This window comes from Castanea sativa, chromosome 5 (genome assembly GCF_040712315.1).
Source record: "Castanea sativa cultivar Marrone di Chiusa Pesio chromosome 5, ASM4071231v1".
NCBI lineage: Eukaryota > Viridiplantae > Streptophyta > Magnoliopsida > Fagales > Fagaceae > Castanea > Castanea sativa.
In genome coordinates this window covers 40,273,091-40,345,179 of record NC_134017.1, presented here as the reverse complement: position 1 = coordinate 40,345,179, position 72,089 = coordinate 40,273,091, and the positions used below count along the sequence as shown (strand labels likewise).

At 35.3% G+C, this 72,089-nt stretch overlaps 2 protein-coding genes, 1 long non-coding RNA gene and 1 other non-coding gene across 5 annotated transcripts; all 4 read left to right on the top strand.

The window, feature by feature from the left end:
* Window positions 1–1,949: 1,949 nt before the first annotated feature.
* On the top strand, window positions 1,950–2,023 carry TRNAT-AGU (transfer RNA threonine (anticodon AGU)). Its single transcript has one exon. It is a non-coding gene; the product is annotated as a tRNA-Thr (tRNA).
* A 30,739-nt stretch (window positions 2,024–32,762) lies between these two features.
* On the top strand, window positions 32,763–42,912 carry LOC142637185 (uncharacterized). 2 transcript variants are annotated; one of them, XR_012844575.1, is made up of 5 exons: window positions 32,782–32,903; window positions 33,274–33,326; window positions 38,430–38,800; window positions 38,919–39,029; window positions 41,075–42,912. It is a non-coding gene; the product is annotated as an uncharacterized LOC142637185 (long non-coding RNA). The 2 variants fall into 2 exon arrangements; XR_012844574.1 differs by lacking the exon at window positions 33,274–33,326 and having other exon boundaries at window positions 32,763–32,903.
* A 17,988-nt stretch (window positions 42,913–60,900) lies between these two features.
* On the top strand, window positions 60,901–64,904 carry LOC142635188 (uncharacterized). The gene is made up of 6 exons (XM_075809389.1): window positions 60,901–61,446; window positions 61,589–61,663; window positions 62,371–62,471; window positions 63,005–63,051; window positions 63,128–63,201; window positions 64,665–64,904. Exons 1-6 carry the CDS (start codon window positions 60,901–60,903, stop codon window positions 64,902–64,904), a joined length of 1,083 nt encoding a protein of 360 aa, XP_075665504.1.
* A 5,882-nt stretch (window positions 64,905–70,786) lies between these two features.
* Window positions 70,787–71,598, top strand: LOC142635187 (uncharacterized). The gene is made up of 3 exons (XM_075809388.1): window positions 70,787–70,963; window positions 71,066–71,131; window positions 71,218–71,598. Exons 1-3 carry the CDS (start codon window positions 70,787–70,789, stop codon window positions 71,596–71,598), a joined length of 624 nt encoding a protein of 207 aa, XP_075665503.1.
* The last annotated feature ends 491 nt before the right edge of the window (window positions 71,599–72,089 follow it).

The window sequence follows — 72,089 nt, the reverse complement described above, 5'->3', positions numbered from 1 at the left end:
TTTGGCTTTTAAAAAAGTCTTGTTTGTAAGGTGACTGGGAAAAGACTAGAATCCGAAGTCGTATTAAGTATTAGGTTTTCCAAGTTCTTGATCGCAGTTGGTCCTAGAATGCTAGTTGTTAACTTCCAAGTTCCAAGATGGAGATTTGTCATTTGACTTAACAGAATTTTATCTAACATTATTTGGAGAGGCTTGGATGGGGGTGGGCTTACTAGGTGAAATTGGCTCCCAACAATTTGGAAATTTCTAGGACTGGGTTGGTCCAAGTCTCCAAGAGTACCTACTAGTAGTGACGAAAATAAAACTAGGGAAATATTAAATAAAGTTTAACTTGTTTTGTGGGTTTTATCTTCTTCTTCTTTTTTATTTTGTTTATCATTATTATTTTTTATATAATCTTTTTCTATTTCAGTATCACGTTTCATATAATTTGGTAGGGATGATATTGGATATGGATTGGTGGTATGATGTGATTGAGATAAAAGCAACATGCTTCTTTTTTCTTTTTCTTTTTTTAACTTCTTTAACTATTTTGCTTGTGTAAAGCCTAACTTTTTTGTTTTTTTTGCTTGCTTGGTTTTATGCTCTTTTCATTATTATTTTCTTCTGAAAAAGTGAAACAAGTAAAACAGCCAACCATTTCCAGGTTTTCTATGTATTGCTTGGGATTAAGTAAAAGGGAAAAGACAAAATGGGAGGTACTTATATTTACTATGAAGGACAAAATAGGACAGCTCTTCATGGACACGTAAAGATGATGTTTAAGCAATAGAGTCGCTATTGAGCTGGTATTTTGTTAGCGTTTTTCAGTGGAACAAATAGGACTAAGCAATTTTTTTTTTAATGCAACAAATAGAGGACTATGCAAGTATGTGTTAATAATTTAGGATGTTATTTTTATTTTTACCCTACCTAGCCCACCGTGGCGAAACCACTACTAACTTCAATTGACCCTTTGTGGTGGTCAATAATTCAGAGGCAGTTTGAAAATTTTTAAGAAAATTTTTACAACCATGAGACTCTGGTTGGGTTAAAAATTTTCTTCCAACCTGCTCCAATCTGAATGATATCATAAAGTTATTTTACATTACTATTATTAATAAGTTACTTTAGGAGAGTAAAATTGTTAGCTTACTAGTTAGACAAATGTGTTTGAGGTTTTTATTAGTAGTAAAGTTCTACCAAAAAAAAAAAAAGGTTGTAAACTATTTAATTCTTAAATTTTATCTCCATCTTCTGCTATCCTTATGTGGTGGTTTATTTACTATTAACTTTTTCTTTAAATGCAGTATTTCTCCATAAAAAGGGTAATGGGACCAGCAACGGAGATGGAGTCCTCTCTCAAAGAACATAACATGTACCACACCTATAACTACAACCATTACTATGAAGCTAGGGATGAGAATTAGGAAGCATGATATTTAACACTACTAATAGAACATCTTAAACACAAAGAAACAATGTCACAAACGAAGGAACCTCGACCCAACAAGTTACTGCAGCAATCGAGCCTTCATCATCATCAAATGGTAATGTGAAGGGGGTGGACACTCATGTCCGGCTGCTATTGTTGATCCTGGATTGCTCCCCGAAGTTAACAAGAATTATTATTCTCTTATCGACATGAAGACAAGAGCTTAACCAATACCAATGAGATTTCAAGCATTGATTATGTTGTTTCAAAATTTTCCCCATATGCATAACTGATATTAAAGTGTATACATGGGAAAAGAACGATACATTCTTTGAATTTTTATTGTTTAGAACTTGAAAAGGTGGAGCCAAAAATTGGAAAAGAAAATCCATTTTCTATTCAAGCTGGTTTTGTGTTTCTGGTGATGAGATATAATCGTTCCCTCCCTCGCAATATTAGAGAATAAATTATGACTACAATTTTTGCTTTTTTGAGAATGTATTTTCTTGGTTAAGAAAAAATTCATTGTTAAGAAGCTCTCGTAGCTCAGTTGGTTAGAGCACCCGTTTAGTAAGCGGGAGGTCTTGAGTTCGACTCTCAACGAGAGCATTATGTTTTTCTTTCTAGGGTAAATTACAAAGTTAGTTCTTATCTTTTATGTTATATCTCAATTTGGTCCATAATTTCATTTTGTGTCGTTTTGGTCCCTAACCTTTTGGTCTTGTGTTAAAATAGTCTCTACGCTCTGTTTGTTTCAACAATGATGTTATCTAGAAAATGAATTATTTTCTAAAAAGCATTTTCTATAAAACTATATCATTTTTCAATGTTTGGTAGCAACTTTAAATGAGTTGAAAAACAACCTCCTAACTTCCCTTATTTAGCTTGATGTGAGATAGAGTTGTTTTCCAAAAAAAATTAATGGAAAACAATCTCTAAAAATAAGCCATACTTTTTATGTTGACCAAAAATAGTTTTCCTTTGACTCATCTTTTTTTAAGCTACCAAACACTGGAAAATAAGGAAAACTATCTTTACACAAGATTTTCCATTGAAACAAACGGAGTGTAGTGATTAATGGAAAATGCTGACATGTCTAACAGTAAAAATAAAATGATAAATGATATGCTCATAACATTATTTTTGTTTACATAGATGGCCACGTGTACTACCATGTCAACAATAAAAAGAAATTAAAAAAAAAAAAAATCATCAATGCCCTCTGTGCTCACAATAGCCCATCACCCACACCTCCAAAATCCATGAGATCTGATAAACGCTTACCTTGATTAACAAGTCTCAGCCTGGCATATGCTTACCTTGATTAACACCATAACCAAACACAAAAAACCCATCAAAGATATTCCTTTGCCAAACGGTAACCGAAGCGCACACAATGACCCACAATAAAATGCGTTGAAAACAATGCTACCAATATCCTTTGGTAATGCAACAGGTGTAAATATTTCTTTGATTTTGATTGTATGATCATGGCTACTGCCCAGTGCCCAGTGTAATGGTGGGTTTAGTTTGGTTTTGAGGCAAACAATGAGAATGGGATTATGGGAGAGTCAGAGACAATACAATTATACATCTAGAGGATCGACTTTATAGCTCTTGGTTGGTCTAACTTTTTCTCTCATTTTTTTTCCTTTGTATAATCATTCCAATTTTTTAAGATTTGTGTTTTTACTTGTTTCCTTTTGGGTTTTAATCTTGTTTACATTGTTTGGTAATTTGGGCTTTTAGTTTTACAGTATTGATCTTTTTAAAGAATTTTTTACAGTATTGATCTCAAGTAGGTATTTGATTTTGGGGTGCGTTTGTATTTGTCTTGTTGGCTTCTTTTCTTCTTAAAATAATCTTACAAAAAACTTGTGTTTTAATTGATTGGTCTAATTGAAGGAGCTTAGGGAGTTTTGGTCGTGGAGTATGAGGATAGAGAGAAGGGGACACATAGAGCGTTAGAGTGAATTAGAAAATGTTGATATTTATAATTAATGCCACATGGCAGCTTACACGGAAGTCATATAGCATAAAAAAGGAAAATTTTTAGGTACTTCCGAAACATGAAGAAATGGTGCTCCCTCTTCTCACATTTATGGTGGACCCTACCATGAATTTAAGAAGCGGACCCCACAATGAACGTGAGAGGAGAGATCACCATTCTCTATACTCCGGGAGTACCTAAGAGCATTCGTTAGCATGACCCATATTTTAATTTGACCGTCATCTATTTTAATATTTTCCATCTATCACTTAACAACAACGACCATTTTAACACAATATAAAAAAGTTAGGAACCAAATCGACACAAAAGATAAGGACCAAATTGAGATATGACATAAAGGATAGGACCATCTTTATAATTTACCCTTCTTTTTATATATCAAAAAAGAAAAAGATTCATTGTCAATTACCCTTCATTGGTTAAAAAATAATCATTACTCTCACAATAACAATGGGCTCTTTTTTTTATTTGATAAGTAAAAAGGATAGAAGGAGGCAACCAATGTGTCTTTCTTCCCTACTTTAGTACCGTCCTACGAGGGCACTAGTGAGCATTGAGCTGGGGGTGTAGGGTTTTTCCCAAAGCGAAATTCAAACTTGAGACCCTCACCCTCAAACCATTTGAAAGTAAGTCCATTAACCACTAAATCACCACCCTCAATGGTACTAACATGGTAACACCTGTCTCTTTTAAAAAGAACGTAGTAAATGAATAATGAGAGTGGCATCTTGACCCATAAAGTATGACTTATTATAAGCAAACTGCAAAGCATAATTAAGTTGATAAACAAGTTTGAGTTTCCTTGTCCAATTTTTTTTTGGGGGGGGGGGGGGGGGGGGGTGGGGTGGAGAAGTGCATCTATTACGAGATATGTATGTAATATTTTAATTAGATTTTCATTTCTCAAGAAGTGAATTGAGAGAAGGTTAGGTTAGGTACGTATTATATTAACTGGAATAACACTCATCATTTGAAAGGTCACCGGGTATCACACACTGAAGTGAGCATTTGGTCTAGTATAAGCGTGTAGCTGCTTAGAAGCTAGAACTTATAAAATGGTCTTTCCTTTGAACTCAACATCAAGTCTATTGAAACTAATTGAGAGTCCAAGTAAGATCCAAGAAAAAGATTTTTCCATTATATAATGTCTTCATTCCTAGTATGATTTTCAACAAACACTATATTGGAGAGTTTTCTAGTAAAATCAAGTCGAATGGAATTAGTAAATTATAAATAAATAAAAAATTGAATGTAATACTTAGCATTCACACTATATTGGAGAGTTTTTTTTTAATAGAATCAAGTTGAATAGAATTAGTAAATCATACAAGAATTGAATGTAATACTTAGCATTCACGTTAACCTTTGCAAAATTTGGCCAAATTATAGCTAAAGACCACTTTTTTTTTTTTTTTTGGGCGCTGTATTTCTATTAGGTAGCATACTTTACATGTATGTACATCCAACACTTTTTTTTTTTTCCTATTCCCATTTAAATATTATTTTAATCATATTTTCTCTCCTAAAATTTCTCCATCTTCATTCTTCTCTCTCTTAGCTATCCTCTCTTCCTCCTTAATCGAAACCTTAGAGTAAACCCATCATCAATCGTTGGTGTAAACTCACACATGACTAGAAACCACTAAAGCAATTGACCCCATTTCCCGGAACTATCATTGCCACCAAAACCACCGAAGCCACCAAATTATCCAAATCAAAACCTATAATCAAAGCCTCCCAAATCATTTCCAAAACTGCCAAATAAACCCAAGCCAATCACCACCGATCAAGATGTTGACCCATTATGCAACCCGAGGACCTCAACTCCAAGCCATTAATAGCAATGCAAAGTGATTACAAGACTTGAGGGTTTAAGGTTTAGGAGAGCTTAAGGGGAGATAGATATTGGTATTAAAGAAACTAGTTTAGAACTTGTGCTTATGCACGGGCACAATACACACACACACTCACACACTATATACTTTTATAAGTTTTTATCTAATAAGTAACGAACTATTCATAGTATTACGTAAAAGGTTAATCAATTTAAATTATTTTTAAGTAGATAACAAATATCATCCTCCTATTTGTGGTTGTAGCCGAACCTTTTCCTAATTTTTTCAAGAAAATATGTTTGACATTAATCAAAATACGATTGTCTTAAATATTTAAAAAAAAAACAAAAGAATAACAAACCCATCATTCAAAAGAGATCCAATTTTTCCATAATTAAAAAAAAAAAAAAATATATATCGGATTTGACAAATTTAAATACATGGGAGAATCACTATTTGGATAGAGAAACTTTACACGCATCAGATACAAGTGCGAAATCCACCTCCATGTGAGATGGTGGATACATCTATTCAATGTATGTAATACCACCTCATTTGGATGGGTAAACTAATAGATTTGGCAGACTTAGAGTGTGAGACTGTGACAAAAAGAGCTCACATGTTGCAAAAGTAAGTGCAGAAGATAGGAAGAGAAATGTCAAAAGTAAGATTTGAGAACAATCAAACTGAGTCTTAGTCAATTAGCTAGCTAAATCATGTCATCAATATATATATAAAAGCAGAGACCTCAAGCGAAAATGCATGAGGTCCTGCCATGTGGCACTCTAAGTTTTCATTTAATCTTTTTAACCTTTTTTTACATTAAATTTTTTAACTGTAACCCAATAATTTATGGTAACTTATTTTTACTGTCACATATATGGTTTATTTCACATAAGCGTAGAGGATATAGGCCTATATCATCATGGGTTGTTGTAATCTAAAATGGGCTTATACATGAAAAGGAACTAGAGTATCTAAATGGGCTTATACATGGAAAGGAACTAGAACATCTAAATGGGCTATCTTTATGGTCCAAACATGAACTGAAAAAATAAAAAGCTGTTGTTATGTTGGTTCGACGGAAAATATTTTCTGACCATAAAATAATTTCAAGTGAAAATATTTCCATAAAGGAAACTATTTTCAAGTGTTTGGTTGTATTCTTAAAAATGGTATGAAAAACTGGCTATTGGCAAAGATCGATGGTGAACGACGGCCAATGGTGGGGGTGACAAGTGGTTAGTGGTGGTTGGTGACCCACTTTGGCAGTGGCGATGGTGGTCGTAGACCGGGGATGTTACTGTGGTAGTCAGGTGGCTGACAATAAGGGGTGGAGCTTCAGTTGATAAGTTTTGGATGATGTAGAAAATAATTTATACAAAATAAAAGCGTAAGCCAATTTCCACCACAAAGGTTTTATGGTCAATTGGAAAACAATTTTTGGTTAAGCAATATTTTCAGTCACCACAAAAACTCACAAATGAGGAAAATATTTTTCATCGAACTAATCACAATAGTGTAAATGACTAATGTTTCCGGTTGACAGGCAAAAAATGGAATATATATTTATTGATAGGAATAAATATATTGTTTTATAATTACCACTTACCAAATTAGTGTTAGATTAAGTGTTAGAATTTGGGCTTGCAGGATGTTTGGATCACCACTTCTATTTTTAATGGGAATGTATTACAACCTCTCAATTAGTAGTGATTTTTTTTTATGATGACCTAAAACTACATCATATGATAAAATAAATAAATAATAATTTATAATATTTGAACTATTATGGAAGAGAAATGATATGTCCACAACATTTTTACAATATTTTTATAACAAATCATAAGTGGTAGGTTGTTATTGGTTGTTATTGTTGGGGCAAAAAAGTAATCTTAGTGTTAGGTTTAAATTTGAACCAATAACAACTAACCACCTGTGATTTATTGTAAAAATGTTGTGGACATAGCATTTCTCATTATGGAAACACCAAGAGTGCCAACAATTAAATTTATTTATATAAGTTAAATGATGCAAATAAAGGAGCGAGTCACTTTGGGATGATTCCAAATTAAGTCGATCAAAACAGAAATTCCAATTATTAATCCTATTTTGGCATGATACCATTTAGGTTAACCACAAAAAATTCAAAATTACTCGTCTCATAATTCATGTCAAGACTGTTTGACTTTGGCTCAAACACTAAACATGGTACTGTGTCTTAATTGTATTGATGAATTCTAACCCTAGCATTTTCCGAGAAGTATCTATAATATATTATACAATTTGGATTCTAAACTGGTGGATACATGAAATGATGACACATGTACTTTTTACTAAAGCATATAAACTTGACACGTAATGAAATCCTCAATAAATGTAAGGTGATATGAACTAATAATGCTATGTGGCAAGTTTCAATTTGTTTAAGTGATATACGTCAACCAATTATGCCACATGTCATGTTATTCAATGGCACAATAATTTTAGAGACTTAATAATAATAATAATAATAATAATAATAATAATAATAATAATAATAATAATAATAATAATAATAATAATAAGTGGAACTAAGAGAAAGTCAAATTAGAATTCTAAATTAGAATTTTAATTTTGTGCCACGTGTCTAGATTTATGTGAGGACCACACCATAATTATCATTCCAATTGTTCAATTCAAATATGAAATTGGAGTTCAATTTTGCTCTATCTGTTTAAATTTAAGTGGGACAACATTATAATTATCCATCAATGCCCACTCTCATTAAAACTTTTTTTTTTTTTCTGCTGAATAACACGTTAGGTTAACCTCCCCTATCTAGAATTCTGCATTTTACATTTAAAGGTTGTGTTGTGCTGTGTTGTTCTGTTTTTTTTTTTTCTTTTATTTTTTTGGCCGAATAAAACCTTCTTACTAGTGTCAAATAAGTTTTTTAGTACAAAAAACGAGAAGCTGATTGTTTTAATTTTTGTGCGGGGATTTATACCACATAGAAAACTAAGGGGCCTAATGCGTTAAAACTTAAAGACCAAGAAAGAAGTGGCAAACAGAAAGATCAGTTCTCTATATATAATTACATATTGCTTATAATCTTCTATGGACGAACAAAATAAGGGGCGGCCAAGTACTAGGTATTCTGTATAGCCGTCTAAATTGTGAGATCGATTATGGTCTCTCAAGATTCTGCCAAGGCTAAAGACATTTTTGTGGTGAGCAAATATTGATTCACTCTCCACAAAGATAGACGAGGTATTTTATAGGATCATTTCTGTAATAATTGTAATGAAGTCCCACAAGATACTCTTCATGTATAATGGCATTGCCCACGTTTAAAGGGGGTTTCGTCCATTCCATATATGTCCTGAACTACTCCAACGTTCATACATGATGAAAATTTATATTGGTCATATTTTAGTAATTTATACGGTGCCAGACGTTACACCAATAATTTTGATGGGTGTAAACGTGCAGTTTTGCTTTGTCCCATGTAAGTCCATGTCTCACTTACTAGCTTAATTAATATGCTCGCCATGTGGACTCTTTTCAGGTGTGGATGGAATAGCTTCAACCATATTGCTTGATTAAGCTTCAACCATTTTTCTATGTAATGAAAGTTATTGCTATTTTCACTTCAAAAAAAAAAAACCAAGAGAGAGAGAGAGAGAGAGAGAGAGAGAGAGATTTGAGGGTTGCCACTTATCTCCCTTTTGCTTCTGTCAAATTGCTGAAACAACTTTTGGTAAATTTTTAATTTTTACTTTTTAAATTTGGGCATTATATATGATTTTTGTTTGAGTAACTGGTAGAAGATATTGTTTCTTTTTTTTTTGGGCTAATTTTGTAAGACCTATTACTTTTAATGTGTCTTCATTTCTTTTTCTTTTCTACTTTCACAACGACAAGTTTTTAGCTTGCAATTGTTATGGTTTATGATTGTTGAGTACTCCTACGATCAATGCACTAAATTTTAAGATAAACGAATCATTTGGATTTACCATTTTCTACTCCCAAGTGTTGATAGTATATGTTTAATGTATTGCTACAGCCTTTTCCAAGTAGTTTCCATTCTGCTTATTAAGGAGTTATGACGTGGGGGATTTCAAGAGATGTAATGAAGCATATAACTCAATACATCTATGATCAATTATTCAAATAATCAAGCCATTTTTATTGCTATTGGATGCAATTTGCAATATCGCATCTATGATTCTTATTCGGTGGTATTTCTTAACTATTAGATCCAAATAAACGTAACTTAAAATTTTAGATTTTGCTTTTGTTTGTATTTGGTTATTTTTGTTTATAATTTTGTATCATCCGTTTTAGTGAAGTAGGTTGTAGAAAAGATATTTGTGATTTTTAATTGATTTATGAGTTGAGTCTGAATTCGGTAAGGATGTGGTGTAAAATCCATGTTTTACACCATCCAAAAAAAAAAAATTGTCACATCAGTTTTTTACTTAAAACTCAATAGATCCTACCACACATAATAACATCTCATTAAACTCACAGTTAAATTGGATTTTCAAATAGGTATTAGAATATCTCTAAAAAAAAGGTATTAGAATTGAGTGTAGTTGTACTTATTCTTTAATACATGTAATATGATGAAATGGCATATTAGAATTGGAGAAGTAAAACTTTGTTTTTACACCACATTCTTATAAAATTTAATCTTTTAAGGCTTCAGTTCCAATGCTATTTTGACATATCGGGGCCCCTTGGCAATTGGGAAAAATGAGTTTTTATTTTTATTTTTTAAGAGCAACCTTAAATATATATATATATATATATATATATTTTTTTTTATTGCATATTTCTTTTATAGTTTTAACAATATGGCTTTAAATATCATTAATGAGGCATTGCCATTAAAGGATTCCTCTTAGAGATCAGCATCAGGTGTTATAAAAATATGTCATTTTAACATACTAAAAACCTACTTTATCTTTTTGTGTATTATCAAAAACAAAAAGGCACATAATTTGGCTCTTTCTAATGATAGTTAGAGTTTATTCTCTAATGAAAATTTCAAATTAATGTGTATATGTAGAGAGGGAAAATTCCCGACCTATCACAAGCTGACACATCATACTACCAAGTCCACAAAATACAACCAATTACAAAGCGCCACGTACTGCTACTAGGTTTTGCCATCATTATTCAGATTCCAATAGAAATTTGCCAAGTGTCATTGAAATAAAGGCATGAAACTGCATCAGCATGCTTAAGCGATGACACAAGCAGCCCTGCACGTGTAAGCGATGACACAAGCAATCCAGCACGTGTAAGCGATGACATAAGCAGACCAATCAGGCTGTGACAAGTGTCACCAATCAGACTCCGCCACGTGTCGCTCACCCACCCCTAAACTCCTATAAATAGAAGCCTTCCTAAGACATTTAGGAGGACAGAGAAAAAGAAGAAGATATCTTGAGTTCAGAAATCCAAAAGCTCTGCCGGAATCAAACCCCAAAGCCTCCAAGAATTTCAAGAACTTCAACCTCGAATACAGACAACATTCGAAGCAAAATCATCCAAACTACTCGTCTAGGTCTCAAAGGTCACTAGAATCAAGCTCAAAAGCCTCCAGAACCTCAACAAACCATAAATCAACGAAGCTCTATGGAATCAAGCCTCTAAAGCACTGAAGAATTTCTACCACAAACCTTCAAACACGAAGAACACACGAAGAACACGAAGAACAAAGAATTTCTAACAAGCTCATAGCCAGAGATTCATTGTAATTCCGTTTCAAAGATCTTCGATCCATTCCTCAGCCAAATTGAAGGATATCTTGTGTTCAAATCAAAATCACATTACCACAATTCCAATCAATAAATCTTTCAAGGAGATTGAATCAGAGGATCACTCTTTTGTAATTACAGAGAATTGTACCACATATTCATCAATACAAATTCGCATTTGTGAAACTATTTTTACTTGTTTGATTTATTTCGAACTAAGAATTTAGTCGTCTACAAATTCTGGCACGCCCAGTGGGACATCTCTGCCTCTCATCTCTTTCTCCTTCAAAAGAAAAGAAATCTGATTTGCTACTAGCTTCGATGGCTTCTAACAAGAATGCTCAAAAATCGGTGATGGATGCTTCTGTTGCGGGTGATTATGTCGGCCCAATCACTCGTAGTCGATCCAAAGCTCTTGATCAACTGCAACCCCAATCAACCAAAGAAAGCAAGCTTCATAATATCACCTCTCTAGACTTTCTTGCAAAAAGGAAAGCAACCGCTAAGGATTCATTTGTCTCGAAGGATTTTGAGATCAATGATTAATCATCCCCAACAAAGACCTTTTCTATCAACTCTTCACCCGTGATGAGAAGCCTAAGGAACAAAATGCCTTTGACTCATCCTGTCTCATCATTTTCTCCATCATATCTAGAGGTCATGCTAGTAATGATGACCAACACCTCTACTATGGAAGAAAAGATGGCTGAAATGGAACAAAGGGTCACCCTTCTCACAAAAGCACTTGAAGATAAGAATGTCCAAATTGCAACCCTGATGAACAAACTGGAAGTCCAAGATTCGGGTGAATCAAATCTAGACCTTGAGCACCCTCCTGGCTTTACCTTGAAGGCAGAAAATGCTAGGGGTGATAAGGGAAAAGGAGGTGAAGGCACTTCTCAACAAGGACATTCCACCTCAATGGCCTCGATATCTGTCCAACAACTGCAGGACATGATAACGAACACCATACGAGCACAATATGGAGGTTCTTCTACACATTCTCTCATATATTCAAAACCTTATATGAAGCGCATTGACAATATGAGAATGCCAAATGGGTATCAACCCCCCAAGTTCTTGCAATTCGATGGCAAGGGAAACCCTAAGCAACACGTTGCTTACTTTGTAGAAACCTATGAGAACGCAGGGACTCAAGGAGGCCTCTTTGTAAAGCAGTTTGTTCGTTCACTGAAAGGGAATGCCTTTGATTAGTATACAGATTTGGAACTTGAGTCAATTGATAGTTGGGATCAGTTGGAAAGGGAGTTCCTTAACCGGTTTTACAGCACGCGTCGCACGGTAAGCATGATGGAGCTTACCAATACTAAGCAGTGGAAAGACGAACCCATTGTTGACTACATCAATCGGTGGTGTTCTTTAAGTTTAGATTGTAAGGATAGACTGTCTGAAATATCTGCTGTAGAAATGTGCATCCAAGGCATGCATTGGGGACTTTTGTACATCCTAGAAGGGGTAAAGCCCCGAACATTCGAAGAATTGGCAACTCGTGCGCATGACATGGAATTGAGTATCTCTTGCCATGAAAATCTGAAACCTCCCGTACCTGAAGAAAAGAAAGAAAGGCGAGAAATAAGGAAAAATGATAGGAATACGAAAAGTAATGTCAAAGACTCCATGAATGTCAACCCTACCCCAGTCAAAATTTCAACAGGAAATGTAAAGGCTAACGAGAAGAGGCCTGAGGGAGGCCAACGACGCGAGATGCGTCGCTCATCACTCAAGGAATAGGAACAAAAGGTGTATCCTTTCCTTGACGCTGATATACCTGAAATGCTAGAACAACTGCTTAACTTGAAATTAATTGAATTGCCAGAATGCAAACGACCGGAAGAAGTAGGAAAGGTTGATGACCCGAACTATTGTAAGTATCATCGCATCATAAGTCATCCGATCCAAAAATGCTATGTTCTCAAAGAACTCATCATGAAGCTAGCCAAGGAAAGGAAAATCGACTTAGATGTTAATGATGTTGCTTAGTCAAACCTTGTAACATTTGCTTACGGGTCGCCTAGTTGCAAGTCTCCAACTACTAAGCAGAGGGTGAATATCACGTTCATCCGATTTGGTTCTTTGGAACCTGTTCAAGTTCAGCTCTCACAAAAAGCATCTGATTATAACTCAAATGATGATAAAAAGTCAACAATGGATGAGGAAGAGGGTTGGACGTTGGTTACTCGTAAGAGATGGAAGAAGAGACGAGTATTCCCTCTTCATTTGATCACCCAAGAGTCCAGAAGAGCACAAAACCAAACTCAGCCGCAGTCCAGAAGAAAGAATGATAAAAGGAAAGAAAGACTAAGAACGGAAATGTGTGATGATTCGGCACAAACCCAAAAATTTTGAAGTCTTGTCACATTGGAAGAATTTTTCCCCATAAAATTCTTTCAAAACAAGTCAGCGGAGGCTGTTTACACGGTCTCTCGTTGTGAAGTTGATGAAAAACAAAAAGGTGTTGACCATGGTAGTTCAAATGAGACTTTGTCGTCTTTAGAACAACTCAAATCTCAGGTTGATAAAGTTGAACCCTCGCAATCCTCCACCTCACCGAAAGAAGGGATCATCCAAGCTCTTGAAGAGCCAAAGATTTACACTCCTTGTACCAATACACTTCAACAAACACAGGAATGTTTCGCGTGCTCTCCAAACTTGACTTTCACTGACGAGGATCTATTGTTAGGCCCTAAGCCTCACAATCGTCCACTTTATGTCTCTGGTTATGCTCGTGAACAAAAGATTGATCGCATTCTCATTAATGGAGGTTCAGCTATTAATATACTACCGAAAATGACAATGAGACGACTTGGTCTTGCTATGGAGGAATTATCACACAATCGTTTGGTCATACAAGGTTTTGACCAAGGAGGACAACGCGCCATCGGCATTATACACTTGGAGTTAATTATTGGAGAATTGACAAGTAATTTTTTGTTCCATGTCATTGATGCCAAGACAACCTACAACATGTTGTTAGGACGTCCATGGATCCATGGGAACGGAATAGTGCCGTCAACTTTGCACCAATGTTTCAAGTATCTTCAAGGTGGAATAAAGAAAGTAGATGCCGACTTGAAGCCTTTTTCTGAAACTGAAGCTCACTTTGCTGACGCGAAGTTTTATGTAGAAGATGATATGCCTAATGAAGTTCTCCCAGTTGAAGTCCCGTCCATGAAAAGCAAGCAGGGTGAAAAGAAGCATGTTAAATTCATCACTAGAAAGGATATTCCTTCCCCACGGGAAGATCCACGATATGGGAATAACCAGTCTAGTGAGTCTACTAGCAATTCAGAGAGAGCAGATGAAAGTTCTACGCCTTCCAATAACCCTCCATTCCTCCGTTATGTACCATTGTCATGCCGCAAAAATGGACAATCACCATTCACGGAATGCCTTCAATCTACAATGGACATGCGAAGACCTCCTACAAAGCTCACGATGAAGGATGTAGCCATGTTGAAAGAAAATCATGTAATGCCTTTAACTTCATCCACAAATCCTTTGCCCTCAAAGCCACTAAATGGATTCGTGAAGTCTTCACAAAGTCTGACAGAGCATGGTATTCTACCAAGTAAACGGAAGAAAGAATGGTTTGACCCAAAGGCATATAGGCTATTAGCCAAAGCAGGCTATGATTTCTCAAAACAAAGCGGCCTAGGGAAACTAATTTCAGAAGCCACCGGAGAAAAGATGCACGGCCCTAGTAAAATGCAAGGGAAAATGTGACTTGAAGGGCATGAAATTCCTATCCCAAAGACCGGAATAGGTTATACTCCAAAACCACGGGCTCAAATATGGATCAATAAAAGAAGCAATGCTTCAAGTTCCCAATACATAATAGTAGAGGTTGATGAAAGTTTGAATCAAAGAAAATATCACTCTTCATCACGCATTTCAGTATTCGATCGCATTCAGGCTTCATCGTCACGAATTACAGTGTTCGACAGGTTGAATATGGCTTGTTTATGCAAAGTCGGGACACTTTTGCGTGTGGATCAGTCTTTAATCGATTGGGGGCAACAAAAAGGCCTATTGATACTTGTTCTCAAAGCTCAATAAACTTTGAGGACCAAAAGGAGGAGAAAGCTAATGATGAGATACGTAGTAGTATTCCTTCACGCATGAAGCGTAACTTTATCTTGAATATTAGCACTGAAGGAGCTCTCAAAGTCAAAAGGCGAACGATTGTACACACAAGTCAGTCACTCGTCCACAATGAGCAAATTGAAGAAGTATCATCCTCGTTTCATATTACAGTAGAAGAAGATATACTGTCAGATGATGAAGCCGCAAAGAATGAGGTCGATAAAGCTCCCGTAGCCTTGGAAGATGGAGTACAGGCTACAGTTGATGAACTTAAAGAGATCAATTTAGGAACTACTGAAGAACCTCGACCAACTTTCATCAGTGCCCTTCTCACTCCTGCAGAAGAAGAAGGATACCTCCAGCTCCTAGTAGAATATAAAGATGTGTTTGCTTGGACTTACAAAGAAATGCCTGGGCTCAATCCAAGTATTGCTTTACACCATTTGGCAGTAAAGAAGGGCGTGCACCCAGTAAAACAAGCTCAAAGACGCTTTCGGCCGGAGGTTATCCCTCAAATAGAAACTGAGGTCAATAAGCTAATTGAGGCAGGCCTCATCCGTGAAGTACAGTATCCGGAGTGGATCACTAATATCGTCCCTGTCAAAAAGAAGAATGGACAAATCCGGGTGTGCGTTGACTTCCGTGATTTGAACAATGCATGTCCCAAGGATGATTTTCCGTTGCCTATCACTGAAATCATGGTTGACGCCACTACTGGTCATGAAGCCTTATCTTTCATGGATAGCTCTTCTGGTTACAACCAAATTCGAATGAATCCTAAGGATGAAGAGTTCACAGCTTTTCGTACCCTTAAAGGTATTTACTGTTACAAAGTAATGCCTTTTGGATTAAAGAACGCTGGTGCTACTTAACAACGAGCCATGCAAAAGATCTTTGATAATGTACTTCATAAGTACGTGGAGTGTTATGTCGATGATATGGTGGTTAAAACAAAAAGGAGGGAAGACCATCTGGTAGATTTGCGATCCGTGTTCAACCGCTTAAGAAAGTATCAGCTTAAAATGAACCCTCGCAAATGCGCTTTCGGCGTGACATCCGGGAAATTTCTTGGTTTCATTGTGAGGCACCGCGGTATTGAAATTGACCAGTCCAAAATTGAAGCTATCCAGAAAATGCCAGAGCCCAAGAACCTGCGAGAACTTAGAGGCTTGCAAGGAAAACTAGCTTACATACGACGATTTATTTCAAACTTGGCAGGTCGATGTCAACCTTTCAATAGATTAATGAAGAAGGATGCACACTTTAAATGGGATGAGGCTTGTAGCAATGCTTTTGCGCGCATCAAAAGATACTTGCTTAATCCTCCAGTTTTAGGTGCTCCTATCCCAAGAAAGCCTTTGGTGTTGTACATCGCGGCACAAGAAAGGTCTCTAGGTGCTCTTATGGCACAAGAAAATAAAGAAGGGAAAGAAAGAGCCATTTATTATTTAAGTCAGACTCTCAATGGATCTGAATTAAATTATTCTCCTATTGAAAAGATGTGCCTCGCTCTTTTCTTTGCCATAGACAAACTGGAGCACTACATGCAAGCACATACGGTCCGTTTGATAGCAAAGGTGGACCGGATTAAATATGTCCTCTCCAGGCCAGTGGTTTCGGGTCGCATAGCTCGATGGGTAGTCTTGCTGCAACAATACGACCTTGCATATGTTCCGCAAAAAGCTATCAAAGGACAAGTATTGGCAGATTTCTTAGCTGATCACCCAGTTCCATCTAATTGGGAGTTCTCTAATGATTTCCCAAACGAAGATGTGTTTTACATTGAAGTAATGCCACCATGGATGATGTTTTTCGATGGGGCTGCACGTCAAGAAGGAGCAGGGGCAGGTGTAGTGTTTGTTTCTCCACAACGACAAATACTTCTATATTCGTTCTCATTAAGTGAACTTTGCTCTAACAATGTAGCCGAATATCAAGCATTGATCATTGGTCTACAAATGGCCATTGAAATCGGCATATCGCAACTTGAGATCTTTGGGGATTTCAAATTAATTATCAACCAAATCTTGGAGCAGTATGAGGTCAAGAAAGAGGACCTTGTCCCTTATTGCAAATATGCGAAGAAGTTGCTCGCAAATTTTGAGGCAATTACATTGGAGCATATACCGAGGAAGGAGAATAGACAGGCTGATGCTTTAACTAATTTGGCTACCACCTTAGCATTATCCCAAGAAGAGACAGCCAAAGTTGCTGTTTCCCAAAGGTGGGTGGTGCCTTTCGTGGTTGAAGAAGAAAAAGAAAAAAAGCAAGCCAATGTCATTTCTATATGCCTTGTCGAAAAGGAAGATTGGTGACAAACAATCATTGAGTACCTTCAACATGAAAGACTCCCAGATGATGTACGCCACAAGACCGAAGTTCGGCGAAGGGCTGCTCGATTCAATTACTATAAAGAAACTCTCTTCCGCCGTTCATTTGATGGTTTGTTTCTCCGTTGCTTAGGAGAGGAAGAGGCTAAACAAGCCTTAGAAGAAGCTCATTCTGGAATATGCGGTGCACACCAATCAAGTCCTAAGTTACACTACAGGATCAAGCGAATGGGTTACTATTGGCCTACGATGGTGCAAGATTCCATGGAGTATGCTAAGAAGTGCGAAGCTTGTCAATATCATGCAAACTTCATCCATCAGCCACCAGAACCTCTACACCCTACTGTAGCTTCTTGGCCTTTTGATGCATAGGGGCTTGACGCAATAGGACCATTACCAAAATCATCTGGTGGCCATTTGTACATCTTGGCTGCAATTGATTACTTCTCAAAATGGGCAGAATCTGTGCCTCTTAGGGAAGTAAAGAAAGAGACGGTGGTCAATTTTATCCGAACTCACTTGATCTATCGGTATGGTGTCCCTCGATATATCATAACCGATAATGGCAAACCATTTCAGAATAGGTTGATGACAGAGTTGTGCGAGAAATTTGCGTTCAAACAGTACAATTCTTCTATGTACAATGCCCCAGCGAATGGATTAGCCGAAGCCTTTAACAAAACTCTTGGCAGTTTGTTAAAGAAAATGGTATCCAAAACTAAGCGAGACTGGCATGAAAAAATTGGAGAAGCATTATGGGCATATCGAACAACATTTCGAACGCCTACTCAAGCGACCCCGTATTCTCTCGTTTATGGAGTAGAAGCTATCCTTCACTTAGAACGCCAGATCCCATCACTACAGATCGCCATTCAAGAAGGGTTAACTAAAGAGGAAAATGCCAAGCTTAGGTTACAAGAGTTGGAGGCACTAGATGAGAAAAGGCTCAAGGCCCAACAACGCCTTGAGTGCTATCAAGCTCGTTTGTCAAGCGCATTCAATAAAAGAGTTAAACCACGATCATTCCAAGTTGGTGACTTAGTCCTCGCTGTTCGAAGACCTATCATCATGACCCATCGTACAGGCGGTAAGTTCACCTCGAAATGGGATGGACCTTATATTGTACAAGAAGTCTACACTAATGGAGCTTACAAGTTGATTGATCAGGAGGGTGTAAGGATCGGCCCCATCAATGGGAAGTTCCTCAAACGCTTCTATGCTTGAAAATCAAGAATTGCTCCTCGGTAAGAGCTTAAACTACCCACTGCAGCACCACAAGGGTACATGATGTCTTCCCATTACCATTGAAAGTGTACAAATAAGGAGAAATTAATCCCACTCTATGTCACCATTTGCGAGTGTGGCGTAGTGGCTGAATGCCTATGTCGCCCTTGAGGCCAAGGTCTCGGGTTCGATTAGAGGTGATACCCACTATTGCGCAATTGGTACCCATGAAATGCCGTGGGGTGTAGGGCGAGGATTACACACGTGAGCCCTCCCTTTTTGTAAAAAGAAACAACAACAAAAAATCATGAAAAAAAAAACAAACAAACAAAACAAACAAACAAAAAAACAAACAAACAAACAAACAAAAAAAAAACAAAACAAAACAAAAGAAAAACAAAGGAAAAAAAATCATCAAAACCATAAAAAAAAAATTATCAAAACCATGAAAAAAAAAATCATCAAAAAAAATTTTGGTTGAACTACATAATGACTTGATCCCTCTCCGGGGTACCTAGGCAGCTTAGTACTTTTCACTAAGTTCAGTCACATAAAAAGAAGAAGGACTGCCAGTCTAGCTTGAAGAGTTTGTCCAAAGGTCGTCAACATGCTTTCAAGAACCCTTTGATTGGCAAGGCGTCGCTTAAGATCAATCAATTACTCACTATATGATGTTCAAAGATCATTGTGGTAGAAAGTGATAGCTGCAAAGAATTGGTGTTACTTAGCTTTCCTTGAAATAATGATAAGTTGATTCTCGGTTGTGGGGTAAAATAAAATCTTCAACCTCTGTTGCAAGGAATGGAGTCTGCATGGCATTGCTCATCTTTTGTGGACATATTCCCACATCTCTGAAGAATACTTTGCATCACTTATCTCCTGGGGGCATCTTTTTTGTACCTTTCAAGTCTAGGCGATATTGTCTCTCTTCTAAGTTGTGCCACTTCACAACTCTAAAATTTGAACCACATCATCTCCCTTCTAAGTGGTGTTGTTTCATATCATGTCTCTAAAATCTGGACAACGTCACCTTCCTCCAACATCTGAAGTTGATGTTGCATCATCTCTCCTCTAAGGGCATGTTCGTACAATGTCAAAATCATGGCGGCATTCTTCTCACATCTTTAAGGTTTTATTGGCATCTCTTTGCATCCTCAAAGTCTTGATGGGAGCTTCTTGAAACTTCAAGCTTCATTATAAAAGCCAATATTAGTGCAACTTTGATGCGAATGAAGTGTTGACATAGTTTCAGGGCAAAAATGAATGTCGGCACAACTTCGATGCGAATGAAGTGTTGACGTAGCTTCATGGCAAAGATGAATGTTGGCATGGCTTCTATGCAAATGGAGTGTTGACACGATTGCATGACAAAGATGGATGTCGGTACGACTTCAATGTAGATGAACTGTTGGCCCAGCTTCGATGCGAATGAAGTGTTGACGTAGCTTCATGGCAAAGATGAATGTTGGCATGGCTTCTGTGCAAATGGAGTGTTGACACGACTGCATGACAAAGATGGATGTCGGCACGACTTCAATGTAGATGAACTGTTGGCCCAGCTTCGATGCAAATGAAGTGTTGACGTAGCTTCATGGCAAAGATGAATGTTGGCATGGCTTTTGTGCAAATGAAGTGTTGACGTAGCTTCATGGCAAAGATGAATGTTGGCATGGCTTCTGTGCAAATGGAGTGTTGACACGATTGCATGACAAAGATGGATGTTGGGACGACTTCAATGTAGATGAACTGTTGGCCCATCTTCGATGCAAATGAAGTGTTGACGTAGCTTCATGGCAAAGATGAATGTTGGCATGGCTTCTGTGCAAATGGAGTGTTGACACGACTGCATGACAAAGATGGATGTCGGCACGACTTCAATGTAAATGAACTGTTGGCCCAGCTTCGATGCAAATGAAGTGTTGACGTAGCTTCATGGCAAAGATGAATGTTGGCATGGCTTTTGTGCAAATGAAGTATTGACGTAGCTTCATGGCAAAGATGAATGTTGGCCCAGCTTCGATGCGAATGAAGTGTTGGCGCAACTTCATGGCAAAGATAAGTGGTGACGCGATTTCAATACAAAGAAAAATATGGATGCAGCTTCAATACAAGGACGAATATTGGCACGGCTTCATGGTAAAGACTTTTGATGTGGCAACATTGCAAAGATTCTTAATATGGCTGCGTTGCAAAGACAAGTGTTGATACAGCTTAAATTGCCAACACCAAAGCTTGATGCGAACCTCAATCGACACGTTTTGAGACCCAACAAAAATATTGGAATATTTAATACCAAATGACGTAAACCTCAATCGACACGCTTTGAGACCCAACAAAAATATTGGAATACTTGCCCCAGAAAGCTAAAATTCAGATTTATGATAGAAACCCTGACCCAACGTTTATAATCGAAACGCGAACCAAAGGTATAAGTTCACCTTGACCCAATGATTATAAAGAATCACGAACCAAAGGTATAAAGTTTGAACGCCACAAGGAAGAATCCTTGATAAGTTCACAGTTCTTGAAGAACCAAAAGAGAGCAAAGCCTCACCTTTTCTGAATTTTATTCAATAATATTATATGAATAACGTTTACAGACTTAAGGGCCTATTTAAGGGCTCCATAAAACTTGAAAAACAAGAAAATATATTCTAAAATAACTCCTAATTGATACCTTACCATATCTAGAATCAAATTTGACCTAAAAAGCATTAAATGCACCTAAAAACAAGGAAATAAATCACCTAAACCTAAAATAACGTTTTTTACATAAAAATACCAAAATTAATAAATTACAATAATTAAACAATAAATTGTGCCCTACATCAAAGCTAGTACGACTTCAAAGACGAGTACTGGCGATAGCATTATTGCCTAGCTGAATATCCTTATGGAAACGTCGTTGCAAAAACAAATATCACTAAAAGATTGTTGATGCAAGAAAAGAATGTAACAACATGAAGGCATACGTTCTTGCAACGTTGCTATCAATGAAATACAAAGTCACCAAATGAAGGCAAACACTTCTATGAGAACGTCAGCGTGAAGTTTGATGTCAAAACCCAAAGATCAAGGAAACTGAGCTGCAAAACAAAGACAAGCAACAACGAAAAAAGATGTCAAAAAAAAATCTCATTGCATGTCTAAACAAAGGACAAAAGAAAAAAAAAATTCTTAAAAGCTGGAGAAGAAGACTGAAGGCTAAGAATGCCCAAATGAACGAAGCTAATCTCACATCTTATATAGAGAATTTCTGCTAAACTAGCAGACAAGAAAAATGACGAAAGTCAGCAAACCATTAAATAGTTCTACCAACCGACCAATGGATGAAACTTATATTCACGTTTCAGAAATGTGAAAACAATTGGAACTCAAAGTTAGATTTTGCAAACTCAAATGCACTTAAAATCAGAGAAGTCTGCGCTGAATTTTGAAATAAAAGAGCATATTCAGCCATGGAGACAGAAGATAATGGCTCATTACCCACCTGGCAAGTCTGAATCCTGGCACCATCCTGTCAGGGCAGCCACCACAAAATTAGACCAAAAGGCCATAAGTCCAACAAAGACTCGCGACTTTCTCATACAAATTTGTGAAAATCCAGACCTTATTTCACAAAATCAACCCACAGGAGTCTTCTACAGCCTTTGATCCACCAAACCTGAAAATTTCAGGCCCAGATACCCGGCCACGCGCTGCCACACATGGCGACAAATTCTCAGTGACCCACGGGTTTCTCACTCAAATCTGCGCAAATCTGAGAACAATTTTACAAAACTAATACCACCATTAGAGCTATCGGCCTTCGATCTACAAAACCTAAAATTTTTAGGTCCAAACAATCAACCACGCGCCGCCACAAGCTCGCGATGACCACCGGTTTAGACCATCAAAACTGTGCAAATCTGTGCACAATTTCACAAAACCGACCATATAGGGGTCTTCTACGGCCTTATAACTACAAGACGTAAAAATTTCAAGCCCAAACGATGAGCCACGCGCCACCAGAAGGTCTGGTAATCCCAGCTTCAGATGCACGCGCTCCCACACGCCGCTAGATGAGACCACGCGCCCCCACGCGCCGGCAAGCTCTCACGCGCGTGCACGCGCCACGCGTGACACGCACTCCAGATCGATGACGTCACGGATGACGTCATCCTCCACGAATCGGTTCGACCTGGAAAACCGACTCGAATCCGGACCGCCTGAAAAAAAAAAAAAAAAAAAACTTTGACAAATTAAGAAAAGAAAAAAAAAAAAAACTTTGACAAATTAAGACTTTAACTTTGACTTTGACCAAAAAGTCAAAATTTTCAAAACGGACTTGTCCTACTCAATTTTTCGCGTACTTTCCAATTTTGGGGTCTGTTTCTTCAACTGAGACTCGAAAATTGCACAACAGTCCAATTTTTTAAAAAATTGACTTTTGGACAAATTTTGACCAAAAGTCAAAATTTTTAAGATTGACCTGTCTTGCTCAATTTTTCGCATACTTTCCAATTTTAGGGTCTATTTATTCATTTGAGAATCCAAAATTGCTCAAATAGTGTGATTCTACAACTATTGGCTTTGATGTAAACTTTGACCGAAAATCAAGATGTTCAAGCAAAACTTGTCCTATCAGGTTTTCACAAAGATTTTGATTTTGAAATCTAGGTATTTGTTTTGGACTTAGAAACTACACCCACTTCTCCAAAGTACTAGCGGTGTCCAAAATTTAAGCTCTCAAGATCATAATTTGAGATCCATCCATTTGGTCTGGATTCCCTCAAAATTATCCTCCAGACTTGATCAAGGCTCCCCTTATAAAAATAGACGAACTCTCACAAGTATGTCTCAAAATTGAAATTACATTGGGTCACTACTTCAGCCTACTATTTTCGTCGGTGCCTACCAGTCTCCAACCTAACATTCCCATTCGGCGCCTACCGTTCTCATCCACCGTTCTCACCAAAAGGTCTCGTCTGCCGCTCTTAACTACCCAACTACCGTTCTTCATCTCTTCGCTATAAATAGAAGGGCCGGATCCACTAAAACCTATCAAGAAAAAAAACACACATACACTGAGTCATGAAATGAAGATTTGCTTCTTTCAAATTTTCAAATCCTCCTTCTCACAGCCAGTTCTCACTATGGCCTCGTTATTCTCAATACCTAGCAACCAAGATCGCTTCATAATCAGTTTGAAATCAACCCCTTTATGGTTTAGTAGTAACCCTTCTCACAAAATTATCACTGTTTTAGGATTCAAACAAATTTTGTTTTCTCATATAATGACCACATTTGTTCATAAAGTTATTCATAACAAGGTCTGCATCGACCTTCCATGCTTCCTTGGAATTGGTTGGCCAGGAAATCCAAGTCCAGCAGAGACACCTGTTCCTAAAAATAGGGCTTCCGTAGTCTCTCTTCAACTGTTTGGTCTCCCATTAGAAGCAGTGGTTCGGAACAAACAGCAGCTTGGCTGGTTTCTAAAACCAGGATCACAAGTTAGCTCCATCTTTCATTTGTTGTGCTTTCCCAAAAAAGTTGCATTAGGTGAAGATGGTAAAAAGTGTTGGGGTATCCTACAAATTGTCTCCCATCCAACACTTGTAATGACCTCCAAGGTACCAGCTCATCAGAAATTAGCCTTTGGTGTCGATGAATGGTCACCAAAGCCTCATTCCATGTTTCCACCAGCATGGGGTCCAAAGGTCATCATTGCTGGTACCACAAAACACACTTTCTGGAATTACTCCAACTTAAGATCAGCTTGAAGAATTTCAGAAAATATACTTCTGAAATTACTTCAACTTAATGTCCGTCAGTATGGTCCAGTCACACATGCGCATTCAACGACTTGCCGTCGGACCTCATTCAGCATGCAGCCAGTCCCACATCCGAAGGTGTACTTCCCAGAGACATCTACGCTAGAGAGTCCCCAACATGCGGGGTCAGGGCCATGGTGTCGTATGCCTCACCCATTCACTTTGCTTCATCACCATCTTTTTCACCATCAACAACAACAAACCCAGAATCCCTTCTGAAATTACCTCAACTTAACCTGAGTGATGCGATAACACAAGTACATTCAACCACACTCCCACATGTTCTCTCTGTGATCCGAAGTATACCCTTCAGATATAACTTCACCAGAAGTCCTTAAAAATAAGAGGCTAGCTCTAGAGCTCTGCATGCTGTACCCAGCCAACATTCTCACCTCTTCTCCATCTTCAACACCCTGTGATCGCCACCAACGATCCAAAATACTCTTCTGAAATTACTTTGACTTAACCTCTGCTGAGAAAGCTCGGTCACACGAGTACATTCAAATACTCGCAAACCCCTTCTCGATCTCATCAAAGCCTTTCATATGGGTGGGTCTACTCTTCTGCAATTAATTCATCCTGTTAAAAGCTCCACCACCTTCAACTATTTCACTAGAAGAGTCAAGTATAAAAAAAATCCATTTTCTTTCAAGACTCATTCACTCACCACACTCCAAAATTGTGTGCATGAACGAGTCTCGAGGGGGCATTTGTAGAGAGGGAAAATTCCCGACCTATCACAAGCTGACACATCATACTACCAAGTCCACAAAATACAACCAATTACAAAGCGTCACGTACTGCTGCTAGGTTTTGCCATCATTATTCAGATTCCAATAGAAATTTTCCAAGTGTCATTGAAATAAAGGCATGAAACTGCATCAGCATGCGTAAGCAATGACACAAGCAACCCTGCACGTGTAAGCGATGACACAAGCAATCCAGCACGTGTAAGCGATGACATAAGCGGACCAATCAGGCTGTGACAAGTGTCACCAATCAGACTCCGCCACGTGTCGCTCACCCACCCCTAAACTCCTATAAATAGAAGCCTTCCTAAGACATTTAGGAGGACAGAGAAAAAGAAGAAGATATCTTGAGTTCAGAAATCCAGAAGCTCTGCCGGAATCAAACCCCAAAGCCTCCAAGAATTTCAAGAACTTCAACCTCGAATACAGACAACATTCGAAGCAAAATCATCCAAACTACTCGTCCAAGTCTCAAAGGTCACTAGAATCAAGCTCAAAAGCCTCCAGAAACCTCAACAAACCATAAATCAACGAAGCTCTACAGAATCAAGCCTCTAAAGCACCGAAGAATTTCTACCACAAACCTTCAAACACAAAGAACACACAAAGAACACGAAGAACAAAGAATTTCTAACAAGCTCATAGCCAGAGATTCATTGTAATTCCGTTTCAAAGATTTTCGATCCATTCCTCAGCTAAATTGAAGGATATCTTGTGTTCAAATCAAAATCACATTACCACAATTCCAATCAATAAATCTTTCAAGGAGATCGAATCAGAGGATCACTCTTTTGTAATTACAGAGAATTGTACCACATATTCATCAATACAAATTCGCATCTGTGAAATTATTTTTACTTGTTTGATTTATTTCGAACTAAGAATTTAGTCGTCTACAGTATATTTGATCAAAATTTTATATATTTAATTGTGATTATTCATGAATTTAACTATGTAGTGAGTAAGAAACTTGATGTAACCTGTATCATGAAAATTACAAGGACAATTCATTTTAGTACCTTTGAATGTGTTGGTTTAACTAATGTTATATATATATATATATATATATATATATATATATATATATGTTTAATAATCCAAGCTAACATTAATAGTATTATTACAATTGACAATTTTCGTGCGTAAGCATAGAGTTACGTACTAGTAATTAAAAATAAATAAAATACTTATAAAGATATTTTATTACATATAAATCTGAATGACTATTCATTTACTATTAAATCCTTTCATTTTCTTATATATATATATATTTATATATATATATATAAAATATAATATAAAAAAAAATACCAGTTTACTTATAGTTCTCTATTCACAAATAATACATATACAATTTAATCAAAATTTTACATATGCTTCTTTTGTAATAAATTTAAAAATTGTTACTATGAATCTTCTAGGCGTAGTAATATATTTTTTGAAAAGAGCAGGCATGAGTTTAAGCAAAGAGTCGAGACTCAAGAATTTAGTCGAAATGTTACATGCCTATTACATTTTCATTGTATATTCAGTTCTAGTTTGAAGTACAATGGAAAAGTAAATCCAGATCCCATGGGTCAAATTTTAATTCAGTTTTGCCCTCTCTCCTTCAACCAAGATTTGCCATTTCAATTTGGGAAGTAGGTCTAGTGAAAGAAGTCCTATCATGTGCCATAAGGGCACTTAGTAAAGTTGAAGTTCATGAGTAGCAAAAAAAGCACTTGAATGACCTTAGGTTATTATTCCCCTAAGTTTGTGTTATGTGCTGTCGAAATTAAATTAACTCTACAAAGCTAAGTTCAAGAAACAAACAATTTTCTTTCTCAAAAAAAAAAAAAAAAAAAAAAACAAACAAACAAACAATTTAAAATTTAATATATTTGTATCTCATGCATTCTAAACTACCACCTGAAATTGCAGTTTAACCACCGAAAAGAAGACTGGATGGGCCGAGGGCCGACCAAAGTTAAACCCATTTAGAAAAGTTTTCCAACTACTTTTAGGCACTTTAAATCCTCACTTCATATATATATATATATATATATCCCTTAAGAAAAAAAAAATTTGGCAAAGAATTATGAACTCCTCCTCTCAAAAGATTTAAAAAAATGTTAAAAATGTTAAATTCTAATATTCAAGAAGACCACACTTTAAGAAAGCCAAAAATTATCTAATAAAATTTATATTTTTTTCCCAGGATTTTGGCCCCCAAAAATTATGAGCCCCTTGCCCCCCTTCCTCTCAAAAGAAACAAAAAATGTGTCGAATTTTTCAAATTCTAATATTCAAGAGGTTCACACTGGAAAAAAAAAAAAAAAAACCCCAATAATGTCATTAACGAGAACAAAGCCGTATAAGCATGTTATAGAGAAAATATAAGCGTCTTATTTTAATTCATTCTTGTAGTATTAAAATCAAGCCTTTGAAATTCTCAATTTTGTATCACAATTTCCTATCAATTAAGCTTAGCTTTATAGAATCGTAAATGAAAGAACGAAATCTAATCAAAACTCATAATGTTAAGAAATTACTTATAAAAGAAAGGAATATAAAATTAAGAAGTTAAATTGTTCAAACACATTGAATCAAGAATCTTCACATGATTTTCGTTTATAGAGTACACAAATATACTAAAATCTGGGCCCCGAAACAAGAATTTCTGACTAATTGGTTTGATCCAACTCTTTTTTCTAGAGATGTTGGACAACGGCTAAGAGGATCAAAGGGTTTTTTCTTTCTTTCTTTAGAAGAAGAATGAATGAGGCCCACATATTGGTCAAGTACTGTAAAAATTGGAGGTAAGATATTGGAGGAAATTAAACTCATTGGGCAGAAGAATAAATTAAGCCGATGAATTTAATATCCTCCAATTCTCACTTACAACTTATACATTGTATATACATAAGCTCTGGAATGTTTGTGCAATTTGGCTGGAGGTAAGATATTGGATTAATTTCATCCAACTCTCACATACAGCTTGTGCACTGCCACTATTCTATTACTTTCCAAATTCCAATCACTCTAAACTTGATTCCAACTCTTCTGGGCTCTGCTGTTTATAACAAGAAGAAACACACAATTCACATGATATCAAACAAATCTTCACCAATGGAAAAGTGGGGATGGAAAAAATAATGTGACACTTTTGCTGTTGGTTATTTACTAAAACAATGCACTCCTGGTTGGCCAGATAACAACAGTTTGTTGCGATTTGAGCAGCATTTGTCCTCTGCATTGCATGAGTCGAGTTTAAACTTTAAATGAGAGAGAAGAAACAATTGATGATTAAAAATTAGTACATGAAAAAAAAATTCTAATCGGCTAATTGTGCAAGATCGAAATTTTTGTTAAGACTAAAGATTATAATATGATTATAATAGTTTAAAATAAACAATGAAATTTTTAAATTTTCCCAAACATTTAGTAATATTCAAAAATGTTAATGCAGTTATATTTTGGTGAGAAATTCTTTTCTTTAATATCTATTTACTATCTGGGAAACCCTAAACCCTAAATTGTGTGGATTTAATTGAATTATATTATTGTTTTAGAGTATGTTGTATGAGTGTGTGTTTAGTTTTACATAGTGTGTTTACTAGAAAATTCTTGAGTATATAATTGATTACTCAAAACTTCAATTATAACTTCTTCTTCTTTTTAAAGAAAATCCCATATTGCAACTTGGCTAGTTATTTAGGAGGTAAGTGGCTAAACTCAAATGTGGCTAATATAAACCATATCATCAAGAATTTTAAATTAATCCTTATATTCATTTAGATTTTGTTAGTTATAATGACCGCTGGGATTCTCAAACAAATTCAAATGTTTCAACATTGCAGTGCGGTACAATTTTGGGCCATTTTTAGTACCGCACTTTGTGATGCAATTTTGCCAAAACCATAACTGCTCCATGCCTCATTTTTGTGGTTATATGTGCCATGCAGCGCGGTTTAGAGTTTACCCTAAACCATAACTGCACCACACCTCATTTTGTGGTCACATATGTGGTGCGGTATATAAGATGTGGTTTGAAGTTGGTATATTTTTCAAATATTGGGTTTTTCCTACCCAACCCAAAGCTGACATTTCCCTTTATTTTGGGCTAACTTTTCTAATCAACACTTGCTAGGGCTATTAGACTTTTTGTTTTTTTGAAAACTAGGGTTATTAAACTATTAATAATATATTTAATATTAAAAATAAACATATTAATATATAGAGACAGCGGTACAGTGCGGTTTGTGTGGTTTTCTTATTATAAAAATGCAAACTGCACTGCACCATGTGGTATGGTGCATTTTTAATTGCAATGTGGTGTGGTTATGTCATTTTGTGGGCAATTTTGGTACGGTTTTTGCAGTTTGTGTGATTTTGCGATTTGGTGAGCACCCATCTATTGTTTGCTCTTTTCTTTTTCCCATTGTTTTACCTTTTTTATTTACTTTTTAAATTTATGCAATAAGGAGGAGGAGGAAAATATGGAGATGATGATATATCTAAAATTAGTTTAGCTCATTCTTTTCAGATATTCGGAATTTGGTTTTTAGTTACTTATTAAGTTTTTCTCGTTCTCGACTTGTTGCAATATGATATTTGCATGTTTTTTTTTTTATTCTAAGGATTTATATTAACTTCTTGTTGATGATTTTTTTTTTCAAGGATTTGTCTTTCATTTATAGATTTTAATATGATTTTTGTAATTTGATTTTGATCCAAGGAGATATATACATTGGCATTTGTTGTCATGGCACAAATAATATGGTGTTGTGCTTAAACTACTAATTAAGGTAAAACTCATCCATGTTCTTCATTTTCTGTCTTTTTATTCCTATGAGAGCCTTTGGTTATTTCAAATGAATAAAGATCCTTCTTATGATTTTTTGTTTATTGGTTTTGCAATATGTGATTTGATCCTTGACCCAATAAAGCTTGAAATTGTCATGATATGGACTATTTTTTCTTCAATAAAATGAATAAGACATCTCCCTATAGGCGCATGTTTGTGTTCACACGTGTATTTTGTGCAATACTCTATAGGTTGTTTGGTGAATGATTGCTAATCATACATTTTCTGTATTTCTATTTAACTCATTTTTAAAAATGCCAAATCTTTTTTTTTTACATTGCCTACATGATTTATAAATTTAATAGACCATGTGAGTTAACTCTTAAAGAATAAAGAAATGCACGGTACTATTAGTTAACCATGTGAGTTAACTAACACTACCTCACTAGCCCATAGAGTCTTAAAGGCATGGTACTTTCTTGAGGGGGATTTCCTTTCGGCTGAATTAGGCAACCATCCCTCCTTCACTTGGTGTAGTATCTTGGCAGCCCAGAAAATTGTTCAAAAAGGGCATCAATGGCAGGTGGGGAATGGACAATCACTACATATTTGGAGGAATAAATGGCTTACTAAACCATCTACTTTCAAACTCACATCTAGCTCGGCCAATGTCCCACATGATGCAAAGGTTTCCTTACTTATTGACCCACACACACGGGCTTGGAGGGCTAATATGGTTCAACAATGTTTCTCCCCAACAAATGCCTTTGCAATTCTAAACATTACCCTTAGCTTTCTACTTCCTTGTGATCAAATGGTTTGGGCATTTACCCCAAAAGGGGACTTCACGGTGCGTAGTGCTTACAAATTAGCCTTAGAGATAGTGCATGATGGGAATTCTAGGGAAGCATCAAACAACCAATCAAATAAATTGTTCTGGAAAACCATATGAAGTCTCAACATTCCAAACAAAGTCAAGTCCTTTGCATGGCGTGCGAGTAAAAATATCATATTGACAAAAGCCAACTTATGTCACTGGAAAGTGATTGATAATCCTACTTGTGAGGCATGTGGTTTGGGGGCTAAGAGTAGCGGGCATGTACAATGGGATTGTGAGAAAGTGCAGGAGATTTGGAAGCTTTCTAGTATTCCCTTTGAAGTACATGGGGCCAATTTTCCAAAATTTGTGGATTTTTTTATGGCACTTGAAGTTCGGGAAAAGGATAGGGGTGACTTGCTAGAGCTTGTCGTTATGGTGGCTTGGTGATTATGGTTCAACCATAATGAAGTTAGACTTGGTAAGGCAAGACTATTGGGTCTAGCTATTCTGCAAAAGGCATGATAAATGCTAGATGAGTTTCAGACTGCAAATCTAAAGTTGTCCCAGACCACTCCTAAGGAAGAGGTAAGATGGGAGCCCCTAGGTGATCCGTGGTATAAAAATTAATAGTGATGCTGCAATCTTTGAAAGCACTAGTTCTATCGGAGTAGGAGCTATCAGTTGAGACCATGATGGACAAGTTGAAGTAGCTTTTAGCAAGGCACTTCTGGTACCTGTGGGGCCGTTGGAGGCCGAGGCAAAGGTACTAGAGGAGAGCATTTTATTTGCCTTGTTATTTTTGAGAGTAGCTCCAAAATTGTTTGTCATGCAGTAACTCGATGTAGGGAACCACCATCAACAATAAGCACTCTAATTGAGGGGATTAAATTGAAACTGCAAGACTTCCGAAAGGCAAGGTATCGCATGTTCTTCGACAAGGTAATTATCCTACTCATTTATTGGTACAATATGCTAGGCATGTTGTTAGTTATGTAACTTGGATAGATGAAACTCCTTATATGGTTGAGTCTGCTGTGACTCATGATGTAATGTTGTTATCTTTGTCTTAGAAGGTTACTTTCTTCTTACCAAAAAAAGAAAAAAAAAAAAAAGAAGAAGAAGAAGAAGAAGAAAGAAACACAATTCATTTTTAGCTAAAAAACTAGCAAACACAATATCATTCAATTAATAATTGATATGAAAATTAAAACCCACATGAAATTTCATGAATAGAATTAAAGTAATTTACATCACTTTTTTTTTTCATATGATGTATAATGAAACATATAACAATAAAGCAACACTCCTATATCAAGTGGTAACATTTCAAGGTTTATGTGACTAACAAGAGAGAGGAAAAAAAAAAATGAAGGTTGTTCATATGTTTCAAGCTATGATATGAGATTTGATAAAACTAAAAAATATATTATATTTAAGCCAGTTACAAGAATTATACCTTTATATGTATATCTCATTTGTTGAAAGAGTTATATTTCATAAATTTGACAAAATATATCACATACCTTGCGTGGTAATCCATTAAAGATAGTGAAATTAATTAGCATTTAAGTAATTTATTTTCTAAGTAATTTTTAAATCAAAACATGTAGAGTGGGTTTGGAAACAGTTTATTTAGTTGAAATTGAAAACTTTTGCTAAACGCATAAATAATACTAAAAAGTACAATAAGACCTATAAATAATAGCAAAAATAAGATGAATAAAAATAAAAAAAAATTAGTTTTTTAAACTAATGCTAAACGCACACAATAATGAAAAAAAATTTCCCTTCTTCTCCAAAGAAAAAAAAAAAAAAGATTTTTCCCTCCCTTACGCCGCTGTGTGCGTGTATATATGTATATCAGTATATATATCCACCACCCCTTACACATTTTTATTCAGTGATGTCATGGTTTTGAAATTTGAACGGGTAGTGCGACGGTTTGGTTTACGCAAAATGGGAAAGGTGAGGGGATGGGGATGATGTTCCAATTCCACAATGCTGTTCCCAATGAGAAAGTGTTTAACGAAACGAATTGCTGCTATTGCCTATTGGTGATCATTTCAGGTAACAAACACTCAGCAGTCAAATTAATAAATTTTGCTTATCTATACGCTCTTTATTTTGCACAATGGATACATGTCACATAACATCATTGTAGAATCTACTCTATAGGTTTGGGGTTTGGGCATCGATTATAGGCAGTAGGCTGTTTAACCTTGGCTTGTTAGTTAGTGATTCACTCCACATTTTCTTGAAAAGATTTCTGTAAAAGGAGTAAGGGTGGTAGATTATATGTCGGCATTATGCCTTAAAGCTTGTAAAATAGTCTATCCTTCCTAACATAAGAAATATATTCTTTGTGTGGTCCCTCTGTGTCAGTGGGTTTCATTTTCTGTATTGTTTCTGGAGCCTTTGATGCCTAATCTCATAGCAGGTTGAAGAGTAAAAGCACAACTCCGGTACATTGTTGATAATTTAAAGTTGAATGTGAGTTCTTCATAACTCATATCTGATTTCTTTCTTTCTTTTTATCAATTAATATTGAAATCCAAAATCTTGTACCTTCCTATTTGACCCCAAGTATTATCACTCACCTAAGTCATTGTGAAACTCAATATACATTTTCAGGCTTGAATTGATCTCTAATGGATTATTTGAGAAGTCTGTCATTTCCATTGATCCTGCTTTGTCAGTGGTTATAAATGCATACATTAATTCTGGGAATTTATGTATAATGAGTTCTTGCCTCGCTATATATATATATTCTAGCCTCGTCACACATGTTCTTTGAGCATGTGATGAGGCTCTTTATATTTTAAAATCTAAAGTCTGTTCTAGCAATGTATGTTGTAGACTATAATACTTATCTATAGTTAGGTCTTGTGCTTTTGTAGGACCAGGTCCCTATTATGAACAATAAACTAATACCCTTGCATTTATCTGTGTTCTGTAATCATTCATGGGTTACTTTCATATGTTATGATAAATTTTTTTATTATAGACAGAAGTGGATTATATAGGGCAACCTTCCTCATCCTCTTTGGACAAGTTATAGCTTGATCAGGTTTTGTGTTCCAAAATTAGGTTTGTCACAAATTATGAATACAACTATGAGTTGAATGAATTTGTTCAGAAAAAAGAGTATGCATTTTTTTCTCAAGTGAATTTAACATTGAACGGATCAAAACTGCTAGTCTGTGAGCTTGAATATTTACTTGAGGAAGTATGTGCTTAGGTTTCTTTCTTCTTCTTCAACCACCTCATTACCAATGCATTACTATCATCTTCTTGTTGTTCTCTTTAATATCAATACTGTTAATCTTCTTAATATTCTTAAGTTAAACAAGATTCAAGATTGATAGCCCTGGCAAACCCATAATAGAATCCTAAGAACTCATTAACTAGAATTTAATAACCCTTGGACCCTTCATCATTAATCCTTTAAAAGTAGGCATCATGAATTGTACTTTTGGAACAAGTAACAAAAAGTAAATAAATAAAGAAGTACTAAATAATCAATTCCTTATAAAAGGACTTAGGTGTCACTGGTCCTTTTTTTTTTTTTACTTCCGAAGAGCGATTGATTATTTTTTGCCATTCTTTGCCCCCTCCATACAAAAGCATTAGAATTTTTTGGTTTAACTATGAACCAGGAAGAGTTGAAAAAGAACTACAAGTTCGTATTTAGTTTTGAACCTAATTTAAAAATCCTGTTCTTTTGACTGACGTACAAACCACTTCTAAATATTGATAAAAATTGCTCAAAGCACCCCTAATTACTTTGGTTGTTGGACTTGGTCATAACTCAGACAAAGCACCAATGGTATAGACTGTAGATGCTTTGAGTTGTTGCGGACTCTGGTTTGTGGAGATTGATGAGATGCTAATTCATATACTACCATTCTTGATCATACATGTCTTCACTGATGCATTTTAATGCTCCATCATTGTTAGCATATCCAGAGCCATTAGTAAGATATGATTCCTTACCTTAATCATTAAGATTATTACAAAAGTGGCAATCTCTCTGTCTCTCTATCTGGTTGAGGCATTAAGGTTTATCTTTCTTTAGCCAATGATGGCCAAGTGGATGGTCAGACATCATTTGGTTTCTAAGACTAGGATACGCTTGTTAATATGCATTTTTGCAGGTGATTATAATGTAATTTCATCTTTACAAAAGAAATGAGCAAAATGGAGATTAGTGAAGAATCGATTCCACCTTACCTACTTTGTCATTTTACAGAAAACGTTTTGGCCATGTTGCAAAACAGATTTAGCGTTACATGCAGCGTCACATTTTCGCTGATTGACAGCTATAAAAACCACCTATGGCAGGTGTTATCACATAAGCCCTTCGGTTACATGCAGCTTTCCGGATCACCTCTATATAAAGTAAAGTTGCCCCAGAGTCTATTCAGAAATCCATCCATCACAACTCAATTTTGAAGTTATTAATTCCCATTAGAGTTATCAAATTCTATTTTCTTCTTAGAAGATCCTAGAAATAGTTGAAGTTTCATAATAGAACATGATTTTGTCATGGTAGCTTGTTGACACGCATGGAGATTGTTACTTATCAGAATGCTGTAAAGATAGAATCCCCACCTTACTCTGTAAGTTTTTGACATCAGTACTACCTGATACCATACCACGTCTTTTGATAAAATTTTTTACTCAGATTAGTATTATACAGCAAATTTAGTTGCTTTCTTGATTTTCATCAAATTATATACTTGATTTCTCCACTGATGTTTAAATATTGTGCAGAGGTCTCATGTTATCATTTTTTTATAAAAAAAAAAATTGGACCACAGGTTAATCTCATGTGTTTGTTCAAACCATTTTTATCAGTAGATTGTGTCTCTAATTTTACCTGTGGAGCTGAATTTCCTGCGAAACTCATGTTCTTATTACCTTTAAGGCTTTCTTTTTATGATGTAGTTTATCAAAAGTTATTTACTAATATGAGCAGTGTTGTGGTTGTGTGAGATGAAAGTTCTAAATGAAAAAAGGAAAATAAGGAAAAAAGTAATCTCATGCTCTTATGGAATATTTGGTTTTCATTAACCTAATAGGAATGATATAATTCAAGTTGCTGTTGCATAATGACAAATGACAATTGACAATGATCTTGATTGTGATAGATTATCGTAATTGCCATTGTTCTTGTCAATTGTCATGTAAAATTATACCCAGCCAATATCATGGTTGGTTTATAATAACCTTTACTTTTGTTTTCTTGGTCGGAGTCTATGATTGTTTTAGAAGTGGAGATTTAGGGGTTGTTTGGATTTGTGGGTTTCCATCACTCACCACCCTATTTCCATCACTCATCACCCAAAATAAGTGGGTCCCACGGAGAAGGTGCTTCTTTGGATAGGTTTTGGGGTTTCGTTTCCATCACTCAGTTCTCACCAAACCGGGTAATGAGTTACTAAAATCAGAAACAAGTTTTAAGTGTTTTTGAGTTACAAAATCAAATTAACGGATAACAATTTCGTAAATACCCTCACATCAGTGGGCCCCATGGTCCGAAAAGAGTCAAATCCGCAGCTCCTTTTCATACTCCCCACCAATGGCTCTAATGAGCATTTTCTTCCACAACTACAACCCCATCTGCACAGCCACATCACTACACCCCCATCTTTCTTCACTTCCTCAAAGTGTGGGTCCCACATTTTTGAGTTTTTGGATTTGAAAACATAACCGGGTTTAGGTGCCAAACCGGGTTTAGGTGATATTTGGGGATTTTTAAGTGATAGGGAATGAGCTATAGGGTGATGAGTGATGAGTGATGATTTTTGAGTAATGAGTGAGGATATTTTCCACCCAAACAAGGCCTTATCTCTATTTTTGGTAAAGACCACATCTAGCTTTGCATACAGAGGACATTTTGGAAATACAGTGATTTCACCAACCATACACATTTTATTCCTTTTCTGGTTTTCATTTTTGGCTTAATGTTGTTTCATACGTAGGTAACATATGGACAGAAGTACAAATTACTGACAGTGTACTTAGGAATGGATTGTGAAGTGCAGAATTGGCATGACCTTTAGCCCTCTTAATTCTATGGGCTCTTGCCATGGTCTTTTATTCTAACATAAGGGCTTGGTATGGACTTGTATGTTGTCTCATATTAGTTCTTTAATAACCTTGTCAAAATGTGTTTCATTTTTTCTCTTTAGTGGCTTTGGTCCTAATTGACCTTCTTTAAAAGCTGATATTGCTTTAAATATAATTAGGAAAATGATTCTGCTATCTCCACAAAATTCTTTTCTGCCTTTTATGGTATTTATGTTCATTCTGTGGTAGAAATTACATTTTCTGCATTAAGCAACATTAAATTTTTGTGAGGGAGGAAAATATCTCTAAAAGATTGAAATTTAGCATTGTCTTCCTCATTTATCTAACAGAGAAACTAATTGTACCTTTATTATTTCCAGAAATGATTAATTGAATGGCTTAAATATGAATAACATGATAGATTTATTTATAGTGGAAAATTAAGTCCATGCTTCACATTGAGATCAAATGTGCCAACTATGTTCTTCCTTTAAAGTATTTTGAATCATTAGGTGGTAACCCTATATCTTTGTGTTATAATGTTAGTGAATCAACTTTGATTGATGGCAATTTACTGGTGTCCATTGTTCTGTTTTCTACCATCTTTGGAATCGAATGGGGAAGATGAAGCATAGAGGGAAAACCTACCTCAGAAAATCAATCATATTTTTTTATGAGTAATTTCCTTTTTTTTGTAATCACTATAGGTGTTAATAAGCAGCCCCCAATAAATGATGAGACATAGCAGTGGCTGCTAAGTGAATTCTGTAATTTATATGATAACATTCCACCGGAACAGAGTTTTCTAGTGGGGATAGTACTATGTGTGGATTCTGAATTTCAAATTTGTATGTGGGAATTGACTGCTTTACATGATCTTACTACTATGCTCTCTAGCATTTTTGTTGCAAGACAAATGATAAATTGGGTCATTTCTTGAAGCTCAATATGAAGTTGTGTTCCTTTGTTGCACTTGATTAGTTTTTTCTTTTTGTTGCCTATTTGGGACTTGGGAGTTAGAAGCTATTATAAGGAATAGACTCCTTTTTTATGATAACCAAGGAAGAAAGACTCCTAGTGGACTATCTCTATGTATAGAAACAATACGGTTATATCGAGGACCTAAACAAGCTTATTCAACATGACATTATAGTATCTGAGCATGTAATTTACTTGGCTTGTTTGCTGAAATTCCCATTCAAGTTCCTCCCTAAATAGAGCACAGTGGATTCTATATGTTTAAGTTTTTCCATGGTGAACATTTTGATTTCAAATCCTCTATTTACTAATAATGATATTTCAATGTTAGATCTCCTGCAGTGCGCATGTTATATTGTGGGTTTGCAAAAATAAAAATAGTCGTGGTTTATAATTAGCTATGACATTTAGTTCTACCATCTTCTGTAATGAATATAATTTGACTATTTTCATTATGTATGACCGTAGTCCTTTGTTTCTGTGTGGACCAAGCCATACTTCTTCACTTTGAAAGAGTTAAATGAAGAAACTTGTTTGATGCAGGATGGACGTGAGGGGAGCTTTGATCAACATGGTATTGCCAAAGAGGTGAGGTCCAAGCAAGAGATGGCATCACGGTGGCAATTCCCTAGAGTGAATGACCACCAGTTTCTAGCCAGGATGAAAATCATTATTGGAGCACAAGATTCATCAATTTCGGCAGCTCTTTTTTACTCAGATTCCAAACATTATTACAATCTTTTACTCAAATCCCAAACATTACGTATACCTAATTTTAAAAGTAATAAACTATAAAATATATCATTTCACAACCCACACAAAACACCACAAACCCCCCAACAACAAATATTTTACTTTCTGTGTATTCACCAACCACATATCATGGAACTAAGTGGAGGATTGTACTTCCAAAGGTGAGGGTTTCTACTTTTCTTTTTACATTTTGTACTCAGATTTGCACCCAATTCTTTTCCTAGTGGCTCACATTTTTTAACTTCAAATATTTGTGTTTTGAATTAATTTCTATTGCAGCCTGTGAGTGTGAGACCAGAGGAGTTAGAGAGGATTAAAAAGCTGGTGGCCATATTGTTTATCGAGATGGCTTACGAGTTCATGGAATCCTCCATATGTCTCGCTCACTAGGTAATCTTTTAAATGCAAAATCTTCAATGCGTGTGATGAACTTGTCATCTTCTTGTTGTAATTTATGATAAGGGTCAGAGTACTGTGTGTACAATATTACATTATATGTTCTCACATTATTACATCGATCTCTTGCCTTCTTTTGGCTTTAAAAAAAAAAAAAAAAAAATTTCTTGTTTGTAAGGTGACTGGGAAAAGAAAAGGCTAGAATCTGAAGTCATATAAAGTTTTCCAAGAGCTTGATCGCAATTAGTCCTAGAATGCTAGTTGTTAACTTCCAAGTTCCGAGATGGAGATTTGTCATTTGGCTTAACAGAACCTCCTTAAATAAAGTTTAACCGGTTTTGTGGTTTTGATCTTCTTCTTTTCCCTTTTTTTTTTTTTTTTTTTTTTTTATAACTTTTTCTATTTCAGTATATCACATTTCGTATAATTTGGTAGAGATGATATTGGATGTGGATTGGTGATATGATGTGATTGAGATAAAAGCTACACGCTATTTAAAAAAAAAAACACTTCTTTAACTAATTTTCTTGTGTAAAGCCTCACCTTTTTTTTCTTTTTTTCTTGCTTGGTTTTATGCTCTTTTCATTCTTTTTTCTTCTGAAAAAATGAAACAAGTAAAACAGCCAACCATTATCTACTTTTACTGATTTTCTTGTATGGTCGGACCATGCAATTTGATTGTGATCTAAACTGCCCAATACCAATGCCCAAATCTACACAAAATGAATGTAATTAGTGTCACATCAATAATATAATAAATATTTTTCAATTACTTTTTGTCTTGTATTTAAAAGTTGACATGTTCGTAATAATATTATAATTTGTAATATTCCTAACACCACTCTATTCTTTACCTATCCTTTTTGCAAGAAGACTTAGCCAAATAATTATGATTATCTAACAAATGAACTAAAAAGAAAAATCTCATTGGGGCTTGATTTACACCTGTACAAGTGAGTCTATGGGTGTTGCAATTGCTTTGTGCTCTCTCTTCTGGTTGGGGTAATTTGCATTTTTGTTTCCTCAAATATGAGATTCTAGCTAGTACCCTTTATGAGGAAGTGGAGAAGAATCTCGTGATTTTTTTATTCCTTAGTGATTTTTTTAAAAAAATTTATGGATAATTGAAGTCTAACTTTAGAAATTGAATGAGAGAATATTTTGGTTTGAGCTGCTTGAGGATGATACTCACGCCCTCCATGTTTTCTATTCCAATGGCAATATTCCTTTGGATTAAGTAAAAGGGAAAAGACAAAATGGGAGATGCTATTGAGGAAAAAATAGGACAGCTCTTCATTGACACATAAAGATGATGTATTAGCAAGAGTTGCCATTGAGCTGGTATTTTGTTTGCGTTTTTCAGTGGAACAAATAGGACTAAGCAAGTTTTTTATTTTATTTTATTGCAACCAATAGGGGACTATGCAAGTATGTGTTAGATAGCAAATTCATGTGAAAGTAAAATTGCTTAACGATAGACCTGGCCCGACCTGACTCACTTATACAGGAGTCAATAGAAAAACTTTTGTTTTAAAATTCTGAGAGAGAAACTTTTGTGGTGGAAAGTTTATACTTACATGTGAACTTGTGGCACCCAATTCGACCTTACACTCCTAAAAACCTGATAAAGAATGTTAATTTAGGATGTTATTTTTATTTTTAACTTGCCTAGCCCATTGTGTCGAAACCACTACTAACATCAATTGACCCTTTGTGGTGCACTGGTGGTTAATAATTTAGAGGTAGATTGAGAATTTTTACAACCATGAGACGTTGGTTGGGTTAAAAATTTTCTTCCAACCTGCTCCAATCTGAATGATATCATAAAGCTATTTTACATTACTAGTATTAATAATTTAGTTTAGGAGAGTAAAATTGTTAGCTTACTAGTTAGACAAATGTGTTTGAGGTTTTTATTAGTAGTAAAGTTCTACCAAAAAAAAAAAGGTTGTAAACTATTTAATTCTTAAATTTTATCTTCATCTTCTGCTATCCTTATGTGGTGGTTTATTTACTATGAACTTTTTCTTTAAATGCAGTGTTTCTCCATAAAAAGGGTAATGGGACCAGCAACGGAGATGGAGTCCTCTCTCAAAGAACATAACACAGACCACACCTATAACTACAACCATTACTATGAAGCTAGGGATGAATATTGGGAAGCATCATCTTTAGCACTACTAATAGAACATCTTAAACACAAAGAAACAATGTCACAAACAAAGGAACCCCAACCCAACAAGCTATTGCAGCAATCGAGCCTTCATCATCATCATCAACTGCTAATGTGAAGGGGGTGGACGATAACGAAATGAACGTGTCCGGCTCCTATTGTTGATCCTGGATTGCTCCCCAAAGTTAACAAGAATTATTATTCTCTTATCGACATGAAGACAAGAGCTTAATTAATACCGATGAGATTTCAAGCATTGATTATATTGTTTCAAAATTTTCCCCATATGCATAACTGATTTTAAAGTGTATATATGGGAAAAGAAAGATACATTCTTTGAATTTTTATTGTTTAGAATTTGAAAAGGTGGAGCGGAAAATTGGAAAAGAAAATCCATTTTCTATACAAGTTGGTTTTGTGTTTCTGGTGATTAGATATAATCGTTCCCGAACCCTCGCAATACTAGAAAATAAAATTATAAATACAGTTTTTGCCTTTTCGAGAATGCATTTTTTTGGTTAAGAAAAAGAGTCATCGTCAATTCCCTTCATTGGTTAAAAAATGAATCATTTTTTTTTTGGATAAGTAACCACAAAATTTTATTAAAAAATGAAGAATAGCCAACCCGAGTACATTGGGAATGTACTATGGGGGCATAAATCAAAAACCAAGATTACAACGATCAAGTAAAACAGGAATGGAAGAACAAGAAAAATGACAAAAAACCACACTCCAATCTAGGAGAGTGTGTAAGAAAGAAGACTTAATCTTTAAAATAGAGCTTTCACAACCCTCAAAGCATCTCGCATTCCTTTCGCGCCAAATACACCATAACACGCAATGAGGCACAATTCTCCACAGCTCTATATTTCTATGTCTTCCAAACTTACCTTGCCACGACTCAAACAACTCAATAACCTTCTGAGGCATAACCCAATGAATTCCAAACAAGCAAAACACCAACGACCACAGCTCACAAGCACTGGGGCAATGAAGAATTAGATGATTCACCGACTCACCACAATTCTTACACATATAGCACCAATTAAGAACAATCACACGTCGTTTACGAAGATTATCTGTTGTTAAAATCTTACCTAAAGAAGCAGACCACGAAAAGAAAGCTACCCTTGGAGGAACCTTCGATTTCCAAATCAACTTCCAAGGGAAGGATAAGATGCTATGAGGGAAGAAAGAAAGATAGAATTCTCTAACCTCAAAACCTCTATTCCTTGCTGGCTTCCAACACAACCGATCCGGACCCAATCCCCTTACCGACGAAGAGTAAACCATATCCATGAAACAATCAAAGGATTCTTGTTCCCAATCTTGTGGAGGACGACAAAATTTAGCATCCCAATGAATCCTCCCACCAGACCAACACATAATCTCCGCTACTGAAGAATCCTTTGTTCTACAAATACAATAGAGCTCCGGAAAAGCCTCTTGGAGAGTACGATCTCCGCACCATACATGCTTCCAAAACTTCACTCTAGTACCATCCCCTACCTCATACCGAATTAGTTTAGAAAAACTCATCCAACCACTCCTAATATGTCTCCACAAACTAACGCCATAAGCACTGGTCACCTTTTTTGTGCACCAACCACCCCAATCATTCCCATATTTCACTTCTATAACCCTCCTCCAAAGAGCATCGGTCTCCAAGCCATACCTCCATAACCATTTCCCTAACAAGGCAGCATTAAAACTCTTCAAACTTCTAATACCCAACCCTCCAACCTGCATCGGTTTACAAACCTGAGCCCAACTGACCAAGTGTAATTTAGAGTCACCATTAATACCACTCCACAAAAAATCTTGTTGTATCTTCTCCATATGATTTGCCACCTTCCCAAGTATAGGCAGAAGGGAAAGGAAATATGTAGGTAAGGAGGAGAGGGTACTTTTAATAAGAGTTACCTTACCCCCCTTAGATAGATACAACCTCTTCCACCCTGTTAATCTCCTTTCCATCTTCTCCAAAATAGGGTTCCAAATTGACAACTCCTTAAACTTAGCTCCTAATGGTAGCCCCAAGTATCTCAAAGGAAGAGAGGATTGCCTACAACCTAACATCCCCACCAAAACATCCATATTATCGACCACCCCTATAGGGACCAACTCAGATTTCCCCAAATTAATCCTTAAACCTGAGACCTCCTCAAATCTAGCCAGGATTGCTCTCAAACACGCTATATGCGTAGGATCAGCATCACAAAAAATAAGAGTGTCATTAGCAAACAAAAGATGAGACACCATCACCGAGTTACCAGCTGTATTACCTACGTAGAAGCCTCGAACCCAGTGCAGCCACTTCCAACATACGACTCAAACCCTCCATAACAATGTCAAATAGCAACGGAGACAAGGGGTCCCCTTGCCGAATCCCCCTAGTACTACCAAAAAAATCAGAAGGACTACCATTGATCAGAACGGAGAATTTAACAGTAGAGATGCAACACATTATCCATTTCCTCCATTTCTCTGAAAACCCACATCGCTGAAGCATATACAGTAAGAAACCCCAACTCACATGGTCATATGCCTTCTCCACATCCAACTTACACAACACTCCTGGAACACCTGACTTCAATCTACTATCAATACATTTCGAAGCAATCAAAAAGGAGTCCAATATCTGTCTACCTTGCACAAATGCATTCTGAGAATTAGAGATAAGCCCATGTGCCACCCTTCTAAGCCGATTGGCCAACACTTTAGAAATAATCTTGTAAATCCCACCAACTAAACTAATAGGCCGAAAATCCTTAATCTCCACAACATCCACCCTTTTGGGAATAAGAACAAGGAAAGAAGCGTTAAGGCTCTTCTCAAACACAGCCTGAGTATGAAAATTATGGAACACTGCCATAATTTCAGCTTTCAAAATACACCAGCAAGACTGAAAGAACGCCATAGAAAAACCATCCGGGCTAGGAGCCTTATCACCCTTAAAATCACTAATAACCCCAAACACCTCTTCCTCATCAAATGGCCTATCTAGCCAAAGTGCATCCTCCTCCGAGATACAAGAGAACTCCACATCATCTAATAAAGGTCTATGAGCCACAGTTTCAGCATATAGCTGCCTATAAAAATGAGAAATACCACGTGCTATAGCCTCATGATCTGAAGACAATTCTCCATCCACCATGAGCCTATCAATGGAATTAACTCTTCTGTGAGAGTTAGCTATACGATGAAAGGATCTGGTATTCTTGTCACCTTCTCTAATACAAAGGACTTTAGACTTCTGCCTCCAACATATTTCCTCCATCAAAGTAACTTTTTCTAATTCACCCCGAACTCTCTCCAACTCCAGCCTTTCCTCCACAACTAAAGCTCGATTATCCTCAATCATCTCTAAATCATTAAGCTCTTGCCACAATTTTCTCACCCGATCCTCAACATTTCCAAAATCCTCCACATTCCATTTCTTCAAATCATTTTTCAACAGCTTCAGTTTAGTGGCCAACACAAAACTTGGAGCTCCTCGGACATTATAAGCTTCCCACCAAGCGCGCACCCTCTCCACGAATCCCTCCTCTTTAAGCCACATATTCTCAAATCGAAACAGGCTCCTACCTCTCTGAAAAGAACCACCCTCAAGAACAATCGGGAAGTGATCGGATAACAACCTAGGCAAGCGTTGTTGAGAGACAGATGGAAACTTATCATCCCAATCTGCAGAAAACAAAAACCTGTCCAGCCTAGCCTTCGAAGCAACTTCACAAGCATTAGACCAAGTGAAAGATCCCCCTTGAAGCGGAATATCCATGAGGCCTTGCTCAGAAATAAAATAGGAAAATTCCCGCATAGCAGCAGTAAAAGAGGTTACACCAGAACGCTCAGAAGGAAACCTTACCACATTAAAGTCCCCCCCCCCCCACACACTATGGGACATTCCATCAACTGTTCAAACCACATAATTCTTCCCACAATAACCTTCTTTCTCTCACAGAGTTAGGACCATAAATGCCAGAAAATGCCCAAACAAATTGATCTGTCACACATGTAAATCTACAAGAGACTGAAAATCGCCCCACAGCTTCCTCCTCTTTAGATACAACCCGTGTATCCCACATCAATAACACCCCCCCCCCCAGAAGCTCCACAAGAGCCTAGATAAGACCAATCGACATGTTGACCCCTCCACAAACTATGAATCACAGCTCTAGTTATCAGCTCCATTTTAGTTTCTTGAAGGCAAATAACATTCGGCTTCCATCTCCTGACCAAATTACGAACCCGAAGCCTTTTATCCCGATCATTCAGCCCTCTAACATTCCAAGAAATAATCTTCAAATTCATTGATGAACCACCACAGCCCTCTCCTTACTGACATTCCTCTGCTTCGTGGAACCAACCTCGACATTCATAGAAGTCAATAAATTCTTCAACTCCCGCTGACCTTTCTGCCCTGACCTGCCATGTTTCATTTGATCATTTACTGCCTTAAGCTTTTTATCCTTTTTCCTGGCCTCTATAGCCAGCAACAAACCCGTAATCTGCTCCTCAAAACCTTCCAACGAAGTGCCCACTGATTTTCTAAAAGCCTTAATCCAATTTGTTACCCATTGTGATAAATTATCGCCATCAATCGACTCCATACACCCAACCCCCGGCTCAGCACTACACTCCAGTTCCAAAGGAACTTCTGTGGCCAGAGGTACCACAACTAAAGGCTTGCCACTACACTCCCAATTCATCGACCTCTCATTAAAATCCCCCATCTCCTCCTCTGCCTCCTTTACAATAGACCAAGAATCAACTAACCCATTACAGTCCTCTGCCCAACTAACCATCTGACCGTCATTGATAAAAGAATCATTACCTGTTACTGTCTCTATATCAGTGAATGAGCCCTCCGACACACTTTCTGGAGATCGATATATAGATAACGGAATCACTACTTGTCGACCATCCCGCAATTGGAGCATCCATTCTTTGGAATTACCCCAAGATTTGTCCAAATCACTGACCCATTCCCTAATAGTGAGAGAAGGATGAAGTACCACCTTACCATCAGAAGCCTCCTGCTCCGTCACCCTTACCTCCGGACCAAATAATTCATCATCCACGTCCTTCGTCGTTGTCGGAGATGACGTCCTCTCCACCATCACTTCTAACAGGTCCCCTGCAGACAACACCTCCGTCTCCGGCAGCTCCACCGAAGGACAATTCGTAACTACTGGTGCTGAAACCACCTCACCGTCAGCATTGACCACATCCGCTGTCAATATCGGCATGTCAGGGACCTGGGTAAGCCAGCTCGATCTCACCGGAATGCTCGACCCACTTCCGCCAGTAATTTCCGGTGCCGATATGGAAGAAAACGAGCCCATAGTGACCATCGGAGCCACCGTCAGCCCACTTTGTGGTAAAGAGTCCATCGCCGAACTCGCTGGGAGCACCTTAGCACTTGCACCCTTCGAGAATGAGCTCAGGCCAGAATCGCTTGACTCTAACTTACCATCCTCAACAAATGGGTCCGTAATACCTGGGCTGGAATTTTTTTCTGACTGCTTGGAGCAAGCCCTTGCCTCAAAAACAAATGGGCTAGTCACTAATGGGCCTGAACAACATTTAACTGCATGGGCTTCAGAAGGCCCATTATCCATTCCTTTATTCACAACCTGGGCAAAAAGATCCTTACGTGCCACCCACTTTACAACTTGCTTATCACCCCTGTAACGTTGCCAAGACACCCGCCTCTTACCAAATTCATTTATTTCCACAGTCAAACCTTTCCCTAACCAGCCAGCCCTCCTACTTTGACACTCCTTACCAAAAACAACCTCATTCAAATTCAAATTATTCAATCTGAATTTATTATGTTCTAGGATTTTCTCCTTAGACCTAGCATCCCCATTACTACCACGGAGACTCCCCTCCACACCACCCACGGCAATCGGCATAGCATTAATAGCCGGAACTTCAACAGCCACCACCTGAATCCCAACTTCATCTCTCGGAGGCTGCGTTGTGTTCTCCACCACATGAAACTTCCCTATCTCACTAATGGGGGGCTTCCTTACTTGCACAGACGCTTTTACCGTTTCAGCAAAGGACCGAGAAGGATGAATCACTGAACCCGACTTAGCCTTGTACGGTAAAGCTTTTGATCCCAACGCATAATGAGAAGGTTCCAACATTCTCCGTAATTCAATTCCAAAAGCCCTCCAACCTTGTTGTGCCTTGCCTGCCGGAATAATGATCGATCTTCTCATCCCGCCAACTTTTAGTTCTGTTACTAGTATAAATTGCCCAAACAGGTTAGAACCCCGTTGCACTGTGTAGGCGGTGTCTCCATCCCTTAGCGTGAAAAACTGTTTGGGGTTAACCCCAATCACCGTTTGTTCCAAGCTCTGCATTAACCAACGTGCTGCGTTCCTACCCATAAAAACTGAGTGCATGAAATACTTCCCTCGTTCAAAGATCTTAAGGGAGAAGAAGTTCCCCCCTTCCTCAACCACCAACTGAAACAACTTCGATTCAATAAAAAAACTACGAAATCCACCCATATCGATCCAAACTAGAAAAGAAATGTTAACCGGAAACAAAACTTTTTGACTAATTTGAGGTAGCCGGGCCTCTCCTAAATCCTATGAAAAATGGGACCACTCCTAGCCAAAAACATAATTGCATTGCGACTTACAACTGCATGCAGCACTGTTATCTGATTCCAGTCAAACTATGAGTCCTAATACTACTAGTATAAGAAATTGTCTTTATATATATTTGTGCTCAATGTACTCAAAGATCAGAATGACTTGATTAAAAAAAAAAAAATGAATCATAAATCTCACAATAACACTTGACCTTTTTTATTTTTTATTTTATAAGTAAAAAGGGTAGGAGGGTGCCAGCAAAGTGTCTTCCCTATGTTAGTAGCATCCTATTTGCTAGGTTTTGGCCTGTAAGGAAGGAAATCGTTGAGTCATAGTTGTTATTCTAGCCTACGACGGTACTAGTGAGCATTGAGCAGAGGATGTGAGGTTTTTTCCAAGGGCTTTTTATTGAAGAAAATACCAATTGAATAATGCAAGTAGCATCTTGACCCATAAAGTATGACTCATTATAAGAAAATTTCAAAGGGGGGAGGGGGGGAGAGAAGTGCATCTATTATGAGATATTTATTTAATATTTTAATTAGATTTTCATTTTCCAAGAAGTAAATTGAAAAAAGGTTAGGTTGGATACGTATGATCTCAACTAGAATAACACTCATGTACTATTTGAAAGGCCATAGAGTATTACTAGTCTCTGAGCATGCGCGTGAGAGGCTCTTCTATTTTTTGGGTAAAGATTAATAATTTTGCATTTATTATAATTTAATATTTCTACTTTTTCCAATCACACAAAAAAAAAAAAAAAAATCTAAGGGTGTGATGAATACGTGGGATGAGTTTTGTAGATTGGAGGAGTTTTAAAACTAACAAAAGAGTGATCTTATTTGGTAGGGAGTTAGTGAATAGATGTAAGAATTTAAATTAACGTAAAAGTATGAATTTATTAGAAGTAAGAAGGCATTTCAACGTAGATGAAAGAATTTATTATTTTTGTCAATTTACTATTTTAACCGCATTTTTAAGTTTTAGGTAGGGGTATTTTTGACAATAAAAAAAGCAATAACTAACTTTCTTTTGCCAATTTACTATTTTAACCCTATTTTTAAATTGTTGGTTAATTAATTTAAGGGTATTTTTTACAGGAAAAAAAAGCAATAACTAACTTTCTGAATCCTCTTAATATATATAGATACACTGAAATGAGTATTTGGTCTTAGTATAGGTGTGTAGCTACTTAGAAGTTAGAACTTATAAAATGGTCCTTCGTCTGAATTCAACATCAAGTCTATTGAAACTAATTGAGAGTCCAAGTATGATCCAAGAAAAGAAATTTTCTTTTATACAATGTCTTCATTCCTAATATGATTTTCAACAAACACTATATTGGAGAGTTTTTTAATAGAATCAAGTTAAATGGAATTAGTACGTCATAAAGATTTGACTGTAACGCTTAGTATTCACATTAATCTTTGCAAAATTTAGCCAAATTATAGTTAAACGACCAAATTATAGCCAAATTATAGCATTCCCATTTTAATATTATTTTAAATTTTTTATTATATTTTCTCTCCTAAAAATTTCTCCATCCTCTTTCTTTTCTTTATTAGCTCTCCTATCTTCCTCCTTCATTGAAACCTTAGAGTAAACCTACAATCGATCGTTGGAGTAAACTCACACATGGCTGGAAAACCACTAAAGCAATTGCCCCCATTTCCCAGAACTATAATTGCCACCAAAATCGTTGAAGCCACCAAATTATCCATTGCAAATCAAAACCTATAATCGAACCTCCTCTCAAACCATTTCCAAAACTGCCGAATAAACCCAAGCCAATCACCACCGATCAAGATGTTGATCCATTGTGCAACCCGAGGACCTCAACTCCAAGCCATTGATAGAAATGCAAAGCGATTACAAGACTTGAGGGTTTAAGGTTTTGGAGAGCTTCAAGGGAGATGGATTTGGTACTAAAGAAACTAGTTTAGAACCTTGTGCATATGCACAGACATAATACACACAAACATTATATACTTACATAAGTTTTTACCTAATAATTAAGTAATGAATTTTAACCTCATTTTTAGTTTTAGGTAGGAATATTTTTGACAATAAAAAAAGCAATAACTAACTTTCTTTTGCCAATTTACTATTTTAACCCTATTTTTAAATTGTTGGTTAATTAATTTAGGGGTATTTTTGATAAGAAAAAAAGCAATAACTAATTTTTTGAATCCTCTTAATATATACAGATAAGTATTACAAGTATTACACCTGACAATATCCTAGCCAATATAAATTTATTAAAAATTTAAAATGTATATTATAGGAGATATTTGAAATGCCATGTCATTGACATGTTCGACAATAAAATGATTATCAGGTCAAGGTTTATGGAAATGGAGCAATAACAACATGGTCTGTTTGTTTCAACATTAACGTTTTCTGGAAAATTGTTCATTTTCCAAAGAGCATTTTCTAGAAAACTATTTCATTTTCCGGTGTTTGGTAACGACCTTGAAAATTAGCTTGAGAATGTTTTCTAGTGTTTGGTATACAATTTTTTTTTAATATTTATTGTATAATTTAAAACATGTGTATTATGTAAATTAACTAATGTAATCAATATAAATAAATAAATAAATAAAAACCAAGAATGAATTTGGTTTTCATACTAAAATTTTGACAATAGATATAATCAAAATTAGTTGTCAAATTTTCATGATCTCTACCACTCATCTTGCTCATATATATGGACAATAACGTACGTACGTACGTACTTATACATATATATATATATATATATATAATTGATAGGGAAATACATAGGGATGACAATTTTTCCCCTTTCCGCTTAACCCACCCCTCCTCGCTTCATCCCATGCGGGTTTTCCCTGCCCCGCAAAGGTGGTGGGGCGGGGATGGGGAAAATAATTGGGATTTTGGTAGAGAGGAATGAAATAATTACCATTCCAAATTTGTTCTCCTTTGCAAGTCAAAGCTATTGATAGTTCAATGAGGGGAAAAAAATATAATCAGAGAACTGTGTTATAAAGGGGAAGAGAGAGAGAGAGAGAGAGAGAGAGATCTATGGAAAAGGAGAGACCAGAATTAATGACAATGAATGTGTGAGGAGAGAAAAAGTGAAGGGAAGAGAGAAAAATTGAGAGAGCTTACCGTGAGAGAGAGATATTGTTTTCCAAAAAAAATATTTGGAAAACAACCTATAGAAAATAAGCCTTATTTTTATTAGAATTTTCCGTTGACTAAAAATAGTTTTCCATTGACCAGTTTTTTTTTGCACTACCAAACACTGGAAAATGTGGAAAACTACGTTTGCAGTAGGTTTTCTAATGGAACAAACATTGGAAAGAAAAATGTTTCTAAAAAAGACATTGGAAAGCAAAATCTTTCAAACTATCTTTTCTTTTAATTTTAGATATAGAATTAGTAGATATATGATTGAGTTTTCCATGGTTCTTTCATATTAGGCTCCTCATATTTTGCACTGAATTAACTCACTTGGCATAAAAATTTAAAAAATTAAATGAGACACGTTGCACAAAATTATAGCTAAATTTTATATTTAATTATATTTTCTCCCATCTTTGGCTTTAAATATGTAATATATGATGATAGGTGAAATCAAAGGGAAAGTTTGTGTTGGGATTTATGACCTAAAATTTAATTTGTACAACATTTTTTAATTAATGAAGTGCTTTATCTTTCTGAAATTATGTATGAAGATTGGACCATATGCATTCATTTGACAAATAGTCTATGGGTTGCATTGTATGTAGTTTAAGTATGTTGATGAGATTACATATGGAAAATCTAAATTATAATTCCTTGGAATTTATAAACTTTAGTAGTTTGTAGTCAACGATGAAAATTGGGTATTTCATATGATAAGACATTGATATGTCTTGATCATGGAAGTGAAAACTCTAATTTGTATGTTGATGTATTTGGAATATGTAGAACAGACCATTGTGAGTTGTTATTCTATTAACTAATGTCAATCAAACCCACAACTACTGAATGATTTAGCTCACAATTTTGAGGGAATGGTGGACTTGAATGTGAAATATAGGTTGCTTTAATGTATATAGGAGTGTGATCTTATCAATAGCTCAATATATTGGATAACCACATGTAGAGTTGTGGAAACACTGTTTCTCAAGATAAAATTCATAATCTAGATAGGAGATGAGAAATATCCTATTAAAATAGAATTTAATGAGAATTGATTATTTAAAGTATCAAACTTGATCATTTTAATAAGGAGTTGCTAAAAATTTTATTCAATGAAATCAGATTCCAAGAAAATAAGAATAATCAAAAGATTAAATTGTGGACTCAAGGACTTAAGCTAAATTGTCAATAAAGTAACAGTGATTATTTGACTTTGTTTCCCTATGGATATTTAATGAAGGGGTTAAATGCAATTTTAAGTAGCCTTGTCCTTCTGTAATTAAATAAATTCTAGAGCTTATCTATATTTTTATAGTAGAGTAAAATATAATTAATAATAATTTAAAAATGGTTATGAGATAACTAGAGTCCGTGGCCCATTGAAACTAGGTTTTTATGTTCACCTTTGGTCCCACCTCAAGATATGCATATAAACTCAATAGAGGATATAATTTTGGTCTCTATATACTAAAGAAAATATTTGTTGGAGAGAAAATCCCTTGAGTGTTTGCTACACAAAGAAAGAGAGAGAGAAAAAAAAAAATCATGTTTTCAATCTCTTCTAAAGCTTTCCTTGGTACAAAAACCTTCGAGTATTTTGGCTAGGAAAAAGCTAACCTTATGAAGCATGTGTTTTTTTTATAGCTAGATTGTTGCTAAAAACACCCCCAAATAATTACTTTCCATTTGTTTTGACATTGATGTTTTCTATAAATAAATAAAAGTTATTTTTAAAAAATGATTTTTTTGAAAATTATCTCATTTTCCTATATTTGTTAGTGACCTTAAAAATGAGATAGAATTGTTTTAAACAGTTTCCCTACTACCTCTTAACTTTGTTTACTTAGCATGGTGTGAGATAGAGTTGATTTAATGGATATTTTAGAGGAAAATAATCTCTAAAAATTCATACTTTTAATAAGATTTTCCGTTGATCAAAAATAGTTTTCTTTTTAACTTATTTTTTCTAATACGATCAAATATAGGGAAATGTGAAAAATTGTCTTTACAAGAGGTTTTTCATTAAAACAAATGGAGCATTAGACTTATATTAATGTTCTTAGAAGTGAGTGGAATGTAACGAAAGTTTGTTTTTATTTTTATTTTTTTCAATAGTCAAATTATTTAGCAATAAAGTTTTTATCACACATTTAGTATAAAAAAAATTTAGAAATAGAAATTGACAACTAAAATAAATTAAGTAAATCTGCCAACTTCTTATGTACTAACCCATTTTTGACTTTTCAAATTACTTTTCATTAATGAGCATAGGAACCTTTTTTATTCATGGTTAAGATTTAATTTCATGGCTTTTGTTAACAGATTCCCTTGGGTTCATTTGGTTGGGCAATAGAAAAGTGAAAGGGTTAGAAAATAGGGAGGGAATGGAAAAGTAGAGGGATAGAAAACTTTATTATTTGGTTTGAGAAGAAAAAAGAGAAGATTGAAAATGTAAATTGTATAAATTTACTCTTATACTTCTAGTACTAAGAAAACCTAAACGTAACAAACGTGAAAAAAGAGAGGGAAAAAGGCTACAATGTTGAACAGATGATGGGTAATTTCCCATCAAAGCCACTCCCTCCTCCACTTTTCTCTCTAAATTAGGGAGAAAAAGATTCACCCCAAATGGTGGGCCTAAGAAGAAAACTCCTGGGCACCACCATTTTCCCTCTCCCCTCCAATCCTCAACTCTTCTCCTTACTTTTCTCTTCATCCAAATAGACCCTTAGGACGCATGTTAAAGTACATTTAATGTTACATTAAATAGTATTTTCATACACTTAAAAAAAAAAGTCAAATCACGAACAAATATCAAGATAAATATAAAAAAATATACTATAAATTTATGCAAATGAGCCAACAAGTTATTGACAGTTCTGTTTTCTTTTTTGAAAAACATGCATGACAACTCAAAATTAACTATTTGTTGCTTCTCAACTTGTTCTTTTAGGATATTCCTTAACTTGTTCTTTTAGGATATTCCTTAAGATGACATATTTTATTTATTTAATAATGTATATAATGTCATATTATTATGGGTTCTAATAAACCCAACTAGTAAAATATGTTGTTGTTGAATACAGGATATGGGTTCAAGTTTTATCTACACCAAAATTAATTGGTTTATTTTTTTGGCTTGATGATACAAAGCTATCATCATGAAATGAATATCATTGAATTAATTTCTATCATATCTGTTAGAGTCATATTTTATGTAATTGGTTAATCCCTTGACAAAATGCATGTTACTTATAATTGGGTAAATCTAAGATGAGTTTAATACATCAAGAAATATGTTGTTCAACCATATCAAGTGTTCGTATTAAAAGACATGAAGATTGATCCAAGAAACAAGTGAAAAAAAGCTGTTCATTAAGTCTCGACAGATAGCTTGACAGATGACTACTATCAATACTTAATATGAAGCTCGATAGATGGCTCGACAGTAGCTTGATTTATCAAGAATTATGATTTCAGAATTTTCAAGTCTGAGATTCGGCCCAAGCTTATGTGTTTGTTTTGTTTAGGGTTTCTTTTCTTACAACCCTAAATATATATAAGGCTTATTTTAAGAGCTATTACACACAAATACAGAAACCTAAAGATTTATTTATGTATTTTGGTATGAAGCTACTGTGTTTGTATGTCATAGAGTTTTGTAACTAAGTACTTCCTAAACTTCATTGTTGATGAAGTGAAGAACTTTTCAGCCAACAACATCGTTTAAAGTTGCTAAAGTTAGTCATATACTAGGATTATTGTAAAGGGTTAGTCACATATTTGAGATTTGTGCATCAAGAGAAAGAAGGCTACAACAAAATCACATTTAATTGGGTATTGAAGTGAAGGTTCAACTGTAAGTTGGTATTTTGGGATAGGCCAGAGTAGTGGTAAGATTCCTTATACTTGTAACCGCTTGATTGTTGATTAATGAATCCTTGGGAATGGTGACCTTAAAATCACTTAGTGAGGTTTTTGCCTTGCGAGAGGTTTTCCCCATTTGTCAACAAATTACCGTGTCAATTTAATTTCCCTTGCATTTAGTTTATTTGATGATTTGTTGATGCCTTCACGATTTGCATGCAATTGAACCTAATTAATCAATTTGGGTAATTGAATTAATTAACCAGGGTCAAGTTATCTTAATCCTGCAATATCTATAACAAAAAATGTCAATGTTATTTAAAATTTTAAATAATTTTTACTAAGAGTCTTGTGGCTCAGTGTTATAGTCTGCTATTATTTATAAAGAGAGCAAGCCCATTTTCTATTGTTCTAACTATCCAATTAAAAAAAAAATTAAATGATGTTTGATGTCCATACCCTATACACAACCAAGATTAGCCCTAGGCCTAGGCCATATATATATGGGGTAGTAAGGTTTTATTTTTGATTAAAAATATGTGAGTTAAGTTGTACATTTTTCTCACTTATAAGAAGGTCCAAAAAATTAGAGTTATGCTAGTTATACTACAAGAGAGTTACTACATATGTCTCATAAATTGATATTGCCACCAATTACAAGAAGTAATTCTACTTGTTTTTTCTTTTATTGAAGTGTCACCTTATTATTACACTAGTTTGGAAGAGTTTTGTAATAACTTTTCTATTTTCTCCACTAAAAAAATATGAATGAATAGAAATCTAACCCAATTATCATTAAGTGAATGAAAAATGCTAAGGCTACTAGAAGTTTTACAACAAAAAACTTACAAACTGATGTGACAAAAATAAGATTGGTACAACTTAAACAGTATAATAAATGAATGTTTGGGTAATTTTTTTTATTGGTGATATGTTAGTTTGTAAAATCTATATAGTAAAATTTGTAGTATTACTAATTTACTCTACTCTCAGTGAATGAGACATATTGTGTAGTAAGAATTAATAATAGATTTAAAGTATAAAAAAAAATTATAATATTAAAAAAATTCAATATAATTTAAATATAATAAATGCCCCTTAATTAATACTTTTCCCTTAGGCCTCAAAGTAGGAATTTTTTTTTTTCTTCTATTTTTGAGAAACAATCAAAGTAGGAATATCATGTGTCCATATTTCGCCCAAACTTTGCGAGTGGTGTGGAAAATAGGAGTGTAAGGCAATCATAGTGATTAGTGACATAGTCCTTTTATAATCTCTCTCTCTCTCTCTCTCTCTCTCTCTCTCTCTCTCTATATATATATATATATATATATATATATATATATATGTATGTATGAAGTTCTCACAATTTTTCACGTTAGCACAATATTTAAATAATATTATCATTTTATTTAAATAAAATTATTTTTATTTAGTCCAAACTTAATAAGGAGTAAAACTCTATCTCTCTAACAAGCCCAATTTAAACTCAAACTCATTATTTTTTTAAACAAAATTATTTTTGTTTAATCTAAACTTAACAAGGAGTGAAACTCTATCTCTCTAACAAGTCTAACTTAAACTTCAATTTTGAGATAAATATGAAAACTTAATTATTGTTCCAATCTTGAAGTGCTTGTCATAATTTTTCCATTTTTTTATTTAATGTTGAAGTGTAATACCACCTGTAAGTGCACAATTGCACCTGGACCCAAGAACAGTTATGGGCTCAGGCCCAATGAGCCTTAAACAATACGATTTGTAGAGTGTGGGCTTGAAACCTAGGTTAGAAATGGATGGGACTTAAATGACAAACCAAAGACTGCCAATACTTGGAAACAACAAGGAATATTGTAAATAGGCTTCCTCGGACGTAAGCCGAGAGCTGTTCTTATATTATATCTCTCTCTTTGTCTTTTTTCTTTTTAGGTTCCACAAAGTTCTGTCCCCTTTTCTGTCTTAAATTGCTCTTTAAATACTACTCTTTTGAATGCTCTGTACACGTGTTACCTCATCTCCCCCTTAAACTAGATATTTCTTTTCTCAGTGCCTTTGAATAGTGACCAGAAGTTTCTCTTCCACTGTTCAGGTGTCACTTCCCCATAAATGCGGCCAAGGTGGTAGATGCAGGGTCTTTAATGTGGAGGTAGCAGCCTTTATCTTTGACTTTTCTTCAACACCGGTGCTTCTGGGGCGTTCTAGGGTTCACCCCTTTTTAACCATTGGTCTTGACCGTGTCATTTCCCAACCTTTACTATGAAATCCCGAGTTCTTCAACATTTATCCGAGGATAAGGTCACCCTCGGCTGGATCTTCGGATCCTCGGCGCATGGGCCGACCCATAGTACTAACAATTTCTAAACCCAGGATCAGGTCGGCCTTCCTTAACACGGCCCACAAGGCCCACGTTCCCATCAGGATCTTTTTGCCCCCCACACCACCTTTTATCAACTTTTCGTCAACGTATTACTTTAGCAAATTTTTAGATATATATACAACATTTTCCTCTACTACTTCATCCACTTTTTGGATAGATACAAAAGGTAATCAAATTTTTTTCCTCCACATCGTCTTTTTCTATCCTAAAATCAATAGCTATTAGGTAGAAAATGTCACAGTTTTTTTCCCTAATATACACGGTTTCATTTTTTATTTATATTGAATTGTCACAATTTTTTTTTTTTAGTTTATTTATTTTTCTTATCAATCTTTTCATTCCACCATTATCAATAATTCTCCTTCTCTTATAATTCATATTGATTAGAATCTAACTACTTTACAATTTGAAATTTTATACTAGATGAAATTCTTCAAAATTTATTTAAAATCGAAATCTCTGAAACTCTCACAATTTTTCACAATAGTACAATATTTTAAAAAAATTATCATTTTATTTAAATAAAATTATTTTTGTTTAGTCCAAACTTAATAAGGAATGAAACTGTATCTCTCTAACAAGCTCAACTTAAACTCAAACTCATCATTTTTTAAACAAAATTATTTTTGTTTAATCGAAACTTAACAAGGAGTGAAACACTATTTCTCTAACAAGTTCAACTTAAACTCAAACTCAAATATAGATAATTTATCTCAAAATTTGCAAGGTTACTCATGAACACTATAAAAGCAATACAAACCCTAATATTTTTTTAAAAAAACCGAGTAAAGGTATGAACTCTTCTTATGTTATTTTCTTCTCCTCTACTTTGTTAAAAAAAAAATTTTATTTTATGGTTTTTCATGTATTTTTTAAAAAGTAATTATCATACATGAATCACCAAACTCTCTTTAGCCATTTTTTATAAGATAAATTAGCTTGCAATAGTTGAAATTATTCTTTTGAATGTAACTCATCTTTCTTTTATATTTATCTATTATTTAGTCATATATATATATATATATATATTGTTTTAGTAATTTTTAAGCAGTGAATCATTTGATTCTTTAATATTTTTTGGTCTTTCAGAATTTTTAATATCTGAATTTTTGAATTATTGTTTTGTAGAATCTAAAATTTTCTAACAAATTTTTTGTAATCCATTGCATGTTCAAGCAATGACTTCATCATCAAATTGTAATACAAATTGAAGTCATATAAGAGCAAATCATGCAATGGTGTAGTTTCTTAATTAATTTAAGATTTTACAAAATTATTTTAGTTTACCTCACAAATAAGTAAGTTCTTATGCATAGCATTGGTTAACGACTAGTATAATTATAAAATTGATATATTTAAAAATCATTTAACCCATGTATGGTCAATCCAAAAGAACCTTAGCCTAAAACCTAGTGCATAGCCTCTAATACTGTATTCTCCTACTTAGTGGCGAAGCCAAGATTTTAGTTTAGAGGAGGCAAGGTTATGATTGAAAACAAAATTAATCTAAAAAATTTTAGTCTGTATTAATAAAAATAACTATATAATAAATAAATAAAGATAATCAATTCATATTAAATAAAAATTAATTGAAGAGATTAATTAATGTATTTATCTACAATTCAAGAAATTAATCAATGTACTCAAAATTTAACAAAAAAAAAAATCAATGTACTCAAAATAAACTGTGAGATTAACCCAATATAAAAGTGTCAAAACTATAACAATATATTTAAAATGTTGTATAATGACTCGTTGGGGCATTGGCTATAGACCTACTGCTTTAAGCTGAAGTGGTGAAAAATTTTAAACTTGGTTTAGTAGAAGATTATTTTACTTAAAAAAGGAATTAATTAAGAAATGAAGTAATATGAGAAAAATCAATTTTAATTATTGTGAAAGATTAAGTGTTGTGAGTCAATTTTTATGTATCTATTATCTTATATACATAACACACTTTATAAATTTTTAATAGATAATAGTATATTTTTTAAAATTGAGAATTTTCTCTTCATTGTTAACTTAATAATAATAATGGTACAATAAGTAAATCAATTTTTTTTTTTTGAGAAACTCTAGGCATATAAGAACCATTTCAACGTGGGCACATTAATCCCATTGCATGTTAACTTTGAACTGACGCGTGATGTACTCCTTGATTGCTGGCATTACGAGTATTGGACATATATTAGCTTAAACAAAATTCATTAACCTGAGAGGAATATCATCTAACAAAACGTTTTGACTGGCTTAAAAAATACTCTGTTTCTGGACCAAGAAACAGAGCATAGCTTCTAACATGAAAGACAATTTACACCTCCCTTTAAAACAGTCGGTAGATGATAAATTAATTGGCCTTTTTAACATGTAGGTCAATTTAAAAGCCAAGTTACTAAACCAAAAAGGTTGATTGACTATTTTGTGAGTTTACCTGATCAAGTCCAATGAACGAAATAATTATTTAAAACGCTTAATAGTAATAAATGTTAGGTACAACAAAACACAAGTTCATCTAAAATATAACTGGATAGTAATCATTATAACCAATAAATACTTGAAAAATAATAAAAAATATAGCGCACAGTCACTCCAAAAGTACAAGCTATAAAAGTAAAAATTCTAAATTGTATTAAAAAAAAAAAAAAAAGCTAAAGGTATTTTTTGGGCGGGCGGCTCCGCCCTTGCTCCTACTGTCCTCTACACCAATTTCTTCCCCAGCCAATTACACCAACAAAGATGCCTCCTATGTTGACAACATTTATAATTCTCTGAAGCTACCAGCTACAATATTGTTAGCGCAAATGATACGTAATACGTAATGACCTGGATTTCTAACTTCTAAGTTCTAAGGTGAACAAAACATGTGTGTTTGTGGTCAACATTACAGTTGTGGCTTTTCAGTTTTCATGACAGTATGTATGACACCCCTTTTTTTCAAGTTACAACTCATACTGTGAAACCAAGTAGCCAAATTAAATAGGCACCACGTATAGAGCTTTGATTGGGAAGGCTGGCTTTGAAGAAAGGGTGTGTATATGTGTGTGTGTGTGTGTGTTTTTTTTTTTTTTTTTTTTGACAAAGGGCTATGAATGCAAAGTGGTGAGTTCTTAGTCATGGTAGCATGGTGTTCTGTGCAAGATGAACCCAAGTCTGCCACATTTAAAGCAAAAGGGAACGCCAAGTTTGAAGCCAGCCTGCCTATCTAAAACTAAATTAAACCCTTCTCTCTTTCCCTCTTTTTAAAAAAAAAAAAACCAAAAAAAGAATAAAAAGAAAACTCTCTCACTGGTCAGATGGGTATCCCAAAACCACCACTCTCCGACCATTTGTCACTCACTCCACCCCATCAGCACGCTCTTCCTCTACCCACCCAATCTGTATACACCCTATCTCTTTTCTCTTTCTCTTCACTCACCCCACTGCACCCTCTTGACGCGTTTTTCTTGCTTTTATCACACTTGTGCTCTCTCTACTGGCACTTTTTTCAGGCTTTTCCTCACCCTCACAACACTCCCTTCTTATCTCTTCTTATAGTACTTACCATATTTTGTTTTCACCAAGAAACACACAAACAAACAAACAAACAAACAATACATTTCTCTTCTTTCAAAACCGTCTCTGATCACCACCCAGTACTATTCCATAGATCACGTTCACCACTCCTTTCGTCTCCTTCTGATTATGGATACCTTTTTCACCTACACTCCCACCACCACCACCACCACCACCACCACCACCACCACAAACACCATGAACTTTCCTTCAACCACCACCAACATCACTACTGCTGCTGCTTCTTCATCTACATCATCAATGCCGTCCTCTCAGTATTATTTTCCACCTCATGATGAAACTCAAACCCTGATGCAATTCCCATACGCATATCCTTCGGAGCTAGTGCAGGCCGGTCAGCAAGGCCAGGCATTCACATACCCTTCGTATCCTTTCGTAATTGGCATGAATTCTTCACAGCCGCATTTGGTATCCGATGAGCAACAGCAAGAGAGAAGGCTTGTGGATGCGTGGACCACCAAGGTTGCGAGATGTAAGCGCAAAATGGCACGCCAAAAGAGCCTTTGTTTGACCAAAGATTCTGCTTCTTGGGCTTCCTCGACTCAGATGAATACACAAGGACTAGCCGTGTATGATGCTGTTGATGCTGATCATGTGCAGAACGTCAACACCGTGAATGAAGATCCCTACACGTTCCGCACTCCAGATAATAAGGTGGGCTTGTGTTAGTTCTCAATTTTTGGTCCCCTAAGAGTCTTAAGACTGTTTTTTCTTCTTATATATTATGGGTTCTCCTAGTCCTATATCCTGGGCCTTTTTACATGGATAAGTTTTGTTAAATTTTTTTTGGGAACAGAGGCTGAGATTTTTGCTAAAAAAGGAGTTGAAGAATAGTGATGTTGGGTCTTTGGGCAGAATCGTTCTTCCAAAGGTAAGGTGTTCTTTGTCATTATCAATTTGTGCACAAGAGTTTTATTTATTTATTATTATTATTTTTTTATTACAGTAAGTAGGAAGGGGATTTTAAATCTTGATAGTTTTTACTAATGAGACCAGACAATGTGATGAACTTTTGTTATTTGTACTTAAATCTTGGTTTTTTGGTTTTAATATTTTTTTTTCATTCATGGTTTCTATTTTGTTAAAAAGTTGAGGGGGAGGGAAATAAGTAAAAGGGCCAACCATGCACTACATATTATTTGATTTGTTCATAAGGCCATGCCTGATACTAATGCAATATATGATTGTGATCTAGATTGCCCAATTACTAACTCTTTCTTGACTTTCTTGATTTTTTCCCAAAAAGAAAAGGAAATAAAGAAAGGGAAATGGAAATAATAGTTCTCATTAGTGACAATTATCTTCAAAATGATATTTAGTAGGGATAGGACACGGTTTGTGTCTAGTACAGTAGCAAACTCTACACATTAGGATTTGGATGTATGTTCGAATTCTAATGTATCCAGTGCACTGATACACTGAACATAAGCTTAAACAGTAGGGATAAATACCACTATTAAGAAAATTAGATAGAATTATTTGTTCTTTTCTTCTCTCATTTATTAGTTTTAGTCTTTGATATCCAAGTTGATCTAACGTAGTCTTTGGTTATATTCTTAATCATCACATTTACGACAGAGAGAAGCAGAGGAAAACCTTCCAGTCCTCTCTGATAAAGATGGAATCCAAATTGTAATCCAAGATGTGTATTCTAACCAAGTGTGGATAATGAAATACAAGTGAGTATATAGGGTACAATATTTGATTTCTCTATTCTTTTCTCTCTTTTTTTTTTTTTTTGGATTATGATCAAGTTATAATAGGTGCAACTTTTTGCAATATTACACAAGTCCATAACTTTTTATTATATTAATATTTTGAGAATTTCACCACTAGATTACAAATTCTCTTAGTTCTTAACATACAAACCAAATTTCATGTTAATCGAATGTGAATTACTATTTGATCCATAAAGTACTCATGTTTTGTGTAAAATTTAAAAGTTAAAAATTCTTGACTTTTAAATATATTATGATAAGATAGTTATTGATTTCTGATTATCATGAAATTTGTAAGCATGGAAAGTATAACAAGAAATATAATCTAATTGTTGATATGTCAATATATTTGTTCAATAAAAATTTATATAGCAGTGTAACATTACCAAAATTTATATTGTGCTCTTTTCCACTTTCTAAATTGCTATACATATTTAGACCAAAATTTTTGCTCACTGTTAAGGATGTTTAATTTTTGTTCACTGATAACACAGGTATTGGTTAAATAATAAGAGCAGAATGTATGTTCTTGAAAATACGGGTATGTTCATAAAACTTTAACTTATAGATCTCTCTTTAATTAAAAAGTATGTTCACAGCTCCTTTTCAAATTACAGTGGATTTTGTAAAACAAAATGGGCTGGCGATTGGAGATTCCATTATTCTCTATGAGGATGAACTCAAGAATCTCGTGAGTTTTTCTTCCTTATTACACATTTTGTTGAATATTTGAAGTTGGATTAGGATTTGGACAAGCAAGTAATTTAAGTTTATTTAAGGACTATAATGCCTTGAACCTTTTCTTTTGTGTGATATATCCTTAAGGGGAAATACTTAGATGGTCTTGAAGTAGTATTCTAGGTCTCACATAGTGGTAACTGGTAAGTCCTATACATGGGTCCTACTCCCTGTGTGAGGGCTTAGAACACTGCTTGGAACTATCTAAGAATTACTCATGCCAAGCAGGTAAGGAGAGGAAAAATGACAAAAAGATAGGTGCTAATATGGACAAAATATGTGAGCTTTAATAGACACGTGTGAGTTGATGTGTTGGTCATAGAATAGAGAAGATGGACTAAGCACGTGTGGCACGAGTACTACACCTTTTGGGTTATGGAAGGTTATTTGAAGTTGGTTGGACCTGCCATATATATGCATTGCCTAGTGTCGCAAACCAAAAAAGTGGTGTATGTGCTTGTCTTAGCATTTTACCAAGTAGGCTACTAGTACATTGAAATAATAATTGCCACTAAAGCACTTATTGTGAAACAAACTTTTAAGATGGAGTACTCCTAACCTCTTTAAATGGTGTAAAATTGTGCAGATTTAAAATTTACAAAATCATATATGAATTGGGTTTTCCTTATCTCACCATTTTGTATTTACCTTGGATAAGTTTAATTTTCTCACCATAATTGTTTAGTTTGAGATGTGTTTTATTAATATGATTTCTATCTTCTCATCTAATTTCATTATCGTTTTCACTATGAGTTTCTTGTGAAAGATAATAAGATACCATTGAAATTAAATAGGATTAAATGTTAGTAAGACTTTTTCTTTTTCTTTTTCTTTTTTAGTTAAAATACTATTTTCATACTTAAAGTTTGCATGAAATTCGTTTTTCTTCTTTAAAATTTCAAAAAATTTCTTTTTCATTTCTAAACTATTAAAACTTTTCACTTTATATTACTAAAATTTTAAAAATATTTTTTTTATCCTTAAATTATTGAAAAATATTTTTTTTCTTGTTTATATTTTTTGTCTCTAAATTATTAAAAATAACTCTTTAGAAAGTTTAAAAATGAAATAAGAACTTTGGTAAACTTTAAGTATGAAAATAATTCTCTAACATTTTTTTTGTTACGATCATCGTTGATGTGATGGGAAATTGAGTTATTGAATTGTAGTCTTGCTATTTATTAATATTATTTTTCGATGAATCTCACTATTTACCTGTATCTGTGTTTTTTTTTTTCCGAGAATCTACCTATATTTGTTTGAACTATATACTTGTTACTGATTTGTATTTTCTATGTGCCATGGAACTCAATTGTTATCTAATAATCTATAATATGTGCATTTTGTGATACTTGTAATTATTTACTGATCTAGTGAAAACGTTTATGTATAAATCTTTTTCATGCTGAGGGGCAGTATTTCTCCATTAAAAAGGTTGACAAACCAGTAAATGAGCCCTTATACAAACAACAATATACGAACCTCAGCATCAACTGCAACAACTTTTCTGCACCTTTTATGCACGGGCCTAGGGATGAGGAAGAAGCATCTTTAGCATTGTTAATAGAGCAACTCAGGCACCAGGAAGAACAAGACGCTAACAGCCTTGCAACTTTGCCTATCGGAGGCGCTTCTTCGCATAGTCGGCTCATTTAATCAATTAGTAGGCTGCTCAAAAAAAAATTGTCCCATTTATCTTTTGAACAATCTCTTGCAATTCCATTTTCAAACAAAAGTAAAGCAACTTGATTTTCTTGATGTAACCCGTTATATGGATTTTATATAATATGATAACATATTTGTAAAAATATCCCAATTTAATTTCAAGTTGATGATTCTATATAATGTTGTTCTTTGCATTATACCAAATTAATGATCATATATGCCTTTAATGAATTTGGTTTGTCTTAGCTCACCATTTTAGTTTTGCCATATACATGTTCGATATGCTAATATGTAGCCCTGAATGATTGTTTAGTTTCTCAAAAAAACAAAAAAATGTTTGCAATGGTTTTGGAAAATTAATGGCCATGGGTTTTCTATCTTTTCACTTAATCCCATTTCTCTACCCCTCTCACCATCAAATTCTTGCAAAAGATAAAACAGATATTAGAGCACATAATCATCAATAGGGTAAAAAGATTTTTTTATTTTATTTTAAAAAAGCCATTTTGTTATGGTCATCATTGATGTGACAGCAAATTGGGTTATTTATTTATTTAAAACTAGTGATAAACTCATGTGTTGCACTTTTTTAAATATTTTTAATTAGTATTATTATTATGGTAATGCATAGAAACTCATAAGTATTTTTATTTAAAAATTAAGGTAAAAATAACAATTTGACAAAAATATAATCATAATCCTGAAAAAAAAAATATTGTTTTTTACTTCCTATTGTTGTTAATCAGTAGACATTATCAGTGAACTAATGAATGAAATTTATTTATATTAGTTTAGTTAATAATATTAACATTATTTATATAACACTTAGAAAAATTAAAGTATTAAAGTAAATCAGAAAATTGTTGGAAAAAATCTAGTTTTGTATCCCATACAAAACACATAGCGAAAACAACAAATGAGGATCTATTTCATTCATGATTGACAACATGTACTATGTAAATTTCAGAATTTAAGAACAAGATAGCGTACCTTGGTATAGAGAAATTCAAAACAAAGATTAAAAGCACTTGGGAACACTTTTAATCTTCACTCAAATTCCACTTTATGCCCAAGATGTGTAGTCCCTCAATCAGTTTTCAAGGGAGAATAAATGAGTGACTTTTTTTACACATACACACTTTTTCACTTATCAAAAAATGTTGTATATTTCCCCCTTTTATAACTAACTGATTATCTAATTGGGCTGGCCTATTGGATATTTCCAATTGGGCTTTAGTGTGTGGCTTGAAGTGGGACCAAAAGGGTCTAATAAGACACTAGCTCCAATGGGTCTTGGGCTTTTCCGTTAACTCTTGACAAGTCCAAAGTTAACATTAATTATATTTAATACCACTATATAAATATAATTGCACTCTAGGCCTTATTAATAAATTATATCCCAAGACTTTATTATACATGCAACTCCTTCATAAAATATTTGTAGTAACACAAAGTCATAAACGTAGACTGCCACTTTGTAAATTACTACATCTTATCCTTGAGTACCCGGTTTAATCCTTTAAAGTTATTCATCATATATTTATGAAATCTAATTTCATAAATATATACTTTAGTAACTTCTTACCAAAGTGGTTAGGCCTAACACTCTGAATAACCAAACCCATTAAACTTATCTCAAGGGAATATTTTATATCTCCGTTAAGAGATTATGAATTCCATCTTGAGAATATATGTTCCATCAACACTAAATGTGGCTGCCCAACATACTGAGGTTTTGACCGTTACTATAGATCTCACTCCTCATATATTAAAGCAACCTACACCTCATGATCAAGTCCATTATTCTCTCAGGATTAAGAGTTCATGCAAATAGAAGTCGTGAGATTTATTATTCATTTGACAGTCGTTAGGAGAATAATAAATCTCACAACGGTCCAGTTCGATATGTCTTAACTCTTAAAACATATCAACATATCAACTAGAAGTTTCCACTTCCATGATCAAGACAAATCATCTTAGTTGATACGTTATAGTTTTCGCAGATGAAATGCCCAATTTCATCACCGACTACGAACTATAAATTCTGAGTTTTCAAAAAACTTGTGATTTATATATTCTGTGACTAAATCACATAAATCACATACTATGCATCTCATGGACTATATGATAATGTCCAAATATTCTTGTTACCATTATTTTAGATAAAAATAAAACAAATTTATTAAGCACAACATTAAGTCATACATAATATCATACATAGCATCATACAATAGGATTTAAGGGCACACATCCTAACAATTTAAGGTTAGAGATTAATAGCAAAATGTTTGAGAGAGAGAGAGAGAGAGAGAGAGAGAGAGAGAGGTACCTCTAATAGTGGAGAACAAAAACAAAAATGCAATTGTAAAACAAATTTGTTGTCAAAATTCCTAAGCTTGTTGGTTAGAAGATGGATAAAGAGAGAACACGTTTATATCTAAAAAAAAGGGGGATGAGGAAGATGAAAGGTTGGAGAAGCAGATGAAATATTATTCATGTAAATAATTGAAGTAAATGTTATTGTAAATAATGATGTGATATAAAAGCAAATATATATATATACACACACACACACACACACACACTTTTGTGTAAAAACATAAGGCGAAAAACCCATTTTAGTCCCTACATTTTCACTCGATTCCCACTTTGGTCCATAACTTTTTTTTCCACCGCTTTTAGTCCCTATTCTGGAAAACGCCTCTCGTTTTAGTCCCTGACGTTACATCAGAGACGGAACTTGCTGAGCTGGCAAACGGACAAAATTGGAAATATTAAAATAATACTTACTGTGGCCACGTGGCTTTCCATGTCAGCCTCTAAATAAATAAAAAAATTAATTTATTAATTTTAACTGAATAAAAAAAATTAAAAACAGAAATAAAAACCAAAAAATTAAATTCAAGAACAACAAGAACAACAAAACCCACATATTGGGATAGAAAAATTTGTTTTTATTTCACATTTTGCACACCAAAATGATCATGCTTGTGGTTTGACATTCCTTTCACAAAATGCGTACAAAATGTAATACCAACCCATTGTTGTATCAATGTTACTTATTGTTGTAATATCCTAGTAGTTCACATCTTGCAATGAACCTTGAAATTAATATGTATTATTTTTCGAATTTAAATAATATGATATATTTTTATTTTTATGTAAATGATGAGTACAATTTGAAATGATTAACAAACTTAGGATCTCATTCAATGCATTTTATCTTCCCTATTGTCTTCATATTATTTAAAGAGAAATCCTCCTATGAAAATTGTTTTGCATATATTTATGGTATTTCTTGTATAGGATTATGTTTTTTACCATTTCTATCATTGAATTTTTTTTAAAGAAAATATTAAGTTAATGGCATTTTGTGAGATAGTTTGAAAATGGAGACATGATTTCATGAAAATGAAATTTTCTAGAAGTATCATTGTAAGGATAAAAAGCCCAAAAATGCATATTGGGCCATGAGCTTTGTCTGAGGATGTTCATTGGTCTGAGGATAGATAAATAGTAATGAAGATGTTAGACCTAGAGGTCCATGAGCAAGTTGCAACTGAGGAAGCTAAGGGAGGTAAGCCGAGGAGGGGTGTCTCCTCGGCTAAGCGAAGCAAAGGTCAGATGGTACGTCCAGTTATCCAGAATGACATTCCAGGAGATTCTATTGATGAGAATATGCTTCATGGGAGCACAAAGCAAATAAATAGCTATGAAATATCTAATAGAAAGCTGCTACCACCGCATTGAATGCTCTGTATCCAACTCTCTAGCCGCATTAATGAGGAAGTGATATCTGAACAGTGATTTTCAGCCTTACAGTTGCTCCTAAAGACTTTAGGAAAAGGCTGATGGGACAAGGATCAAGACCAGCAAATAAGTCTACACGTGGAGGGCGGAGATGGAGGATGGGATATAGTATAAAATAGAAAGACGTCCCTAAGAGAGAGGGAGGAGAAAAATTTGTAATCAAACTTGAGAGAAATATATATATATAAGAACGGATTCCCCCGGATTGAGCCGAGGATGATTTTCTTTAGATTTAATCAGTTTATCTTCACTTTCTTGTCATCTGGATCTATTTTACTTGTTGTCTAACTCGTTAAAGCCCAGTTTTCTAACCCACTCTCTATAAATTCATTGTATTGGGCTCTTTGGGCCGAAGTTCATCCATCCTTTGGGCTTGGGAACCAAATTGCAACTTTACAATTGGCGTTGTCCGTGGGAAAAAAAAAACTTTTGGTATTTTGGTGAGTTCAACGTCCAGTTATGGTAGGTTCAAGTCCACACCAGGCAGAGTCTATAGGGTCCCAATGTCAAGATCATTCCCTTAGTCTTAAGCGATGAAGGGACCGTGAGGGGAGTGTGCACACCACCCATACTGGTAAGAGCCAATCTTGGGGTGGAAGCCACCTCTCTCATGAGGATAATGCTAGGGCCATGCAGTTGAAGATTGATTGTTTGAAAAGAAATTTGCGCCACGAACGATGGAAGAGAACTCCTTCTTTTTCTGACCCTTCTTTTGATGATGGTGGGGATAGCAGTTATAGGCCTAGATCAAGGACTCCCTCTGGTGGTCTTTCTCGTATGAAGAGGACAACCCTCATGCCGCAGGAGTAGGAATTTATCTTGTAGAGGCATGAGGAATGAAGCTATGAGCAAAGCATTGAACCAGATTTTCAAATCACCCTTCACACGTAGAATTGAAAGAGGAAGACTTCCTTGGAAATTCACTCAGCCAACATTCACCATGTACAGTGGTTGAGTAGACCCTGTGGAACATGTGAACCACTTCAACCAAAGGATGGCTATGCACTCTAAAAATGAGGCTTTAATGTGCGAAGTTTTCCCATCTAGTTTGGGACCTGTGGCAATGAGATGGTTTAACAGCTTGGGGACAGGTTCTATTGATTCCTTTGCGGAACTCACTCGGGCGTTTGGGTCTTGCTTTATTACATGTAGTAAAGCTCCTCGGAATTTAGATTTACTGTTGTCTATGACCATGCGAGAAGGGAAAACCTTGAAAACGTACTCAGACAGATATTGGGAGATGTTTAATGAGATCGACGGAGACTTTGACGATGTAGCCATAAGGACTTTCAAGGTCGGCCTACTTGCCGAGCATGATTTGAGAAAATCATTGACCAAGAGGCCTGTGAGGAGTGTGCACCGGCTCATGGATCGTATTGACGAGTATAAGCGGGTTGAGGAAGACTAACAGCAAAGGAAGGGGAAAGCGAAGATTATCCCTCAAGAGATGAGGGATTTCAGGTCTGATAGATATAACAATAATAGACCCTGAAGGGATTTTGCTAAGCAATCTAGGTCTACAGCTACTTAAGTGGTTAACACGGTGTTCCGAGAGCCGGTACATCAAGTCTTGGAGAAGATCAAGAATGAGCCATACTTCAAATAGCCAAACAAGATGGGGGGAGACCCTATGAGACGCAACCAAAGTCATCATTGTCAGTACCACTGGGAACGAAGGCATACCACCGAAGATTGCAAGACTCTATAGAATCATTTAGAGCAACTAGTCAGAGATGGAAGATTAAAACAGTTTTTGTATCGGCTCAATGGGCAAGGAGACCATGCAGGGTCAGTAGCTCAAAGGAACACTTCTTCAAGGCCTTATTTAGGCACGATTAATGTCATCTTTGCTGCTCCTGGAAGGACTGGTTCTCGTCCCTCTAGAGTGATGTTTGTAGCTCGAACACCCGCCAAGGACTCTAATTCTGAGCCAAAAAGGACTAAAGTGGAATATCCGACCAGCATTGAGTTTTTTGAAAGAGGACAAGATTGGGACTATACAGCCACACGATGATGCTTTGGTGGTCACGCTCAGGATAAGAGAGTATGATGTGAAGAGAGTGATGGTAGACCAGGGCAGTGATGCAGAGATTATGTACCCTGACTTATACAAAGGGTTGAACTTGAAGCTTGAGGACTTGATAGCTTATGATTCACCATTGATAAGTTTTGATGGGAAAATTGTCATTCCAAGGGGTCAAATTAGACTACCCGTGCAAGCAGGTTCAGAAGTGGTGGAGGTGAACTTTATCGTGGTGGATTCTTACTCTCCCTACATGGCCATTGTGGCAAGACCCTGACTTCATGCCTTGGGAGCCATTTCTTTAACTCTGCATTTGAAGGTGAAGGTGGACCAAATTAAAGAGCTGGTTGGGAGCCAATCCATGGCTAGGCAATCCATGGCAGCTGTAATAATGCATCAGCCTAAAGCTGAGTCCTCGGCCTCAGCTGAGGGGGCTCATAGTAATCAAGGACTCCGGTCATACCTGTGAAGGTGGTGTTAGAAGGGACCAAGTGTGAGAAGCTGGAGGAAATTGTTATAGATGATAATCTGGAGAAGTATTTTCCAGTCGGAGCTCAACTGCCTCCTCAGGAGAAGGAGGAGATGGTCATATTTTTGAAGAAGAATATCGATATGTTCGCAAGGAATGCTTATGAAGCTCCTAGGGTAGACCCAAACTTCATTTTCCATCACCTACATGTTAACCCGGCTGTCCTCCCTAAGAAACAACCACCTCGGTGCTCATCTATAGAGTATTCCGACGCTGTCAAAAAGGAGGTGAACAAGCTTAAGCAAGCTGGGGCTATTAAGGAAGTGTTCTACCCTGAGTGGTTGTCCAATACGGTGGTAGTAAAAAAGAAGAATGGGAAGTGACGTGTATGTGTTGACTTCACAAATTTGAATAAAGCTTGTCCTAAGGATCCCTCTAATAGATTAGTTGGTCGATGCCACTGTAGGCCATCTTTGGATAAGGTTTCTAGACGCCTTTCAAGGGTACTACCAGATACCTTTAGCTTTGGATGACCAAGAAAGAACAACTTGTGTTACTCCTATTGGGAATTACCACTACAAAGTGATGCCCTTTGGCTTAAAGAATGTCAGGTCTATTTATTAGAGGATGATGACTAGGATGTTTGAGTCACAGCTAGGAAAGAACATTGAGATTTATATAAATGATATGGTGGTCAAGAGTAACATAGAGTCTGAGCATGTTGGTGACCTCGGGAATATATTTGGGATATTGAGGAAACATAATCTGCGCCTTAATGCTTCTAAGTGCTCTTTTGGTGTTTTGTTTCAAGAAAATTCTTGGGATACATGGTCAGCCACTGAGGAATTGAAGTCAATCCTGACTAGATTAAAGC

Coding starts and splice junctions, on each gene's coding strand:
- LOC142635188 (XM_075809389.1), top strand. CDS start 60,901: ATGGATACCTTTTTCACCTACACTCCCACCACCACCACCACCACCACC. Junction 63,052..63,127: donor GTATGTTCTTGAAAATACGG/GTATGTTCATAA, acceptor TTCAAATTACAG/TGGATTTTGTAAAACAAAAT. Junction 63,202..64,664: donor AGGATGAACTCAAGAATCTC/GTGAGTTTTTCT, acceptor GCTGAGGGGCAG/TATTTCTCCATTAAAAAGGT.
- LOC142635187 (XM_075809388.1), top strand. CDS start 70,787: ATGGTAGACCAGGGCAGTGATGCAGAGATTATGTACCCTGACTTATAC. Junction 70,964..71,065: donor CAGGTTCAGAAGTGGTGGAG/GTGAACTTTATC, acceptor CTGCATTTGAAG/GTGAAGGTGGACCAAATTAA. Junction 71,132..71,217: donor CTAGGCAATCCATGGCAGCT/GTAATAATGCAT, acceptor ATACCTGTGAAG/GTGGTGTTAGAAGGGACCAA.